Genomic DNA, 72089 nt, shown 5'->3' on the forward strand with positions numbered 1-72089 from the left:
TCCCAGGAGTGAAGTGCTCAGGTGGCTCAGCTCCGTGCAAGATATGGAAGATGAAGCCAAGTCAATAGAGAGAAAATACAACCAAAAGATCAAGTGTTTGTGTAGCTTTTCACTCAACGTTTGTTCTACCTACCGTCTTAGAAGTCTTAGAAACAGAGCTGAAGCAACACTTGCCAGGATCAGAGAGCTCAAACAAAGTGGAGCGTTCACTAAGCTCGCAGATAACCTGAACATTATGTGCTCCATCAAGATGCGAACCCCCAAGACAATTGGCATGGACAAGGTCTTCGAGGAGCTTCAACGCCGTGCCACATATTATACACTACAAGAAAACAGGACTTCAGAAACGGATTTTTAAAACGAAAATAAAATCTGTTTCAGATTTATATAAATCAGAGACAGATTTAATACAGAATTATTAATCCGTTTCATTTTAGTAAATTATATATATATTTTAAAAAAATTAAGACAGAATTTAAAACAATTTTGAAACGAAATTACATATAAATTTTTATAAATAAAAATAATATGAATTATAAACAGAATTTGAGACTGTATCATTTCTGTGATAAATTTCATTTATAAATTAATTAAAAATTAAAACGGAAATAAAATCTGTTTCAGATGTATATAAATCAGAGACAGATTTAATACGGAATTATTAATCCGTTTCATTTTAGTAAATTATATATTTTTTTTGAAAAATAGACAGAATTTAAAATAAATTTGAAAGGAAATTATATATAAATTTTTATAAATAAAAATAAATATGAATTATAAATAAAATTTAAGACTGTATAATTTTTGTGACTAATTTCATTTATAAATTAATTAAAAGTTAAAATGAAAAATACAATTGCAGAGAATAAATGTCGAGTTCCGATTTCGGAATGGTCATGGCAGGTTAAGACATGCGGAATCTGCCATTTGTTTGGGTGTGCTACCGATCCTAACCCTAGGTCTGCTGCCTCGCCTCCGTCCCTTCTCCACCGATGCGCCCGGTGGCTGCAGCGTGGCCGTGATGCAGGTGACGAGGTCCAATTTCAACGCGGCGCTGGAGGGCCTTAGGGCCTGCGTAGAGGAGTCGGACTTCGTGGTCGTTGACCTTGAGATGACCGGCGTGACAAGTGCCCCATGGAGGAACTCGTTCGAGTTCGACCGATCCGATGTCCGTTACCTTAAGCTGAAGGACTCCGTTGAGAAGTTCGCTGTCGTGCAGTTCGGTGTCTGTCCCTTCCGCTGGGATTCATCCAAGGGCTCCTTCTTCGCCCATCCATTAGTGTTCTTCATCATTTGGTTTTCGTTTTGTTATGATAGGGTTCAATGTGGTTTTAGAGAAAATGGAAGCGATGAATTGACTTCTCTATCGGTTTTTTATTTTTGTGGGGAAAAAAATGATCTTTACCTCATTCTCCTGTTCAAATCGAATGCCTTGCTTAGGATATTCTTTCACGTTTTCTCCCTCTGGAAGCTAGGCCTGCTTGCGATAAAGGTTAAAAACTGTTCATATGTCAAGCATATGAGATTCATGACTGATTTTTGCGTGGTTTTACCTTATCACTTCTTTTGACGGATATCCAATTTATGTTTTGATGAGATGGTGGTAGTTTACTGATCAGGACTATTCATTTGATATTTTTGGGTTAATTTATCATTCATACTTGCTTGTTCTGTGGGACAAGTCTCGACAGACATTGGTAGGTAATTGTAGACGAAATTTGTGTTAGATCACTTAGTTATTAATATAAGATTCTGTATGATTTCATGTTTGTAGAAATTTGTTGGATTTCGTGTGACATCTGCAGCTCTTTACATTGCAGGCATAACTTCTATATCTTTCCACGGAATGAGTTGCCACTTCATGGGCCACCTGATGATTTCCTATGGCAAGTAACATCCATCGACTTCCTTGCTAAATGCCAATTTGACTTCAATGCATGCATATATGAAGGTGTTTTTCTCAATCAAGTTCTTCGCATCCTACTATACATACAGTGTTGCCTTTCCATCATACCACTAAAAGATAAGTCTCAATTAGTCGTTCTATCTACTTAGTCATTTATTAAATCTGGAGAGGCAAGGGACTCCTTCCATTGCTTGTTGGGTGACTGTGGGTTCACATGCCCTTTTTATCTGTTAGCAGTTTCTTGTGCTGTGTCATAGAACTCATCAGTTGTAGTTACCAGTGTATATTTGATGTTTGACTTATTTAAATCTTAAGCATTTGTTAATCCCATGAGGATTCTGCTTCTCTGAATAACTGGTGACAATTTTTACAATGCCTTGTGTCAATAAAATTTGTCTTTCATTTTTAACTTGCAATGTGTAAAGATGCATTAATTGTTAGATACCAGTTTCCTTTTCTAACAAAAGCTAATAATTAGAGGTTGTGAAAAAGCACTTCAATGACTTCATGTATGTTCGTGTTGTTGATGAGGACAACTCATGGCAAATTAAAGGAGGGTAGTCTATGTCGACACAAATGAAGATAAGACTGTATTGATGGTATGGAATGAAGCTATGTCTTGCAGAGGCTTTTATAACTTTTAACCTTACCATATTCTGGAACAGTTATATCTCGGAAACAATGTTTGACAGGACTTTGACTGAAGCTCAACCATGTGAATACTAAATTTTGTTATTTACTTTTTATATGCAGAAAGATGTCCTTGAAGATCTGAGAAAAAATGCAGAAAAAAGAATCAAGTCTTCTGTTGGATTTTGGCATGTTGTTGATCTTCTTGCATCAACAGAAAAATTGATTGTCGGTCATAATTGTCTTCTAGGTTTGCTGTTTATGCTCATAGAAGTCTCTCTCTCTCTCTCTTTTTTTTCCACTTTTACCAATACCATCTGATCAATTTACTTTTATATAAACAGATTTAGCTCATATATGTTAGGATCGTTCGTACTCGGCTAGAGAGGGGGGGTGTGAATAGCCGCCCTAAATTCTCGCGTTCTTCCTACAGTTAGGGTTAGTCGCAGCGGAAATACAAGGAAGAAACTAAGGAGAAGAAAAACAAACCGATGTAACGAGGTTCGGAGATGAACTCCTACTCCTCGGCGTGTCCGTAAGGTGGACGAAGCCTACCAATCCGTCGGTGGATGAGTCCCCGGAGAACCGGCTAAATATGAGCTCCTTATGGGTGGAGAAACCTCGCCACAACTACTTCTTGCAACAGTAAGATAAGGAGTACAAATACAAGAGAAGCAAGAAGTAAATACACAGCAAATGTAAGCAACCCTTGCCTTCTTGTCGACTGTTGAAGAAGCAACAACTTCTCAGACGCCAACCACAGGCTCAGTCGGAGTCCCAGCCGAAGGAAGAAGCTCACGCGAAGCTTGCGAAGAAGAGCTCAACAAAGCTCAAGCACCAGCAGCACAGAGAAAGAAGCAGTAGCACAGAAGATGCCTCGTCTCCTTTATACCGCGAAGAAATGAAGAAACTAGCGTTGCAGCGGCTAGAACCTGATCGATCGTGGACCGATCGGGCCTACGTGATTGGTCCCCTGATCGGTGCGAAACATTACGTGCGTGCTACGTCGATGCAGCGGACCGATCGAATACCTGGATCGGTCCGGACCGATCCCAACTCTTAACTGGCTCCTCCTTCCGCGACATCGTCTCCTGATCGGCCGCGATCGAAGCTCTGATCGGTCCACGCGACCGATCAGGCGTCTTCTCGCGACTCGATCACCGATCGGTGCGGGCCGATCGAGATACCAATCGATAAGCGATCGATTCTTGATCGGTCACCGACCGATCAGATAACTAAGTGACTTGGTTTTGCCCAAACCAAGTCCCAAGCCTTCCAAACCAACATTGGTCAACCTCGACCTGTTGGTACTTCATTCGCATCCGGTCACTCCCTTGACCTGCTAGAATTCCCACCAAGTGTCGTCAATCCTTTGACCTACTTGGACTTTCCTCAACACCGGATGTCCGATCATCCCGATCCATCCGGATTTTCCTCGCCTCGCTTCACCACGCGGACTTTCACGGCTTCACTCACAGATTTCCGCCCTAACATCCCGGTTAGGACTTTCTCACTGGCTTCACTCACGGGACTTTCCAACTACCTAACATCCCAGTTAGGACTTTCCCGGTTGACTCACCAGACTTTCCACACCGCCTAACATCCAGTTAGGACTTTCCCACCGCCTGGCTTCACTCACGGGACTTTCCACCGCCTAACATCCAGTTAGGACTTTCCTCGTGCCAACTCCCCGCTTGGACTTCTCGTCCAAGTCTCCATACTTGGACTTTTCCCTGCCAAGTCTCCACACTTGGACTTTCGCGCCAAGCTCCTTGCTTGGACTTTTCGATGCCAAGTTCCCTACTTGGACTTTTCCGTGTCATACTTGGACTTTCCCGAATCAGTCAACCAGTCAACCTTGACCTACGGTTGCACTGATAATCTCCCAAACATCTATTCTTGTCCCATATCAAGAATACAACTCTTCCACGAGTGTCAAACATCAAAATACAACTCAAATAGTCAACCTTGAGCTAAGGTTGCACTAACAATCTTCCTAAGTCAAACATCAAAATACAACTCGAGTCAGTCAACTCGAGTCGGTCAACCAGTCAACCTTGACCTAGGTTGCACCAACAATCTCCCCTTTTGATGTTTGACAAACCATAATCAAGTTAGGTTAATCCGATAACCTAACTTAGGTTTCTCAATGTTCTTCAATGTTCTTCCTCAACATTATCTAGAACATTCTCCCATTCTCCAACACTCTCCCCTTTTGACACACATCAAAAGAGTCAAGAGTTTCCTCTAATGAAAGTCCCATACCTTCATTGAAACTCTTAATTTCCCTCGATACTAAACTCAACAATCAACTTAGTGACAATCCACTAATCCTCAAAAGTCTTAAGGAGTAAAACCCCCTAAGAGTCAACTCCCTTGACAATTAGGTAAAACTCCCCAAAGGTCAACTCCTCACCATTGCAACAATGTCTTGGAGAGTTTGAACCTTTAGAAACCCGAAACTCAACTCCCAAAACTGAAATTTCAGACACTGCTGAAAATTAAAGCGCACGCGATCGGTCCTCGGCGATCAAAGCCCCTGGATCGGTCCCGGCCGATCCACTTCGATCGATCGCCGGATCGTCACCGATCGGTCACCGGACCGATCAGCCTTCACCGATCGCACCAAGCTCTCGGATCTTCTGGATCGATGCGGACCGATCCGTACTTGGATCGGCTGGGCCGATCGGGACTTCCTGGATCGCCGATCCGGACTCGATAGAGATTTCTGATATATCCGTCCCGAAATTCAGAATCTCCTAGAAAATTCCAGAAAATTCGAAAAATTTTGAAATTTTGAGGATACATTCCTCATACCATATACTATCATGGAAAAATAGTTTTAGATGAAAATAACTTCCATTTTCAAATCTTGATACAAAGTTCAAAAACTTTTAAAATAGTTCAAAGTTTAACTCATCTTTGTATCATCTTGTTCAATGATGAATGCAATCACTAAGATGGCTTCATCAAGGTTTTTCAAATCAATTTTAAAATGATTTTAAACCTTTTAATTTAGGACCATAATCTTAGGACTATATGTACATGACTTGTACACAAGTTTTCCCTATGATCCTCCAATCTCTTGAATTAGGCTCATCTAGGTACAAGAATTATGCACCTTGATCCTAATTCATGATCCTAATATCTCACACACATCTAAAGTGTATCAAACACATCCATGGCAATTTTGATGTGAGATATGAGTTTAGGTATCTTAGACTAAGGTCTCATGCATTTTCTAAACACAAATTTGATCTCAATATCAAAATGTGTTTTTCATCCTTAAATCAATTCAATTGATTATTAATGCAAGAGATGATGACATGGCATAAAATGGTATCATAAATGTCATGATGTCATGGCATAAAGTTTGAAACTTAAATAAACATGACATAAAAACTAGCCTAAGCATTATCATGACATTTCAAATGATAATGAAACTAAACATGATGTCATGACATGTGAGGGCAAACAATCATGGCAAGATTTAGCATAAATAAATATACCTAGATTACCTATCTAAGTATCCTTAACCACTTTGCTAACTTCAAATTTAATCCTAGATTGTCCCAAAATGCCAAAATCCTAATTTTGACACTTCTTGAACTCTAGATTAATTCATGCCACTTAAAGATCAAATTTATCCTCAAAACTTGGCATGTTTCATTTTTCCTCGAGAGTTCTCTAGATTTTTCCAAATTGTGCCAATTGAGATTACAAATGAAATTTCCAATCTTTAGGCACATTTAACTCTTCAAAGGAGTAAATGATAATTCCATTTCATTTTCAAAAGTTCTCAAAACTTTGAAAATGCTCCTTGAGTGTCAATTTCCTCAAAGTTGGGTTAACTACCCTTCTAATCGGAGTTGACACTCTCTAACCCATCTATGGGGTAGAGAAGATGCTCCTAGGAACCCAATACCTATTAGAGCTCATTGGGTTCACTAAATATTTACTAGGGATAACTTCCTAGCAACCCCTAATGATCCTCTTGGGCTTTAAAGCCTTGGTCATTTGAGTCTCATCAAGGTCAACTATAGGGGTGACTCCTTGTGACCTTGGTAATGGTCTTCCTAGCCCTAGGTTTTGTTCCATAATCGAATGAAACATTATGATAAGTGGGCTTGACCATTGAGACTTAGGTTTGTGACCTTTCTTGTCCTTGGACTTGGGTTTTGACCCTAGACCCTAGAGTCAAATCCTTAAGAGCCTTTTCTAGAGAGTCAAGTCTTGACCTCAAGACTTGATTTTCTTTCTCTAATACCTCAAGTTTTGATTTATCATTTTCTTTGAGGTATTCCTAGACATGTGTCTAGATGATTTGAGATTCTATCTAGATTTTCCTTAGCCTTAGATGAGTTAATTCTAGGGTTAGCATTTCTAGAATTGTTCTTATCTAGGCTAACATGTTTGGCCCTAAGCACGTATCGATTTCTAGTGTTAACATGCTTATCATTATTGATGATGCAATAAGACTACTAGCACGCATCCTACTATAATTGCAAGAATGAGCTTTAAATGTTACCTTAGGGTTTGCCTTAGCTCCCCCTTTACATGTGTTTGGCCTCTTGTCCTTGTGAGGTTGCCTCCCTTGGACATTGACTCCTATAGTGTCCCCGTTGCTTGCATTGGAAGCACACCACGTGCTTCTTGCTCTTGCGTGTCGGGACTTCGGCTTCCTTGACCTTTGGTGCCGGTGGAGTCTTTCTAACCCTCTTTGGACACTTACTCTTGTAGTGCCCATACTTCCTACACTCAAAACACATTATGTGTAATTTGCTTGAAATCACAGTGTTTGAGTTACCTAGGGTTGTGGATGTAGATGAGCTTTCTTCTTCATCCCTTCCGGAGGTAGATGCCTCTTCTTGCTCCGATCTTGAACAAGAGCTCTCCTCCTCTTCTTCCTTGGATGTTGAGTAGCCCTCAACTCCCAATTCGCTTCCTCCATGATGTGAGCTACTTGGCTCACTAGGCTCCTCTTCATGGAATTTTGCCAAATTGTTCCACAATTCCTTGGCGTTGTTGTACCTATCTATCTTGCACAAAACATTATTAGGTAAAGCAAATTCAATAATTTTTGTTACCTCGTCATTGATTTCGGATTGTCGGATTTGCTCTTTCGTCCACTCCTTCTTCTTGATAGGTTTTCCTTCCTCATCCATCGGAGGGGAAAACCCTTCTTGTACACAAAACCAATTTAACATATTAGTCCTAAGAAAATACATCATCCTTACCTTCCAATATGTGAAGTTGTCGTGAGACTCGTAGAAGGGTTGAATCGTGACATCTTCTCCATAGAGATCCATCTCTAGCCCGTGCTCCCCCGGGTGTTGATCCGTCGAAGAGCGGCCTCGCTCTGATACCACTTGTTAGGATCGTTTGTACTCGGCTAGAGAGGGGGGTGTGAATAGCCGCCCCAAATTCTCGCGTTCTTCCTACAGTTAGGGTTAGTCGCAGTGGAAATACAAGGAAGAAAATAAGGAGAAGAAAAACAAACCGATGTAACGAGGTTCGGAGATGAACTCCTACTCCTCGGCGTGTCTGTAAGGTGGACGAAGCCTACCAATCCGTCGGTGGATGAGTCCCCGGAGAACCGGCTAAATATGAGCTCCTTATGGGTGGAGAAACCTCGCCACAATTACTTCTTGCAACAGCAAGATAAGGAGTACAAATACAAGAGAAGCAAGAAGTAAATACACAGCAAATGTAAGCAACCCTTGCCTTCTTTTCGACTGTTGAAGAAGCAACAGCTTCTCAGACGCCAACCACAACAGCGGCTCAGTGAGTCCCAGCCGAAGGAAGAAGCTCACGCGAAGCTTGCGAAGAAGAGCTCAAAAAAGCTCAAGCACCAGAACAGCAGGAAGAAAGAAGAGAGAGCTAGCACCGAAGATGCCCTCGTCTCCTTTATACTGCGAAGAAACAGTGAAGAAACTAGCCGTTGCGTTGCAGCAGCTAGAACCTGATCGGCGTGGACCGATCGGGCCCTACGATCGGTCCCGAACCGATCGATCGATCTGTAAACATACATGCGTACTACGTCGATGCGTGGACCGATCGATACCTGGATCGGTCCACCGATCATATTCACTCTTGGCTCCTTCCGCGACATCGTCTCCGATCGGTCGCCACGGCCGATCAGGCTCTGATCGGTCCGCAGGCCGATCAGGCGTCTTCTCGCGGCGATCACGCCGATCGGTGCGGGCCGATCGAATCGATCGATAGCACATCGATTCTTGATCGGTCACGGACCGTCGAGATAACTAATGACTTGGTTTTGCCCAAACCAAGTCCCAAGCCTTCCAAACCAACATTGGTCAACCTCGACTGTTGGTACTTCATTCTAGCATCGGTCACTCCCTTGACTGCTAGAATTCCCCAAGTGTCCGGTCAATCCCTTTGACCTACTTGGACTTTCCTCAACACGGATGTCCGATCATCCACGATCCATCTGGATTTTCCTGCACGGCTTCACTCACGGACTTTCACGGCTTCACTCACGAGATTTCCGCCCTAACATCTCGGTTAGGACTTTCTCACTGCCTGGCTCACTCACCGGGACTTTTCAACCGCCTAACATCCCAGTTAGGACTTCCCACCGCCTAGCTTCACTCACTGGACTTTCCCACCTGCTTAACATCCAGTTAGGACTTTCCCACCGCCCTTCACTCACGGGACTTTCCCGCCTAACATCCCAGTTAGGACTTTCCCTCGTGCCAAGCTCCCTGCTTGGACTTCTCCGTGCCAAGTCTCCATACTTGGATTTTTCCAGTGCCAAGTCTCCATACTTGGATTTTTCCAGTGCCAAGTCTCCATACTTGGACTTTTCCAGTACCAAGTCTCCACACTTGGACTTTTCGCGTGCCAAGCTCCCTGCTTGGACTTTTCCAGTGCCAAGTTCCCTGCTTGGACTTTTCCGTTGCCAAGTCTCCATACTTGGACTCTTTCCCGAATCAGGTCAACCAGGTCAACCTTGACCTACGGTTGCACCAATAATCTCCCAAACATCTATTCTTGTCCCATATCAAGAATACAACTCTTCCACGAGTGTCAAACATCAAAATACAACTCAACTAGGTCAACCTTGACCTAAGGTTGCACCAACAATCTTCCTAAGTCAAACATCAAAATACAACTCGAGTCAGGTCAACTCGAGTCAGGTCAACCAGGTCAACCTTGACCTAAGGTTGCAGCAACAATATATACAACAAATTTTTTGGTCCTCTTCCTCCATCTTTGATGGAATTTGTGCAAGCTGTCCATAAAAAATTCCCCCACATTGTTGACACTAAGCACCTTTTGAACTCAAAGCAAACAATTAAGCATTTGATGAAAAAGAATAGCAAGTCATTGTCTTCTGCCTTCTCTCTTTTATGGCCCAACGTATCATCTAATTTCCAGACCACTTCCAAGTCTTACTTGAGATTTGAGGTCCAAACAGATGAAATTAGGTAAGCTTTCATAATTCAATCATTTTATTCATTTGTTTCTGCATCAGGAAATAACAAACTAAACATGATCATTCGTTATTTTTTGACTTTGTTGGGTTGGAAATTTTCTCATACTATTTTAAACTCTCAAGTGTAAATCTGTTGCTATTATATGTTTAATCTATCTGCAGCAGTTGTAGTAACTATTAAAAAGGATTTGCTTTGATCCCTTTTCTTTTATTATTTATTCACAAGAATTTCTTTTGTCATTTTCCTTTTTTTTCGTAACATTTGTACTCTTTGCATTCTCATTTCAATGTTTAGTGTTTATTGTATTTTAGGTTGTTACATATTGTTTCCTTATAGCCACAATGTTCTAACTAATTTGTAGATGAGAATGAGGTTATCTAGAGGTAATCAAGTTATCCAAGAATGATCCGTAATTATTTAATTAGGTAATTCTACTTTTCCATATTCTATTGTGACTTATGTTTCACTCGTTAGTATCATGCAGGATACCAAGAGCAAACGCTGCATTAGCCACAACAACAAAGAGCAAATGTTGGATTCAAAACCATCTTTTAATCTTTTGCTTGGTACTATTTGCTTACTATCTTCTATAGTTTTGTTTATTAATATTATAGGATTATTTCTTAGCAATATTTATAGTTCGTGTGGTATTTTGTTGATAGATATTAAGCTTTTTTAGTTTGTGATTTAAATTAATCAATGTGTAGTAAGAAGACCATCAAGTCTTTTCTATTATCTTGTATTTGATTTTGTTATATGTACTTAGAGATTCTAAGTTTAAGATTCAAATTTGAAGAAAATTCTACTTAAGTATTTGTTCACACTGATATAATTTTTATGATTTTGTGATGCCTATTGTTTCAGAGCCAAAAGAGTCTTCATGACTTGTTAATTCTTTAGCATTGACAACTATGGACTAATTAGTGGTGATCATTGATATTGATTATGACTTTTGCATAATTTTAATTTATTTGCATTAAAAATTTTGATATTGCAAGACTTACTCGTTTCATGTTTTGATTTGTTAGATTTTCTCAACAAAATTGGTTGGTTCATTAATTTGTACAAGAGAAGCAATTTATCTCATGAAATTCGAAGACAAGGAGGGCAAAAAGAAGAAATTGAAGGCATGCATGCTATTAGCTCGAGGATGGAGGAACAAATTATTGAAAGGAAAAAAAACTTGTTATTACATAAAGTAGGCAGAGGAAAGAAAATCGTATTGAGGAAGGTAGGCAAAGAGAAGAAAATCTCAAGGAGATGATTCGGAAATGATTCAAGAAATGGAATATACAAATCATTTATATCTAGGAGAATTTGGTCTTTATAGTTTGATTATTGGTCAAATTTATTTGGATAATGTAAATATTTATTTATTTTAATGTTAATTGTATAATACATTTGGAATTAGAAGTTATTTCTTTTTAATAAATTTAATTTATTTGAAATAAAGAATTATTTAAATATATTGATGAGAAATATAAAAATATAATATAATAATATTTAGTGATAAATTTAAAAATAAAATTATATACGGATTTATAAATAGAATTGTAAACAGATTTATAAACAAGATTAATAACAGATTTAAAACAAAATCAGAGATAGAATTTATATTTGAAATTAATTTTATTTTGTTAATTTGAAAACAGATTTATAAACAGTTTTTTCATCCGTTTTTAAAATTAGAGACGGAATATTTCCGTTTCAAAATTAGCTACGGGGCTTTCACTAACGGATTTTTGAGACGGAATATTCCGTCTCAAACTTTCTTTAGAGATGGAAAAATGATTTTTAGAGACAGATTTTTTCGTCTCTAAAGTCCTGTTTTCTTGTAGTGATAGTTTGAGTGTGATTGGCATCCTCGGAATGGGTGGTGTGGGCAAGACGACACCCTTGAGAAGACTCAACAATGATTTTCCGAGTGAAACAGAGATAGACGTGGTATCTTCCCTGAGCTATCAATATTATCCCTGTGCAGTCGGTCAAGACAGACACTGATGAGATGACTTGTCTGTTGACAGCAAAATATGAAAGTATATAGGAAAAATGCTTTGTTAATTCTGTATATTTTCATCAATAATCAATTAAAAGAATATATGCAATCTTCATCGCCATAAAATCTACTACTAATCTTTATAATTGATTATATAAAATAAGGAAACTAAGACATAATTGGATATCAGCTAATTATATAGAATATATTATGTAAATCACATTTAATCAAGTTGATTGTGTCAGTCAATTAGAATCTTTTCTTTTAATATGAAATCTTTTCTTTAATACTCCCCCTTAAGTTGGAGCATGAATGTCAAGAATAACTTACTTGTGAATAAGTGTACGAAATGGAGATTGGTCCAATGCCTTGGTGAATATGTCTACGATCTGATTTTCACTTGGCACATAAGTAGTCTTTATTTCTCTTTTTTCAATTCACTCTCGAACTATGTGACAGTCTATCTCAATGTGTTGTCCTTTCATGAAAAATTGGATTGGCAGCAATGTGCATCACTGCTTGATAGTCACAATATAAAAGTACTAGTTGTTGATGATCGATGCCCAAATCTCGTAATAAGTACCTTAGCCAAGTTACTTCACAAGTAGTAGAAGTCATGAATCTATATTCTGCCTCAGCTAAAGACCTAGACACGGTGGTATGTTTCTTGCTTTTTCATGAGATAAGAGCTTTTCCAAGAAAGATACAATAACCAATGATTGATCGTCGTGTAGTAATGTCTCCACCCCAGATCGCGTCGTAGAACCCAACTAAACTTAAATCACCTTTAGAAGGAAAAAATAATCCTTGTCCCGGTGTACCTTTTGTAGGGGATCTTGTGGCCGGCTAGAAGGGAGGTTGGATAGACGGTGCCCCCAATTGGTCTCTTCCTAGGTATGTTAGCTTGCGCAGTGGAATAATACACAACAAACACAAATATGAAAGCTAAAGACTAAAGGAAAGAAGCAAACAAATCGACATGTCGATTTACATGGTTCGGAGATAAGGCTCCTACTCCATGGCTATTCGTAAGGTGGACGATCCCTATCTGTCGATGGATTACTCCCTGGAAGACCTCCGTCTAGTTCACGTAGCTCCTTGTGGATGGAGAAAGCTCACCACAACTCTCACAAGAACTCTTAAGAAGTTAGGGCACTGGTATACTATTAATAGGGGTTAACCATCTGTATTTCGTCAGTCTTAACCAAGCTCCAAAGCCTTGGTTATATAGAACAGGGTTTGGAAAATCCCGCCTACCAGTCGATTGCCAAAACCATCCGGCGACTGTCCTCTGTGGAGATTCGACCGTTATATCCCAACGGCTCAATACCAGCCGACTGCTCCATACTGGTCGAGCGAACAGAAGCATTCTGTTCGCTTCTAGTCGACTGCCCAGTCGACTATACCAGTCGACTGATGTAGCTACTAGTCGACTAATACCTTAGTACAATCTCTCAACACTCGGACCCTCACCCTTATGACTTACTCTACTCTTCGTTGCAGCTTTGACCTCTTGCCTTCAACCCTACTTCCTTTGGCTCTCGTCCCTCGGATGCATCCAAGCCCGCGGCTCGCCCCAATGTCATCCTTTGCATATGCCTCGAAGTCGCTTCCCTCGGCCCTTGTCCTTGCTGCCTTATCCACGATCCCTCGGATGCTCTATCCTTCACCGAACCCGAAGCCATCAACCTAAGTTATATGTGTATCCTGCAAACCTGCACACTCATATACACATATCAAATACAAGGGTGAACTTAACTTAAATCCTTTGCCCAAATACCAAAACACATGGTCGCACGGACCATTGAGATTGCTCCAATAATCTCCCCTTTTTTAATGTTTGGTAATACGTTTAAGTTAGGAAAAACAAATAGCAAATAAATATGCAAAAAATAATGGACTTACGATGCCAAGGATACACACTTGGACTTATACCGCCAAATGGACTTACGTTGCCAAGGCTACACACTTAGATTTACACCGCCAAATGGACTTACGTTGCCAAGGCTACACACTTGAACTTATACCACCGAATGGACTTACGTTGCCAAGGCTACACACTTGGACTTACACCGCCGAATGGACTTACGTTGCCAAGGCTATACACTTGGACTTACACTGCCGAATAGAAAATGCAAACATGTATTGTAACCTATCCCAAGGCTCCCCTACATCTAAAGCTCTGAACTAAAAATTTTATCACAGGGCTATTTAAGAACCTATCACAAGGCTTCCCCTACGCAAAGACACTTAAGGTTTTCCGAAACTAAAATTTACTTCTCCCCCTTTGCCTAACTTCCAAAAGCTTTCCAACAATATCCCAATTGTCGAAAACTTAATTATCAAACTGACCCTAAACTCATGTATTTATCCCCCATGGATCTCATATATCTAAACGAGTTGACACGGTCAAGATCAGCGCTAACAACACTTTCAGGCTGGTATCAGTCGACTGCCCTATTGAAATCAACACACAGAATCATTCTGTGTTCGAAATCCACTGTTACCAGTCGACTAACACCCTAATTTCAGCCCATTTCAACATTTTTGACCCAATTTTAGAAATGCATAGAAAATTCTACAAACATTCAAAAATCTCCAAATTTTGTGGAAATGTCTGTTTTGCCCATGTCTACTTAAAAAAATATATGTAAAAATGTATCTATCACTAATCCCAGGATTGACACAAAATTCAAAACTAGCTAAATGGTTCAATTGCACCTTGACCTAAAGTCCTAGTTTCGACTTCCTCTTAATGTATTTGCCGACAATGCATCCCTAGCATTGGTTTATATGGTATCTATGCATCAAAAATCAATTATCATGCAGTATGCCCCCAATTTCATATTTCCTTGTATGAAACACAATCCATGTGTGCCAATTCCCTAGGTTTGAAACTCAAGTCCGTCTCCAAATCATTTGGCACATTCCATGACTCCCCTAGACTCCCAAGTAAACCCCACTTAAGATTTATTGGCCATGGGTGTCAAATTGACTCTTTGAGCTCCCCGTAGAGCTCTTAGCCTTAGCCACCTCCCTAAGTGACTCATCCACAATTGCTAGGCCATATCAGTGGACCTCCCGTGACACTTGGACTACAAACCTAACCTTTTTGACCTTGGACACCTTGTCCTGGGTTAATTTAACCTTACCTTTAAATGACTTTCTTTTGTCATTTATTGATTTCTCCTTTCTATAGTCATATGCAACCCTAGCATAAAACTTTCCCTTAGCATTGGAGACACTAGATCGGTATCCTAGACCCGATATATCATTGTTGGATCTTTGACTACCCAACACCATACCTAAACCCTTAGATCCAACATTGAATCTTTCTAGGGTTTTCTCCAACTTATCAAGCTTTGTCTTCAAAGCTTGATTTTTCCTTTCTAGGTTCCGAAACCTAGAGTTAACATGTCCACCATGGACATTCCTAGATCTACCATTTCTAGGTATGTGTCTCCCCTTCTTGGGATTAATGTCTTGGTTCTTCTTAGGTCTATCATGCCTAGGTTTATCATGAATGGTTCTCCTAGGGTTATGATCTACAATTACCCTATTCCTATCATGATATCTAAATCCAAAATTTTGCATGGGAAAATAATGAAAATTATTCCTAGCATGCATGGAAGTATAAAAATTTAAATTTGAATTACACTTTAAATTAGGGTATACCTCCCTTACCCTTGAAGCTTCCCCTCGACTCAAGCTCCTCTTCTTCTTCTTCTCCCACTTCTTTAAATGCTCTAATTTCTTGAGCTCTCTCTTTTTTGGGCATCTTGTGTAGTAGTGTCTCATCTCACCACACGTGAAACATCTAATGTGCTTCTTCTCCTTCTTTTTCCTACAACCCATGTTAGTATTTAAAATAATTTGAGTAGGTTTAGGTTTTACCTTCTTGAGCAAAGGACATATACTCTTTTAATGTCCCTTCTCATTGCAACCGAAGCAAATTATGTTGTTCTTTGACTTCACTTTGGTGGAGATGCTCACTAGATTGATCTCCAAGACGTCCTCTTCTTCTTTACTTGTCTTGGATTCTTCTTCAACCTTTGAGGATGTTGATGATGGTTCCTCATCCTCCTTCTCCTCGGATGTGACCGAATTCACTTCCTCTTCCTCTTTTGATGTTGAATTTGTCTCCACATCCGATTGGTCTTTCTTCTCCTCTTGTACCACTTCATCACTTTCTTCGAATCTTTTCTCCTCTTGTGTAGGCACGAGTTCTTTCCCTTGAACTTTCTTCACTTTGCACCATAATTCATGGGCATTCTTGTATTCACCTATATCATTTAACACGTTAGAAGATAAAATATCTACCAAAATTGATATTACCTTATCGTTGCCTTTGACCGTGTGGTTTGCTCTTCCGTCCAATGTCGTGTTCAGAGTTTCTTCCCTTTCTTGTCCTTCAATACTTCAAATGACTCTTCCACCACCATCATAGTGCCCCACTACTACAAAATGAGCCTAAGGTATCACTTTGGGAACAACACTTTAGTAAATTGTTGTCATATATCAAGTTTTGGAAAAAACATGCAACACTTTCAAATAAGTGTTGCATTATAACTAAAATGCAACATAATTTTTAGAAGTGTTGCAGTTGATATTAGAAAAGACAACACTTTTGTAAAAATGTTGCAATAGTGCAGGAATACGTAACACTTTTTAAATGTGTTGCAGTAGTAGTTGTTAGGATCTCTTCGTACGGCTAGAGAGGGGGTGTGAATAGCCGACCCCAATCTTTCGCGTTTCTTCCTACGATTAGGTTAGTTGCAGCGGAAATACAAGGAAGAAACTAAGAAGAAGAAAGCAAACCTCAAACGCAAGGATGTAACGAGGTTCGGAGATGAACTCCTACTCCTCGGCGTGTCCGTGAGGTGGACGAGCCCTATCAATCCGTCGGTGGATGAGCCCCCGGAAAACCGGCTAATACAATATACTCCTTGTGGGTGGAGAAACCTCGCCACAAACGTTTGCAACAGCAAACAAAGAGTACAAGAACAAAGAGTAAGCAAGAAATACAATAAGAATACACAAGCACTCTACCAATCTTGCTTTCTCGTCGACTGGAGTCCGGATGAAGCAGCAGCAGCTGTTCCAGTCGGGGAAGCTCACGCGAAAAGACAGCTCAAAAAGTCACCAAAACTCAAGCGAGGAAGAAAAGATTTATGTGACAGGCTAGAAGATTCTAAAAGATGAAGTAGGCTGGAAATGCTTTGTTGTTAGTGACATAAACTGCCAAAAGAGTACAAAAAGACATGGATGGGTCTCGCTATAGTTCGATCGGTCGTGGACCGATCGAGGTGCCTGATCGGTCTCATGGGGTCCAACTCCTAATTCGGTGCTCGCGGGGACCGATCAGGCCCTGTGCTGATCGGTCCCCAGACCGATCAGAAGGCTTCACAGAGAGTTGCCCAACTCTCTGTGTGGAATCTGATCGGTCCCTGGACCGATCCCACCTCAGCGTCCCTGATCGGTCCCGGGGACCGATCAGGCTCCATGCTGATCGGTCCCCAGACCGATCAGTAAGCCCACAGAACCATGATCGCCTTCTGTTGGTTATCTGATCGGTCACCAGACCGATCAGATACCCAACCGTATCACTGGATCGGTCTGCAGACCGATCCAGAGCTTGGTTTTTCCCAAACCAAGTCCCAAGTCTCCCAAGCCAACATCCGGTCAACCTTGACCTGTTGGTATATCATGCTTAGCATCCGGTCACTCCCTTGACCTGCTAAGACTCTCCACCAAGTGTCCGGTCAATCCCTTTGACCTACTTGGACTTTTCCACACCAGACGTCCGATCATCCCTGATCCATCTGGATTTTCCTCTTCGTGCCAAGTATCCGATCACTCTCTTGACCTACTTGGACTTTCCAACACCAGAAGTCCGATCATCCCTGATCCATCTGGATTTTCCCTTGCCTGGTTTCACTCACCAGGACTTTCCAACTGCCTAACATCCCAGTTAGGACTTTCCCACTGCCTGGCTTCACTCACCAGGACTTTCCACTCCCCCTAACATCCCAATAAGGACTTTCCCACGGCCTGGCTCCACTCACGACTTTCCACACCGCCTAACATCCCAGTTAGGACTTTCCCCTGGCTCCACTCACCGGGACTTTCCACACGCCTAACATCCAGTTAGGACTTTCCCGTGCCAAGCTCCTGCTTGGACTTTTCGCCAAGTCTCCATACTTGGACTTTTCCGTGCCAAGTCTCCATGCTTGGACTTTTCCAGTGCCAAGTCTCCATACTTGGACTTTTCAGGTCAACCAGGTCAACCTTGACCTACGGTTACACCAATAATCTCCCAAACATCTATTCTTGTCCCATATCAAGAATAGAACTCTCTCACAAGAGTCAAACATCAACATGCAACTCAACTAGGTCAATCTTGACCTAAAGTTGCATCAACAATCTTCCCAAGTCAAACATCAAAATACAACTCGAGTCAAGTCAACTCGAGTCGGGTCAACCAGGTCAACCTTGACCTAAGGTTGCACCAACAATCTCCCCCTTTTTGATGTTTGACAAAACCATAATCAAGTTTGGTTAACCCGATAACCTAACTTAGGTTTTCCAACCATCTTCCAATGTCCAATGTTCTTTCCTTGAACATTCTCTGGACATTCTCCCCTTAGGTTAACCCGATAACCTAACTTGGGTTCTCCAATAATTCTCCCCCTTTTTGACACACATCAAAAAGTATTCCAATGTTCTTCCTCGAACATTCCTTGACATTCTTCCCCTAGCTTAGGTTAACCCGATAACCTAGCTTGGGTTCTTCAATAATTCTCCAATGAACACTCTCCCCTTTTTGACACACATCAAAAAGAAAAGGAGGATATCAAGGTCAAGAGTTTCTTCCTAATGAAAGTCCCATACCTTTCATTGAAACTCTTAATTTCCCCCTTGATACTAAACTCAACAACCAACTTAGTGATAATTCCATATCACTCAAGTCTTTAAGAGTAAAAACTCCCCCTAAAAGTCAACTCCCCTTGACAATTAGGTAAAAACTCCCCCTAAAGGTCAACTCCCCCTTGACCATTGCACCAACAATGTCTTGGAGAGTTTCAAACCTTTAGAAATCCACAAAACCCAACTTCCAGTTGAAATTTCAGACCAACAGCTGAAAATCAGACACTGGCACACACTGATCGGTCCCCAGACCGATCAGGAACCCCATGGATCGGTCCCCGGACCGATCCAGCCACTGAAATCAGAATTTCTGATTTCCCCTTCCGGAAATTCAGAAACTCCTAATAAATTCCAGAAAATTCCAAAAATCGTGAAATTTTGAGGATACATTCCTCATAACATACACTATCATGGAAAAATAGTTTTCTATGAAAATAGTTTTCATTTTTCAATCTTGATACAAAATTCAAAAGCTTTGAAATAGTTCAAAGTTAAGTCAACTTTGTATCACAATGTTCAATGATGAATGCTATCACTATGAAAGCTTCATCAAGGTTTTTCAAATCAATTTTAAAATTCTTTTAAAACCATTTGAATTTAGGACCATAATCTTAGGGCTAAATGTACATGACTTGTACACAAGCTTTCCCTATGATCCTTCATTTCTTGAATTAGGCTCATCTAGGTACAAGACCTATGTACCTTGATCCTAACTCATGATCCTAATATCTCACACACATCTAAAGTGTATCAAACACATCCAAGTCAATTTTGATGTGAGATATGGGTTTAGGTTATCTTAGACTAAGTTCTCATGCATTTTCTAAACATCAATTTGATCTCAATATCAAATTATATGCTTGTCCTTAAATCAATTTTATTGATTATAATGCAAGAGATGATGACATGGCATATAATGATATCATAAGTAAAAACATGTGCCAATGTCATGATGTCATGGCATAAAGTTTGAAACTAAACTAACACATGACATATAATAACCTAAGCATTATCATGGCATTTCAAATGATCATAAATTAAATATGATGTCATGACATGGCATATGGCAAACAACCATGGTAAGTTAACACAAATAAAATACCTAGATTATCTATCTAAGTATCCTTAATCACTTAGCTAACTTAAATTCTAATCCTAGATTGCCCAAAGTGCTCCAAGAAAATGTCAAAATCCAAATTGACATTTCTTGATCTCTTGTTTGATTTATACCATTTAAAATTCTACAAGAGTAGCACTTCTAAGTTAAGGCCCGGATTGCCTTGATTACCTAAGAGAATATCAAAATCCCAATTTGATATTTCTCTAGGTTTTCAAATTGTGTCAATTTAAAGTAAGATTAATATATTCTCACTTTGGCACAACTTACTCTTCCAAGGAGTGAATGACAAAGATTATTCCATTTCATTTTCAAAGGTTCCCAAAAACCTTAAAAATGCTCCTTGAGTGTCAATTTCCTCAAAGTTAGGTTAACTACCCTTCTTATTGGAGTTGACACTCTCTAACCCATCTATGGGGTAGAGAAAATGCTCCTAGGAACCCAATACCTATTAGAGCTCATTGGGTTCACTAAATATTCACTAGGGATGACTTCCCTAGCAACCCTCCTAATGACCCTCTTAGGCTTTAAGGCCTTGGTCATTTGGGTCTCATCAAGGTCAACTATAGGGGTGACTTCCCTTGTGACCTTGGTGGTGGTCTTCCTAGTCCTAGATTTTGTTCCATAATCGAATGGAACATTATGGTAAGTGGGCTTGACCAATTGGGACTTAGGTTTGTGACCCAAACCTTTCTTGTCCTTGGGCTTTGAAATTTGACCCTTAAACCCTAGAGATGACTTCTCCAAGTTCTTAAGAGCCTTTTCCAAAGTATCAAGTCTTGACCTCAAGACTTGATTCTCCTTCTCTAATACCTCAATTTGTGATTTTTCTTTTGTCTTTGAGGCATTCCTAGGCATGTGTCTAGTTGATTTGGGATTCCTACCTAGGTTCTCCTTAACCTTAGATGAGATAATTCTAGGGTTGGCATTCCTAGTAGTATCCCTATCTAGGTTGACATGTTTAGCACCTAAGCACATGTGTTGATTTCTAGTGTTAACATGCTCATCATTATTTGCAATAGCAATAAAACTACTAGCATGTTTCTTATTTGAATTGCAATAGTATGCCTTAAAAGGTACCTTAGGGTTTGCCTTAGCTCCCCCTATCGATGTGCATCCCTTGTCCTTGTGAGGTTGCCTCCCCCTTGGACAATGGCTCCTATAGTGTCCCCTTCGCTTGCATTGGAAGCACACTACGTGCTCCTTGCCTTTGCGTATCGGGACTCCTGCTTTCTTGACCTTTGGTGCCGGTGGAGTCTTTCTTACCCTCTTTGGACACTTACTCTTGTAGTGCCCAAATCCCCTACACTCAAAACACATTATATGCAATTTACTTGAAATTAACATGTTTGAGTTACCTAGGTTTGAAGATGGATGAATGCTTTTTCCTTCATCCCTTCCGGAGGTAGATGCTTCTTCTTCTTGCTCTAATCTTGAAGAAGTGCTCTCATCCTCTTCTTCCTTAGATGTTGAGTAACCCTCAACTTCTAATTCCTCTCCTCCATGGTGTGAGCTACTTAGCTCACTTGACTCCTCTTCATGGCTTGAAGTGGAGCTCTCCTCATGGAACTTGGCCAAGTTGTTCCACAATTCCTTGGCGTTGTTGTACCTATCTATCTTGCACAAAACATTATTAGGTAACGCAAATTCAATAATTTTTGTTACCTCGTCATTGATTTCGGATTGTCGGATTTGCTCTTTCGTCCACTCCTTCTTCTTGATAGGTTTTCCTTCCTCATCCATCGGAGGGGAAAACCCTTCTTGTACACAAAACCAATTTAACATATTAGTCCTAAGAAAATACATCATCCTTACCCTCCAATACGTGAAGTTGTCGTGAGACTCGTAGAAGGGTTGAATCGTGATATCTTCTCCATAGAGATCCATCTCTAGCCCGTGCTCCCCCGGGTGTTGATCCGTCGAAGAGCGGCCTCGCTCTGATACCACTTGTTAGGATCTCTTCGTACGGCTAGAGAGGGGGTGTGAATAGCCGACCCCAATCTTTCGCGTTTCTTCCTACGATTAGGTTAGTTGCAGCGGAAATACAAGGAAGAAACTAAGAAGAAGAAAGCAAACCTCAAACGCAAGGATGTAACGAGGTTCGGAGATGAACTCCTACTCCTCGGCGTGTCCGTGAGGTGGACGAGCCCTATCAATCCGTCGGTGGATGAGCCCCCGGAAAACCGGCTAATACAATATACTCCTTGTGGGTGGAGAAACCTCGCCACAAACGTTTGCAACAGCAAACAAAGAGTACAAGAACAAAGAGTAAGCAAGAAATACAATAAGAATACACAAGCACTCTACCAATCTTGCTTTCTCGTCGACTGGAGTCCGGATGAAGCGGCGGCTGCAAAAACTCTAACCAGTCGAAGAGTCGAGGAAGCTCACGCGAAGCTTTGGACGAGCTCAACAAAACTCAAGCACAGCAACAGGAAGGAGGAAGAAGAGTTATCGCACGGAAGATGCCCTCGACCCTTTTATACTTGCGAAGAAGGCGGCGAGAAAACTGGCGTTGCGTCGCAGCTAGAACCTGATCGATGCGAGGCCGTCGGGGAGAAAATCGTCAGCGATCGATGCGTGGACCGATCGAGTGTCTGATCGGTCCACAGACCGATCGGCGCTTTCTCCCGAACTCCGCTATCGTGCTTTGATCGGTCGTGGGGACCGATCAGGCCTGTCTGGTCGGTCCCGGACCTATCGAAGGCTTCACGAGAGTTGCCCAACTCTGTGGAATCTGATCGGTCTGGACCGATCCCACCTCAGCGTCCCGATCGGTCCGGGGACCGATCGAGGCTCCATCTTGATCGGTCCCCGGACCGATCGGTAAGCCAGAACCATGATCGCCTTGTTGGTTATCGATCGGTCACCGGGCCGTCGGATACTAACCGTATCCAGATCGATGCGGCCGATCGAGCTAATTTTGCCCAAACCAAGTCCCAAGTCTCCCAAGCCAACATCCGGTCAACCTTGACTGTTGGTATATCATGCTTAGCATCCGGTCACTCCCTTGACTGCTAAGACTCTCCACCAGTGTCCGGTCAATCCCTTACCTACTTGGACTTTTCCACACCAAGTCGTCCACGATCCATCTGGATTTTCCTCTTCGTGCCAAGTATCCGATCACTCTCTTGACCTACTTGGACTTTCCAACACCAGAAGTCCGATCATCCCCGATCCATCTGGATTTTCCCTTGCCTGGTTTCACTCACCAGAACTTTCCTCACTGCCTAACATCCCAGGTAGGACTTTCCCACTTCCTGGCTTCACTCACCGGGACTTTCCACCTGCCTAACATCCCAGTTAGGACTTTCCCACTGCCTGGCTCCACTCACCAGGACTTTCCACACAGTTAGGACTTTCCCACTGCCTGGCTCCACTCACCAGGACTTTCCACACTGCCTAACATCCCAGTTAGGACTTTCCCACGTGCCAAGCTCCCTGCTTGGACTTTTCCAGTGCCAAGTCTCCATACTTGGACTTTTCCCGTGCCAAGCTCCCTGCTTGGACTTTTCCGTTGCCAAGTCTCCATACTTGGACTTTTTCCCGAATCAGGTCAACCAGGTCAACCTTGACCTACGGTTGCACCAATAATCTCCCAAACATCTATTCTTGTCCCATATCAAGAATAGAACTCTCTCACGAGTGTCAAACATCAACATGCAACTCAACTCGGTCAATCTTGACCTAAAGTTGCATCAACAATCTTCCCAAGTCAAACATCAAAATACAACTCGAGTCAAGTCAACTCGAGTCGGGTCAACCAGGTCAACCTTGACCTAAGGTTGCACCAACAGTAGTAATATCTATTGCAACCGGGATGAATGACATGTTTATTTTTCGCAAACTGCCAGCAACTATTTTTCACCAAACAGAGCTCCTGTGCGTGAACAAAACTCGTGAACTCCCTCCCTAAACTTGCGATCACCCTCACGCGAACTTAAACCCGCAACCTCCCTCACGCGAACCCTAGAATCATGTGTTCCTCCCCTCCCTCCACCGAACTTCTCTGCTCTAACCCTAAACTCGCAACCTCCTCCTCAGGCTCCCTCGATAAAATTTCTCTGCTGCACGCCAACCTAAACTCTGTCTCCGTTGAACATCTCTAGCGAAGCCCTCTTCGCGAACGTCTCTAGCAAATTGAACATCTTCGTCAGGTGTATATTCGTGTGAAAAGTGAGGGGTTCGTGGAAAATTATGATTTGTGGATTTTTCATGGAGAGGATTCATTATCATTGAAAACTGCAAGAGATTTAGATGATGATGTTTCAAAAATCCATGAAAATATTAATGAATTATTACCGGATACGATAATTAAATAATAAATATTATTAAAGAAATAAATTTATAATTAAAAAAAAAATTAGAGATTTTTAGAGATTTAAATAAAGTTACTAAAACATGTCTTGAAAGAAATCTTATTTGAATAATAATTAAATTGGAATTAATTGACTCCATTAAATTATTTAAATCTACGTATGTATATAATTTAGATAATGAAAACTAAGTTCCATACCCTAATTCCTCTCCTGATTTCCCTTTCTCCCTCAACGCCACTATTCGTCCTTCTCTCTCGCGCGCGCGAACTCACCACACCGCCCCTATCGTCGACGTTGCTGCCCTTGCAGCGCCACTGATTGCCGTCTCCGGTCGTCACCCAACCCAAGTAGTCGTAGGCTGTGTCCTAGCTTCCTTTTGTCGCACCGCCACCGTCCCTTCCTCCTCGAGCCAATACCGCCGACCGTGGTGTGAGCGTCGTTGCCGACCCCTCTTCGCCCACGAGCGAGAGCTGCCAGCCTCCCTTGTGTGATGCCCTCTCTCCCTCTTGCGTGGCACTCATCACGCCTTCGAAGTCGCCAATGCCCGATCTCCCGACAAAGCCGTCGTCACCGCTTCGCCTACCTCCATCCTTTTTACCATCACGGAAGGGGGCTATGGACGACTGTTTTGGATTGTCATCGGAGAGCCGAGACACTGTAGGAAGGAAAGCTGCCACCATCTCATGACGCGCCACTTGACATTGCCATCGCCTCCCCACAACCGACCTCCTTAGAAGTCTACGGGCGTCAACTTCACATCATCAAATCTGTCGTAGCCAAATCACCCGCAATGCAGTTGCCCGGTCGACCACAGTGAGCCACCACCATAGAGGAAGGAAGTCGGCTGTCTAATTTGGGTAACAAATCCCTTAACCTAATTTTTGTTGACCTATGTTATCTCTGATTAGAAGTTGGAATTTGGTTGTAGTATATTGATTTGGGTAAATCTGGATTGATCAGTGGGTTAAGGACAAACTTATTATCCAATTGATCATGTTGATGAATTTGGTATATTTTCATCATGAAAGATTGCTATGATTTAGTTGCTTGAAGGTAGCTTTAACTAATGTTCTCTTGGAGTTGTCATCACCTGCTACTTTTCAATCCATCTATGAACTAAATTTTATCCTTCAACAATAAGAGTAGCTCTAAAATTTTGAACTATCCCTTTCTTTTATCCACATGTTATGTATAGAACTTATTTTTATTTTTTTTCACTGGTTGAACTCTTATATTGTTTATTTGAAAAAAAATGCATATGAATGAGCTATACCTATTTACAACGATTCAATCATGCATGTGTTTGGATATAATACAGGTTTTTTTTTTAAATGTTTTGAATGAATTCTAACAATTCAATATGTAATGCAAGACCTCATAATCATAGAAAAGCATTTCATTTTGACTATGGAAATTACCCATTTGCTGCAATTTGATGCTTGAGGTTTAGTTCTTCCTGATGTGGCTTTGTTGATAGCTATTTATTATTGCTATTGACTTTGCAAGTTTGATGCTCAATTATATATTTTTTGCTCTGAATTATGATAAGTTTAGCATCCAATTGCAAATTGATAGCATGGGAGATTACTTGGACTAGTAACATGTGAGTCTTTCGTTGTGTTTGTATATGTTTTACCTCTCGCTTTTCGCTAACACCCATTTCACTTCTATTTCCTTTATTTTCTAGAATTTCTAAGACCAATGTGCTTTCACATGCATTTTTCTAATATAATAGTACTTAGTTTATCATTTTTTATATGGTTGGTTCCTAGTTGTGCTATGAGGTTTGGTACATCTTTGCAGTTGAGCACAAAGGTTATTTTCCAATTGAAGGTTGGTGGTTGGATAAGATGTGTTTAGATATATTGTCAGTTGAGCACAAAGGTTATTACTTTTGCTATATGATCAAATCTCTATTCTTAATTTTATTGTCCACATTATGATGCTTTTCTTGTAGGCGGCAAGCATTTTGGATAGCTAAGCAGCCGTTATAGTTGGGAATGGGAATGAGTGTTACATTTTGGATACTTATGTGTTTTTTTTTAAGGCAAGCAAAGAGTTTGTATTGTTGGCTTTTTGTAAATGTATAGTTGTCTTTTTTGAGGGATTCATGAAGGTATTAATTGGTGGCTTTTGTATAGTGCTTTAGTTGACTATATATTTGTAGAGGTCAGTTGCTGGATTTTTGTAAAATTCTTAAGCAGAATATAATGTGGTACAACTTTTGAAATATAATGATCATATTTTGAATAATCTATTTTATACAAATGTGTTTGATTGAATAATAAAATTGTATTATCAATAATATATTGATGAAAAAATAAGTGTTACTATTAATGGGTAAACGTGTTACATTTCAAAAATAAAACACAAATATAAGTGTTGCATATGAATCAATAAGTGATGCGTTTAAGAGGTGAAAGTTTTAATAAAAAGTGTTGCATTTAATGAAAAAAGTGTTGCATTATTGGGTTAAAAAAATTATAAAAATTGTTGCTATTAATAGTCAAAAGTGTTGCAATTGTTTAAGAGTAACAAAAGAATAAGTGTTACTGTTGGAAGAAAAAAGTGTCGCATATAGAGAAGTGTTGCCTTTGCTATATATCACGACAGTTCAAAAAAGTGTAGTATAAAATGACAAGACAGTTCAAAAAAGTATTGTATAAAATGACAAAAGTGTTGCATTATATCTAATATGACATGACTTGATAAGATAGAATGAAAAGCGTTATCTTAGGTATAATGCAACATTTATATGGCCAAAAACAACACTTTAGGGGTGATGTCTTAGCCTCAATTTGTAGTAGTGTCCCAATCCGTCTCGAGGAAATTCTTTATTTTCACCATCCAAAAGGTGATGCCCCATAAGCTTTCTCCTTCGAATTTTGGCGGTTCTATCAAGCCGGTCATCCTTGCCTCCTTGGTGGTTAGTCCAATGAAGAGTGTCCTTGCTCTGATACCACTTGTAGGGGTCTTGTGGCCAGTTAGAGGGAGGTTGGATAGACGACACCCCCAATTAATCTCTTCCTAGGTATGTTAGCTTGCGCAGCGGAATAATACACAACAAACACAAATACGAAAGCTAAAGACTAAAGGAAAGAACAAACAAACAAACTGACACGTCGATTTACGTGGTTCAGAGATAAGGCTCCTACTCCATGACTATCCATAAGGTAGATGATCCCTATCCGTCGGTGGATTACTCCCCGGAAGACCTTCGGCTAACTCACGTAGCTCCTTGTAGGTGGAGAAACCTCACCACAACTATCACAAGAACTTTTGAGAAGTTAGGGCACTGGTAAACTACTAATAGGGGTTAACCACCTCTATTTCGTCAGCCTTAACCAAGCTCCAAAACCTTAGTTATATAGGCCACAGTTTGGAAAACCCCTCCTACCAGTCGACTGCCCTCTGTGGAGATTTGACTATTACATCTCAACGACTCGATACCAGTCAACTGGTAAAAGTACCAGTCGATTGCTCCACACTGGTCGAGTGAACAGAAGCATTCTGTTCGCTTCCAGTCGACTACACCAGTAGACTGATGTAACTACCAGTCGTCTGATACCTGAGTACAATCTCTCAGCACTCGAACCCTCACCCTTACGACTCACTTGACTCTTCGTTGCAGCTTTGACCTCTTGCCTTCAAGCCTACTTCCTTTGGCTCTCGTCCCTCTGATGCACCCAAGCTCGTGGCTCATCCTAATGTCATCCTTCACATATGCCTTGAAGTTGCTTCCCTCTGCCCTTATCCTTGCTGCCTTGTCCACGATCCCTCGGATTCTCCAACCTTCACCAGACCCGAAGTTATCAACTTGAGTCATATGTGTATCTTGCAAACCTGCACACTCATATACACATATCAAATACAAGAATGAATTTAACTTAAACCCTTTGTCCAAACACCAAAACACATGGTCACACGAACCATCGGGATTGCTCTAACACCTTTTAGATATTGAAGCAATCGATGAACTGCATCAATGTGAGACTGTTAAGGTTCTTGCATAAATTGACTAAGAGTATTAATTGAAAATAAAATTTCTAGTCTTGTGATGGTTAAGTAGATTAACTTTCCTATCAATTGTCAATAATATGTCGGATCTTTGAGTAAGTCGCCATTATTTGAGGTGAGATTCAAGGATTGTTCCATGGGAAACTTAGCAGGTTTCGCACCAAGTAATCTCGTTTCTTGAAAGAGACTGAGTGTGTATTTGCGTTGGTTGATGAAAATGCCCATTTTAGAAAGAGCTACTTCAATTCCAAGGAAATATTTTAACATTCCAAGGTCCTTCAATTTGAAGCAAGATGCAAGAAAAGTCTTCACATTATTGATGGCCTTTTGATCATTCCCTGCTATAATCATATCATCAACATATAGTAAGATGATTGTAAAAGAGTCTCCACACACTTGTGTGGAGAGTGAGTAATCGGCCCGTGATTGTTGGAAACTAAACTTGGTAATGGTAGAAAGAAACTTTTGAAACCATGATCTTGAGGCCTATTTTAATCCTTAAAGGGATTTGTGAAATCGATATACAAGTGACTCCCCCTGTGGACGAAAACCAAGGGATAGTTGCATATAGACTTTTTCGGTAAGGTCATCATGTAAAAATGCATTTTGAACATCCATTTGGTGAAGAGCCCAGCCATAAACAGAGGCAATAGCTAGTATGCGTCGAAGAGTGGTGAGTTTTGCAACTGGAGCGAATGTTTCATTGTAATCAATACCTTCTCGTTGGGTGTATGCTTTGACGACCAGACGAACTTTATATCTTTCAACAGTACCATTAGAGTTGTATTTGATCTTGTATACCCATTTGCATCCAATGGGGTGATGACCTGCGGGAAGGGGGGCATGCCTTCTCATATGTTTCTAGCTCGACCAAGTGAGCACTACAACAAAAACCCTCATAGACATCGGTTTTCCACCGCTGTCTATTACATTTTCGACCGATGTCTATGAAGGCGATGTAAAAGGTCTGCCATTTTAGACATCGGGTTAAAACCGGTGTAGTATCTCCTAATGACATTGGGTGTAAAACCGATATAATATTATATGTTAATAACACCAGTTTTGACAGCGGTATACGACCGATGTAATAGTAGTTAATGACATCGGTTTTGTAGCGGTGGAAAATCGATGTAATATCAGTATTGTTTAACGACACAAATTCGATTTCCGAAACAGTGAAAAATCGACAATATCCAAGAAAATACACAAATATTCACAAATTAGACATAACACCAGTTTTGACAGCGGTATACGACCGATGTAATATTAGTTAATGACATCGGTTTTGTAGCGGTGGAAAATCGATGTAATATCAGTATTGTTTAACGACACAAATTCGATTTCCGAAACACTGAAAAATCGACAATATCCAAGAAAATACACAAATATTCACAAATTACACAAATATTCTTCTTCCAACAGTATCCATAAAATACACAAATATTCACAAATTACACAAATATTCTTCTTACAACAGTATCCATAAAATATACAAATATTCTTTTTACAACATCAAAAGCTAATAGATTCCAAATATCATAAGCTTTTGCTATCATTATGAAACCTGGAAGCATGAATAACTTTTGCAGTGAGAACTACCTCATCCTTCTCACCAGCCAACACTTTAGCCAATGCATTTACTTCATCAACTTTTGGAGACACAAAAGCAAGCCCTTGATCTCAGTATCCAGTTTAATTTGTCTCGTTGACAAGGTTGACAGCCGTGTACACGAAGTTGAGACAACAAGCTTATCTGCATACAAACATTAAATAATATCAGCTACATTTTGAAGAAAAACAAGAATTAGAAAGAAAGAAAAGGCATTACACCAATACGACCTTTTCCAACAATGGCCTCGAGACTCACAAGTGTGCTGAGAGAGGATGCAAAATCATTTGCCCAAATGTTCCTTCCATCAACAACTCCGACAATAAGATATTTGCCAGCGGGGAAGCTACTAGATTACAAAGTGGAACAAACAATCATAAAGATGTACTTTTTATTATTTATATAGATATCAATTACAAGTGATAGACTCCACTGGATCACACACTTAAAAGATATATTTCACGGATAAAAACTTATAGACTGAAGAGTTTGTGATCTCAAATCCTTCTTTGGTAAAGTGGCTTGCCCAAAAAAAATGATATATTTCACCATGCAAGTATATCTCATTTGTTGACCTGGAAAATATAGAAAGTTTTTACATGCTAGGACCAAACGAGTAGATACCTCTATAGATCGATCTTAATGTTAAATTAGCACTAGCACAGTGATTGCTAATAATTGACCCGGTCCCCGGGAAATGTAGAAAGCTAGTAAGAAAATTGAATTTCCCCACAATCACCAAGATATCTCATTTCCAACACATGTTTACTCAAAATAGAATGCAAAGAAATTACTAGTACACAAGCAAAATAATGACACAGTAAACACATTTGATGGATGAAAGTGTGAATCTGACACCTCAGATTTTTCTATCACTCCATTTTAATGATAAGATGCATGGTAAGAAATAGCTACTTGATTCACTCAAAATCTACGAGAGTCACTTCATGGCTAGCAATTCCACTGGACCAAAACTAAGCAACAGTCAACTCCATTACAAAACCACCTTTAACAAGAAAAGTAAATGATTTAATTGAAGGAAATACTCCCCATTTCCTAGGGGGATCGAGTCAAACTCCACCGAAGTTATTGACCAGATCGAGTCAAACTCGATCTGAACGTTGGGGGATAGAGTTTTATCCCCCCAGGGCGCCCGGAACCCTCCGGGGCGCCCGGAACCCTCCGGGGCGCCCGGAACCCTCCGGGGCGCTCGGACCGAAGTTGTTGACCAGATCGAGTCAAACTCGATCTGAATATTGGGGGATAAAGTTTTATCCCCCCAGGGCGCCCGGAACCCCTTCGGGGCGCCCCGACCAGTGCTATAAATATAGCACTGGTTTGCACAGACCATTTAACTCACTTGTAATCAATTCTTTCTGTGCTTTCAGTTGTGTTCTTTTCATTTGTGCTGTCAACGTTGTAAAGAGGCTTCTCCGCCCAGAGGAGATCATAGTGCGCTTACTTTCCTTGGATTAGCAATCCTCTGATTGCAAACCAAGTAAATATCTAGTGTATGATTTCTTTACTTAGTCTCTGCTTTTTATTACAAGTGTTTATGATATAGTTGAAATCCAAGAAAGGTTCGAGTTTTATTTTGTAGGGCAATTCACCCCTCCCCTCTTGCCGGCCTCCAAAGGGACCAACAAGTGGTATCAGAGCAAGGCGCTTCAGGAGGACTAACTGCCGATCGAAGCAACAAGATGGCCGGACCAAGCATCGTCCCACCAAAATTCGAGGGGAACCTCGCAGACGGGAAGCGTCGTATGGAGGTATTCCTAAGAACTGATTTCGAAATTCGGTTTATAATGAAGTATGATTTTTTAGCTCCGACGAATCAAGATGGAAAAGAAAAAGAAGAGAGCAATTGGACAAAGAAGGAGCAGAGTGAATCTGTAGCAAATAGCAGTGCGGAATATCACCTGCTGAGTGTGTTACCACCTCAAGAGGTCAACCGCATCGGAAGCTATTCATCTGCTAAAGAACTCTGGGAGAAGTTCCTGGAACTCCATGAAGGCACGTCTGAAGCGAAGCTCGCTAGAAGAGACATCCTCCGGAACAAGTTGATGAACATTCGTCTGGAAAAAGGTGAGAAGGTAGCCAATCTACACGCAAAGGTAAAAGAACTGATTACTGATCTCGAGAACCTTGGAGAAACGGTAACAAATCGGGACAGCATACGCTATGCACTCAACGCGTTTCCCAGAACTCCGGAGTGGACGTCAATCATCGACGCCTACTACATCTCAAAGGACCTGGAGGTAAGTACATTAGAGGAATGTTTTTCTACCCTTGAATTACACGAAACTAGATGTGCAGAGATATCAAAGGACACAACCCAGACTATGGCACTGAACGCAACCAACAAGGATGAACCCGAGTCAGACTCCGAAGATGATCAAGAAGCGTACATGGTAAGAAACTTTAAAAAGTTTTTTAGATCTAATAAATTTAAAATGCAGAATAAAAAGAATCAAAAGGTAGAAGAAAGGTACGGTGCTACCAGTGTCAGAATGAGGGACACCTAAGGGAAGACTGCCCAGAACTCAAGAAGGTCAAAGTGAAGACACCCAAGAAACACAACCTAAAAGCAACTTGGGACGACACTTCTTCATCCGAATCAGAAGCTCAATAATATGCCGGGATAGCACTGATGGCAAGCTACGAAGGACAAAGTACATCAGAACCCAGCATCGATGAAGGGGGAGCGACCTCAGATGGAAGTAGCGAAGCAGGGGAGATTCAAGCTTCAAGTCTGATATGGTAAGTGAGGTATGCCTCTTACCCCCTGATGAACTTTACTTTGGTATCAAAGCTATGACTAAATCCATGTATAAATTAGAAAATAAAAATGTCAAATTAGAAAATGAAATTTTAGAAACAAAAAGAATTTTGGCAAAATCATGTCTTATAGAGAATTTTGAAAAATTGAAAATTGAAAATGAAAAACTAAAAGAAGAAATAAAAATATTGAAAAAAATCCAATGGTTCAAATATTTCTACTTTTAGAAATTATAGATGTTTAAATTGGTATTATAGATTTCATCAAAGTCAAATTAGAAATATATAAAAAATCTATGTACCTAGGAAATACTTGGTTAATCCTGTAGGTAGGAACCTCTACTGGGTTCCAAAAACCTGTTTAATTTAAAATTAAAATTAGACTTAGCATTTTCAGCAAGGAAATTAAACAACTAATTTCATTATGAGGCTTTGTCTAAGGAAGTGGTTGTTGCTCCAATAACCAAGAAGGCCTAGTGCCTCGCCACGACCTGGAAGCCAAGTATCGAAATGAAAAGTTTAATTGACTATCTGAAAAAGCATTAATTTAAATTACTTAATGCTTTAAAAGAGTTATTCAATTTGTGTTAGAAAATATTTAATTTTTTTTTACTTGACTTAGAATTTTTTTTTGAAATTGTTTATGAAAGTTAACTTGGAATTTTTTTTTGCATTAAGATTTAAAAAATAAATAAATAAATAAATAAATAATATATATATATATATAGTTTGACTAAGAATTTTTCATGATAATATTGCCTTATAATTTCTCTCAAAATTGACTTAGAATTGTTTCTTATGAATATTAACTTAGATTTTTTATTAGAAATTTTTTTTGGGAATGTTGAAATGAGTTTCAGACTTAAGATTTTTTTTAACACTTATGACTGTTTTTATCTGAAAAATATTTTACTTAAATTTTTCTCGAAAGAAAAATTCTGAAGAGTGTCTTTACTTAGACATTTTTAAATATTTTACACTTAAAGTTTTTTTGAATTTACCTTAGACTTGTTTATAACCCCAATTTTTATGTGATCAAAGGGAGAGAAGTATGTTAAGTCTAGGGGGAGGTAATATATTTTTTTTTCAATTGAAAAATATTTGGACTTATTTGAATATAAATTGTTTTTATTGCATATGTTTACCCTAACTTAACTTGAGTTGCTCACATCAAAAAGGGGGAGATTATTGGAACCCCAAGGTGTTTTGATGTGATCAAACAAGCTAAGTTAGGTCCTGCGTTTGTTTAACCCTTGTGTCTAAGTGTGCAGGAGCTTAGGAACACAGGAAGTCGAGCGGAAGACGCGGCTAGCGAGAAGGACGGCACGGGAGAGAGCCGACGGGCTCGGTGCGTCTGAGGGACAAGGTGACCGCGGAAGAGTACACCGGTGGACGAGAAGAACGTGCGCGGCGTTCGAGAGATGAGAAACCGGGAAGGAAGGCTGCTCGAGGAGAAGGCCGGAACATGAGTTCGGGTGAGCCCTATTCCGGATGGCCGAGATCACCCAAGCTAGTGGAGCCGGAACAGAAGACCTGGACCGAGATGAGCTGAACCGAAGCGGAGCGACCGAACGGAAAAAGTCAACCAGAGTTGACTTTTGGGGTCTGGGGCGCCCGGACCGAAGTTGTTGACCAGATCGAGTCAAACTCGATCTGAACGTTGGGGGATAAAGTTTTATCCCCCCAGGGCGCCCCGACCAGTGCTATAAATGTAGCATTGGTTTGCACAGATCATTTAACTCACTTGTAATCAATTCTTTCTGCGCTTTCAGTTGTGTTCTTTTCATTTGTGCTGTCAACGTTGTAAAGAGGCTTCTCCGCCCAGAGGAGATCATAGTGCGCTTACTTTCCTTGGATTAGCAATCCTCTGATTGCAAACCAAGTAAATCTCTGGTGTATGATTTCTTTACTTAGTCTCTACTTTTTATTACAAGTGTTTATGATATAGTTGAAATCCGAGAAAGGTTCAAGTTTTATTTTGTAGGGCAATTCACCCCTCCCCTCTTGCCGGCCTCCAAAGGGACCAACAAAGAGAATGAAAACTGGTGAACAAGTTGTAAAGAAGAAATCTGTTGGGGGAAAATATGGTAACAACGAACTAATACTAGAAAATAGGTTAGAAGTGTTTGTCATATCACAAATTCCCAGGTGTAGTAGCCATGGAGGCTCAGAAGTATGAAGTGCGGTCATTTTGTGAAGTGTATGCAATCTTCTTGGGAGAAAAATATGCTTTATTACTAAGTAGAAATGAAACAATTAAAAAGAATAGCTAGAAACAAGTAAAATTAGATTATAACTAAATTTAGATAGAAATATACTGGAAATATAAAGGTAAACAAATCTATTGGAAGTGGTCCAACTTTACATGACAGTAAAAGACCATTAACTATTTGCTCAAAATACCCAATGAAGGGCCAAGCATGTACATCTTTTTCAGAAATAATATGCAAAGCAGCAACTATCTCGTGTGCTCAACTAGAAAGAGGTGGGGCTATACAATGAGCAAGCTTTAGCATAGTCTCAAATGTTGCATCTCTAACAATTGATGAGTGTAGTAATGGATCAACATATTTCACCTACAGCAGATTGTTTGAGGATGAGAAATAAAATGGCCAAACTGAATCTTTGTTGCAACAAATGTTTAGCTAGTAACTAAAAAATACAGTTACTAATGACCATTAATTCAATCAATAGATTTTGAAAAAAAAATAAAAACTTCCACAGTACATTTAAGCAATCTTGAAGTAGGAAGGCAAAAAAAAAGTAAGACATATTCAATGACTTACCCGTGGAGGTAGCTGACCATGAGTAAATATTGGATTAGCAATAGCCATCTGACCAAGAGTCCTAAGCATAACTGGGATATTTTAACCCTGTGACAGAGAGTTGTTTCCTACTTTCCTCTTTCAACAACAATTAACTTAGTATGACAAACAAAATTTGCACTTCATCATTATACCAATAAATAAACTATGAGTCATTCATGAATCATCACCTAAACCCTAAACTGTATTAGGAACTATTTAGATGGATTCAGAAATTAACAAAATCATAATTAACTTGGTCATGAATCGATTTAATAAGAAGGTCAAAAGAAAATACTCACTTAATGATCAAAGCCTTTAAGTTGTATATGTAGAGTGTCTAAGAAGCCCATCACACAAATCCTGTAGAAACAACAACAAAAAGAGGTAAATTTATAAACCAGAAAACATGGCATATCAGTGAAAAGAATTAGCATAGACATAAAAGAAACTTGATAGTTCAAGGAATATATAAAACCAACTTAGCAACAGGAAATAACAACTCCTCAATCTAGCAAACAAAAATGATAAAATCAATTCAGGATAGTGTTTGAGGAAAGTCATTAAACACATTGCATGCATCAATTAATTAATACTTGCAATCAAGAGATCAAGAAGATGAAACTGTCGAAGATGAGGAAGGACTTTAGTAGTGACGATGGATAAAATGAGGCACACATCACATAGTGGTTGTGCCTTGTCAATATAGAAATGCTGATGGTGTTGAGGGAATTTGATGTCCAATTGCATGTTACACAGCTCAAGACACATGGCATATTGTTGGCAAGCAAGGATTCTCTGCGTATAAGTTTGAAATTCCAGTTTTTAATAAGCTATGAGAATATTATATCATTTTCGTTAATGGCAGGCACCATCATTGTTTACTGTGTTAAAATTAATGTCTGCCTTTGAAGAAACTCCTTCACCTGCTTCAAGCAACCAATTCTTTGTTCAGTCTGCTTAACCACAACATTTGCAAGGAGACTCTGCTCGAGTTTGGATGAGACAGTTCCTAAATGGTCGACTATTGCCACAACTGCTTCACATATGTAGCTCTTTGTCCCCTCCAAAATCCTAATTTTACACTAATGCACATCAACCTCCCGAAATTGTTTGTTGATACAGGGAAAAGAAAAGAAAAGAAAAGAAAGGAAAGGAAGAAGAAATTAATAGCTCACATCTTCTTCTGCTAGGCTAAGGAAAATGCACGCTCATAATGTTCTGCCACATGGTGAAGCTGAGACCACAGGTCTTTCAGCTCCTGCAACGAGAAATTAGTAGCAAAAACAATTAATTTAGCAGGAAAAAAATAGAGATGTTGTAAGACCAGCAAAGCGTTGTGGAAGCTCTCCTCCTCTCTCCCATTCTCTTCATACTGTGTGGATGGAGATTTAGGCAATGGCATTACGGAGCTGGCTGTTGCTCTGGAGTGCTCCACGTCTTTGCCTTCCTCCATAGATGTGCACAGAGGTGGAAGAAGAGTGGCTGCGTGGGGAACTGAGGATTGAGTGCTTTGAGAGTCGAGGGAGGTACAAGATGGAGGACAAGAAGAAGACAAAAATTGTAGAATCCCGTGAGTACTCCGCTCTTCCTGGCAGCGGATTGACCGGAGTCAACCGCACGTTGACTACTCTTCTTGTTGTAGGCGATCGCCCCTTGGATCGAGGTCTCCTCATCATAGCTTGCGCTGCTGTTCTGCCTCAGCATGGACTTACCGCCGCTGAACTCGCTGGAGAAGGAAGATGACTTGGAAGAAGCGGTGGAGGACTTGCTCCAGCTCTCGTCTTCCGCCATGTTTGGATTTTGATGGCGTCTCGAGGTTTTTGGGCCTTCCAATTTGTCATTTGTGGGTCGAGATCTGTGGAACAGGGATTTGAAATAAGATCTGGAAGCTTTGACTTTGAGGCTGAGAGTGGCCTCCTTTAGCTTCTTGGCCCATGATTTCTTAGGGTTGAGCTCGGCGAAGCTGTCCTGGAAGTAGTCCTCTTCCTCAGGATTGAGCTCACCGCCACTGTGAAGGCTGGCAAGGACCCAGGGACGTTTGCTGTGGAAGCTCACACTCTTCACCCGGTTGCTCTTCGTCTCGAATTTGGTCAGCATATCTGCCAGATCAAAAACATAGCATACAAACGCAAATCAAAATGGAGGAAGAGGGGGTGCACACCGGAAAACAGATCTAGGGCTCGAATCCGAAGCCGGATCTATAGAAGCTTCTTCTGACCAGGAATTTAAGAACTGGATCTCGAGACTAGATCGCTGCTGACGGGGATCTGGAGGGGAGACGACAAAATTGAAGGGGTAGCCCGATGACCGGAGACGGACACAGAGACGGAGAGAGGAAGCAAGGACGTCGTGTGTTGATCCTAATCGGGAGAGGAAGGGGCGTCGATCTAGGAAGGGGAAGAGGGAGATGAGGTTGAGAGAGATGGTCGAAGGTTTAGGTTTAGGTTTATGCTGAGAGAGATGGTCGGAGGAAGGGAGGCGATATAGGTTTAGGTTTGGAGGGAACTTCACAGTGTTGCAAATTTTGGCTGGTGGGAATATTAAAATATTTTATTTTGGTTCATTAACACCGGGTTTTAAAAACCGCTGTTAAAATCGGTGTCTATTGACGAAAAAAAGGCGCTCATAGACATCGTCTAAAAAACCGATGTCTATGAGCGAAAATCTGCGCTCACAGACACCGGTTTTTTGAAAAACCGGTGTAAAATACTCAAAGACATCGGTTTTTTGCTTAAAACCGTTGTTGTTCCACCGATATCTATGAGAGTTTTTGTTGTAGTGGAGAAACATTATAGATGAAAGCACGATGAGAAGGAGAAAGATTATAATATGATATATACCTTGATAGTGGGTGTTGAGTGCTTGATTTAACCAGAAGAAACGAAATAGTGGCTGGCAGAGTATGGTTGACTTGATAATCTCAAAGGTGGGATAGTCGGCTAGGTCTAGTAGATCTTCGGAGTATTGATACTGGTTGTGGAAAAGGTTCATTTAGCGGATGTGATTGTTCCAATATGTTTGGGTGTGTGTAGGCATGATGTAGGGTTTGAGGTCAATGAGGCTATCAGTAGGATTATTGACATCTTGTATAGGTTGAGTCATTAAAAGTATCTCTATGTCGTTATCGACAAGCTTTGGCAAAATTGATACATCGATTTGGTCATCATCATATGACGTGGTTGAGTATGGAAAAATATTTTCATAAAATATGACATCTCGAGAAGTAATATTTTTCTGTCAATCAAATCATAAAGAAGATACCCTTTTTGCCTTGGAGGATATCCAAGAAAAATACAACGTCGTACACGAGCATCGAATTTGTAGGTGGATTATAGATTTATGGCAAAACAAAGACAACCATAAACTCGTAAGTGAGAATTGTTGGGATGTATACTATAAGCCTAGCTTTTGTATGAACATCTATTTTTGAGATATTTTGAAATGATAATCACTTTGGTCAAATGTTTGCATTTTATATTTATATATATGTCAATGCAGTTGTCCATTTAATTTATATTGTAGATAACATGGTGTGTGGTGCGACACAGAAGATCATGTTATCGGTTCCTTATAAGTTATAAATAGTAGCTCATAACCAAGATGGATTGGAACAAACCATTAGAATGGTTGTAGTGCAATTTGATATTAGTTTGTCTCGACTATAAAATTACACTAGTACACTATGTGTGTATTGAGCTGGACCATTTGAGATTGTTCGATTTATACTAATTGCATAAAAGTGTTGGTTGCTACTCGGAAAGCCTAATAGTTCCACTGTACAAAAATTTTGTACAAAGGTCTGAACCTTTTCCTAGCTACCATGTGTTCTTTTAAATTAAACTTGGATCGCCTGCGGAACTTAACACGTTTGATCCAAAGTTTAATTTATTTATTCTTTTAGGTTTAGACTTGGATCTCCTGTGGAACTTAACACTTTCCATCCAAATCACCTAGGTTATTAATTCTATTAAATATTAATTTCCAAAATTGACTTCCAGGACTGCATGGCGAGGCACATGGCCTTCTTGGATATGGGAACAACCATCACCGCCTAGACAAAGCCTTTTAAAGAAAGCTAATATTTAATTTCCTTAAATAAATTTAGGTCAACCGAAAAGAACAATCAAATCACAAGGAAAAGAAAAACAAAAGAACACAATCATCGAAAACAAATTCGAAATACTAGAATCGCATGCCTCTTGTATTTGGTATTTTTACATGGAGATAAAACTAACATGATGCGGAAAACTATATTAGTTATACCTTCCTTTGTGAACTTTTAATGACCTCTTGATCTTATACCGTATTCCTCTTCTAATCCCGGATGTTGTGTGGGCAACGATCTTCCGAGATGAGAACCACCAAGCACCTTCTTCTTCCTTGCAAGTTTCGGCCATCAAAACTTCTCCTTGGATGAAGAGGTTCGGCCACCACCACCATGCTTCAAGGGATGCTAGAAACAAAGCTTTCTTTCTCTCCTTCTTCTTCTTCTTCTCTAAACTTGATCCGGCCACCATATGAATCTCCACAAGAAGGATGAGGTTCGGCCATCAAAGAGAAGAGAGGAGGAGAGGATGGCCGGCCACACCAAGGAAGAAAAAGAGGGAGAAAAATAGAATAGAGTTCTAATCATGAAGGCACCTCTACCCCCTCTTTTATAATCCTTGGTCTTGGCAAATAAGAAAATTTTAATAAAAAAAACTTCCTTAATTCCTTTGCCATGAAAATAAATTTAATTGATATAAAATCAATTTCTCTTTTATTAATCAACATGGCCGGCCATAATAATCTAAGCAATGGAAATTTAATTCAATCAAGAATTAAAACCTTCCTAATTTGTTTCCGGAAATAAAATTTCTCTAATAATTTTTATCCCTTCATGATTGGTTTATAAAAAGGAAATTTAATAAATTAAAATCTTTCTTTTAAACATGTGGATAAAAAGAAAGTTATCTCTAAAAATTAAAATCTCTTTTAATCTACAAATAAGGAAAGATATCAAATCTTTTCTTAATCTCTTGTAGAAACTTATAAAAGAGAATATTTAATTTTTAAACTCTCTTTTAAATCATGAACATGGTTAAAAAGGAAAGTTTTCTTAAAATTTAAAATCCACCTTTTGATCAACAAATAAGGAAAGATTTCAAATTTTAAACTCTCTTTTAAACATGTAGATGATTTACAAATAAGGAAAGTTTTTACCAAAAATTAAAACCATCCTTTTTAATCTACAAATAAGGAAAGAGATTAATCTCTTCTCTTAATCTTTTGTAGAAAGCTATAAAAAGAAATTTTTAATTTTTAAACTCTCTTTTAAAACATGATATCCACATAAGAAATAATTTTAATAAAAATCCTTTTTAATATTCTAGTGGCCGGCCACCTAAGCTTGGGACCCAAGCTTTGGCCGGCCACCAACTTGGCTCATCTACTTGGTCTTGGCCGGCCCTAGCTTGGGTTCCAAGCTAGCTTGGCCGGCCCCATTGGATGGGTAAGAAGGTGGGTATGTGGTGGGTATAAATCTCAATATACAAGAGGCTACGATAGGGACCGAGAGGAGGAATTGGTTTTGGTCTCCCGATGAAATTAAGCATCCCGTGTTCACCCCAAACACACAACTTAATTTCATCAATAATAATTCATTCCACTAGAAAACTATTATTGAACTACCGCACCAATCCCAAATTATATTTTGGACTCATTCTTATTATGAGTGTGTTAGTCTCCCTGTGTTTAAGATAACAAATGCCCACTAATTAAGTAAGTTACTAACAACTCACTTAATTAATATCTAGCTCCAAGAGTAGTACCACTCAACTTCATCGTCATGTCGGACTAAGTCCACCTGCACGGTTTAACATGACAATCCTTATAAGCTCCTCTTGGGACATTCTCAACCTAGATTACTAGGACACAGTTTCCTTCTATAATCAACAACACACACTATAAGTGATATCATTTCTCAACTTATCGAGCTTATTGATTTATCGAACTAAATCTCACTCATTGATAAATTAAAGAAATAAATATCAAATATATGTGCTTGTTATTATATTAGGATTAAGAGCACACACTTCCATAATAACTGATGTCTTTGTTCCTTTATAAAGTCAGTATAAAAGAAACGACCTCTAATGGTCCTACTCAATACACTCTAAGTGTACTAGTGTAATTATATAGTTAAGATAAACTAATACCTAATTACACTACGACCTTTCAATGGTTTGTTCCTTTCCATTTTGGTCGTGAGCTACTGTTTATAATTTATAAGGTACTGATAACATGATCCTTTGTGTGTGACACCACACACCATGTTATCTACAATATAAATTAATTGAACAATTACATTTATAATAAATGTAGACATTTGACCAATGTGATTCTTATTTCTAGATAAATGTTTATACCAAAAGTTAGACTTTTAGTATACATCCTAACAAAAAGAACAGAACCTCTATTATTATGGATGTGCATACTCTTAATCCCGATATAATAACAAACACATATACTTAGTATTTATTTCTTTAACTTATCAATGGGTGAGATTTATTCGTTAAATCAATAGACCCGATAAGTTGGGAGATAGTACCATTTATATGGTGTGTTGTTGATTATAAAAGAAAATTGTATCCTATTTATTTAGATTGATGATGTCCCCTTGAGGAGCTCATAAAGATTATCATGTAAATCCTGCAGGTGGACTTAGTCCGACATGATAATAAAGTTGAGTGGTACTACTCTTGGAGTTTGATGTTAATTAAGTGTGTTATCAGTAGCTCATTTAATTAACGGACATACGATATCTTAAACACAAGGAGATTAACGCACTCATGATAAGTAGGAGCCCATATTATAATATGGGATTGGTGCGGTAGTTCAATAATGACCCTTTAGTGGTATGAGTTATTATTGATAAACTTGAGTTAGGTGTTCAGGTCAAACACAGGAAGCTCAAGTCAAGGGCGGATCCAGAGATAAATTTTAACGAGGGCTAACAAAATATTTTTTTTAACATAATAAATATATTTAATAACAAAAAGTTCAATTTGACATCATAAAAAGATAAGATACTAAATTAATAAATTACAATTAGACTATTACTTATTGAAGTATTGGTTAACACTTGGTGACATATTAGGTCGTCGTTGATAAGAAAGAGGAGGCAACTGCATCCTGCGACTTTTAATCTTTTGAAAACGCTGCAATATTTGCTCATTTTCAATTGTTGAAAAGATATCTTTCTCGATGTATACGACTAGACTGTCATTCATCCACTCGTCTCCCATTCTGTTACGTAAATCAGTCTTTATCATCTTCATTGCAGAAAATACTCTTTCAACAGAAGCGGTCGCAACTGGTAAAACTAATACCATCTCAATCAGACGATAAACCAATGGATAAGCTTGATTTTTTAAAGTTTCAATAATTTTCTGAGTAAAACTTCCCAAATCTTCAATTCCAGAAAAATTTGGATCCTGTCGTATATTATGAATGAAATTCTGAAGTTGTTGTTCAATAACTATACAATTTGTCACGCCCCGGAGGAGTCTCTGTCCGAAGAAATTTCGGCAGCATATCCCCTGTACGGCGAACAATCTGAAACTTTTCTACATCCTCACATACCTCAGCCACAGGCGGCTGGAATAATAAAAACAATAAAAATACAACCACACATTCCACGCAGTTTATATAACAAGTAAACAGAAAGATAATACCCTGACTCGAAATCAACCCTACTCCACTACACTCGTAAAGCTCAAATCCGATGAACTCACCTCTTCTGCCGTCCAGGCAGGCATGTAGTAGAATAAATCCAAATCCAAATCCATCGACATAATAAAATCCATACAATATCCATAAGTAAAATAATCCAAAACATAACAAGTTCAAAACAGTCTAGAACAGAAAAGAAACCAAAAGAAAACCAATCATATCCTCGAGGTCTGCAGGGACCAGCAACTGGAACTCTCTCCTGACAGCATCAACCTGAAAATATCAACAATGGAGGCGGGGTGAGTCCAACACTCAGCAGGTACAATTGATATACAAAGTAGGGAAATAACACCTAGCACTAATCATGCGTACAGTCTCCTGATAAGAAAGATAAAAATGCATCTGAAGTAAACAGGAGAGAAACTGTACTAACCAGGACCTGAGTATAAGGTCAAACAGTCCGAGGGATAGGGAAATCCTGTATGCATGTCAAACATAGGTATCCAAACAATATGCAGCATATAAATGCAGCAAACACAAACACAAGCAATAAATGCATCATGTCAATGATGCGTCCTGGTCACCCCTGACGCCAGTCGATCATCTCACACAATAGTGAGGCCGAGTGGGTAGGGTTGTGACAACCGTGCACTCTGTCGTCACTACTCCTGATGAGTGACCGAGTGGACGGGATGCTGTCGGAGTACACCTATCCTCCTACTTCAAATCATAAATGGGGGAGCGCAATGCTCTCAACTCCCGGTACACGATGACGGGGAGGAATCCCTGCCGGCTAACACGTTGCATCACACTGCCCATGAGCGGACCAACGGAGCCAAACAAAGTCCCTGCTACAACACACACTGCCTGAATCAACCACTAACCCATGAGTGGTGGTGTGTGCAGATCCATGTAACTGGCGATGTGCTCAACAATAATGGAGCGGACTATCGTAGAGCATGCAATCATGCATATGGTGCATGGCAATAACCATAAAAACATCCTGACCTAATCCATATATATAGAAAAGTGCACCCTAGGTCAACGAATCATATCGAATCAAAGGTACACAGAAGGTATAAAAACCTAGGTCCTGAACATGGTGAAGCATGGTATATCACTACCCCCTATAAGCATGTATAAACAAATAAAGTATACATGGGATGTAAATCATCAAGCAATCAATCAATCATGTATCAGATATTGGGTAGTGACTAACCGAAACAAATAAAGGACATAATTAATGCAACTTGTTAAATTCACTACTATGTATATCAAATGACATAAGTCAAAAGTACCCGCCTCCGATAAAATGGTCCAATCCGGTAATCAAGATACCCGTCGAGATACGGTCTCGAATCAGAGTCCTGCGTTTATCAAACAGATAATGTATTTAGCTATATAGCTAAATAAAAATCTCCAACCTATTTAATAACCTTATCCTTCCTTAGAAATGGATTGATCCCATGTAACAAAACAAGCAATGGATTAAATTCAATACCAATCCAATTCTATACATAAACCTCATTCATCATACTAATGATAACATAATTCTAGATTAATCTGTGCAACTCACCTTCAATCACAGCCACTGCGGCTCAATAGCAAAGATCGTTGTTGCTGGACCTAGGGTGGCTGCTGGACTAAAGGTCCTCCACAGTCAAGACCTCCTGCTGGAACTTCACTGCCGGAATAGAAATAGCCCACAACAAATCCTACTTCACCTCACAAATATCAACCGAACCCAACAGGATGTCACTGATCAAGCATCAACCCTCTAATCTCTGTCGGCCCTCCTCCTTGAATCTGAACAACGCACGCATGAAACTTTAGGGCACGGTAAGGAGATGACAGTGAAGATTCGGTGAAAGAAAAATTTAGTGATGACTGAATAATACCTAATCCGACAACAAGAGGAAACCTAAGGCACGATGTGGCTCAGGAAGGAGGTGAAAGTGAGACCGGCGTCGCTGGCAGAAGGTCGGCGCTAAGGCAGGGTGCGACGCTGAAGCTCCTGTGGCCGATTTTCGGCGTCGGCTGTGGTGGTCGGCTCTGGCAGCATAGAGGGAAGAGGGAAGATCGGCGATCGGCAGAAGAAGGCGGCAGTGGTGCTGTGCAAAGGCTAGGGCAGAAGATAGGAGGAGTTCGAGTCGGGGGAAGGAAGAAGAAGTCAGCGCGATGTGGAGAGGAAAGGAACTGCCACGGCAGTTAGGGCCGGCGTCGGGCGCGAGAGAAGAAGAGAGGAGCGGATGAGGGCAGCGGGTTTTGGCGAGGAAGAGAAATAAGGAAAAGAAATAAGAAAAAGTTAAAAAGGAATTATAAAAGAAACAATTCCTCGCTTAAATGGGTAGCCTAAATAGGTTTTTCTCCGGGCCCCGTTTTCATCCCCGTTAACTCGTCCATACGAGCTCCGAAAAATTCCCGAAAAATGTCCAAAAATTCCGGAAATTTCCCTTATTCATATTCGCCTATTTCCGGTATTTTACACAATCATTTGTTGAGAAGTCCTCAGGATATAAATCACAAAGTCAAACGAGTTTCTGAACATTGAATTCAGAAAAAGAATTCCTTGGATGAAGACATGCTATACAACTAAGCAATTCTGTGCTAACTTCTGAAAAACGAGTATTCATCTCTTGTATAACTAAATCAACAACCTGACATTGTAATTTGCAAGAATAATAATTAATAAGTAAAAAAAATCTTATTGATGAATATAATAATAATAAATTTTCTTTTTTTTTTGGGAAATAATACCTGATAGAAAATCTCCACACGATAATAATGCAAATTGGTGATGACTTGCTTTCTACGTCTACTACGACCACCAATCAAACAATTGTCTTTCATCTCCGACACCGAGATATCATTCAACTCACAAAATGTGTTGACTTTATCTATAATTATATGTCATCCTTCTTCCCTAAATATTTGAAGTTGACCTTTCACACTTTCAATCAAACTTATGGCTTGGACAATATTTTGATCCTTTTGTGGTAACACAAGTGACAACTCATGTGTCATTCCCAATATCATCTTCATCAAGTGCAACATGAAAACAAACTCATAATTCTCCATTTTCTGAATCAAACTTTTGGCAACTCCTCTACTATCAAAAGAACTAGAATCATCACAAATATTCTCCAACACTTGTATCACTGAAGGCCACAAACTTTTGGCGGACTGGGGAACGAAGCGCCGAGGAGTCGCGATTTGTGATTGCGAGGAGGGAGAAAGGCAGAAATCGCATTTGACGAACATTGGGTCGTCTATTATCTACGTGGCCTTCAGTGATACAAGTGTTGGAGAATATTTGTGATGATTCTAGTTCTTTTGATAGTAGAGGAGTTGCCAAAAGTTTGATTCAGAAAATGGAGAATTATGAGTTTGTTTTCATGTTGCACTTGATGAAGATGATATTGGGAATGACACATGAGTTGTCACTTGTGTTACAACAAAAGGATCAAAATATTGTCCAAGCCATAAGTTTGATTGAAAGTGTGAAAGGTCAATTTCAAATATTTAGGGAAGAAGGATGGCATATAATTATAGATAAAGTCAACACATTTTGTGAGTTGAATGATATCCCAGTGCCGGAGATGAAAGGCAATTGTTTGATTGGTGGTCGTAGTAGACGTAGAAAGCAAGTCATCACCAATTTGCATTATTATCGTGTGGAGATTTTCTATCAGGTATTATTTCTAAAAAAAGAAAATTTATTATTATTATATTCACCAATAAGATTTTTTTTACTTATTAATTATTATTTTTGCAAATTACAATGTCAGGTTGTTGATTTAGTTATAGAAGAGATGAATACTCGTTTTTCAGAAGTTAGCACAGAATTGCTTAGTTGTATAGCATGTCTTCATCCAAGGAATTCTTTTTCTGAATTCAATGTTCAGAAACTCGTTCGACTTTGTGATTTATATCCTGAGGGCTTCTCAACAAATGATTGTATAGTTATTGAACAACAACTTCAGAATTTCATTCATAATATACGACAGGATCCAAATTTTTCTAGAATTGAAGATTTGGGAAGTTTTGCTCAGAAAATTGTTGAAACTCTAAAAAATCAAGCTTATCCATTGGTTTATCGTCTAATTGAGATGACATTAGTTTTACCAGTTGCGACCGCTTCTGTTGAAAGAGTATTTTCTGCAATGAAGATGATAAAGACTGATTTACGTAATAGAATGGGAGACGAGTGGATGAATGATAGTCTAGTCGTATACATCGAGAAAGATATCTTTTCAACAATTGAAAATGAGAAATATTGCAGCGTTTTCAAAAGATGAAAAGCTGCAGGATGCAGTTGCCTCCTCTTTCTTATCCAACGACCACCTAATATGCCACCAAGTGTTAACCGATACTTCAATAAGTAATAGTCTAATTGTAATTTATTAATTTAGTATTTTATCTTTTTATGATGTCAAATTGAACTTTTTGTTATTAAATATATTTATTATGTTAAAAAAAATATTTTGTTAGCCCTCGTTAAAATTTATCTCTGGATCCGCCCTTGAACGGCGGACAAGGGAATGAAGCGCGGAGGAGTCGCGATTTGCGATTGCGAGGAGGGAGAAAGGCAGAAATCGCAATTGACGAACACGAAGGGCAAAAAAACCTATTGGGTATTTAGGCTTGGGCTGCCAAGTGAAGTCTTTAAATTTTATTTAAAAAAATTAAAAAAAAAAGAAAGATGAAAATGTCGCTGCTTCTATTTTCGTCCTGTGGCTGTCGGAACTCGGACGCCGATCACGCCGAACACGCCGAAGACCAAACTTCTCATGTCAGACTCCTCTTTACCTCTTTCTCCGGCAAATCTTGGCGAGGGCTTCAGCCCCCTTCAGCCCTCACCTAGATCCGCCCCTGGCTCAAGTTCATTAGGAGGTCAAAACCAATTCCTCCTCTCAGTCCCTGTTGTAGCCTCTATAAAGCCTCGCATCTATCCATACATAACCGGGTTTAGTTTAACTTGATTTGATTTAACTTAACTTGGTTTGGTTTAACTTAACTTGGTTTCGTCTAACTTAACTTGGTTTGGTTTAACAAAGTTTGTTTAGATTTTTTCTAAACAAAATTTTGTTAATTTTTCTTTCCTTGTAACCGACGGCAAGTTTATAAAAAAGAGTAGGATGTGGCCGTTAAAACCTAACTGTCTTATTCTCCACAATCCCTTCTCTTCTTGTGGTTGCCGCCCCCTCTCCTCCTCCTAGGGCCGACGACACAAACCTATTCTCCTCCCCCTTATCCCCTCCTCCTCCTTGGTGGTCGGCGCCCTCCCTTCTCCCTTGGTGGCCGGCGGCCCCTTCTCCCTTGGTGGCTGACGCCCCTTCCCATCCACTTGTGGGTGGCGGCTGGAAGAAAGGGAAGAAGAGCAAGAAAAGCAAGAAGAGGAAGAAGAAGAGAAGGAAGAAGATTAGAAGGTGCCTCATTCTAGCGACTCTTTTGTGGCCGATGGTTTTGGAAGAGAAGAAAAGAGGTTGTTGTTTTGGTAGATCATCACCCACACGATGTCCAAGAAGAGGAGAGGAATACGGCAGAAGATCAAGAGGTCTTTAGCTACGAAGAAAGGTAGAACTAGTTCTTTAATTCCGCTGCATAATTGGTTTTGCTTTCTTCATGTCAATTTGGATATCGATTTTGAATACTAACACAAGAGGCTAGCGATCTTGTGCTTCGATCAAGGTGCTCTTTGATCAATCAAGAACTTGCTTGATTGATCAAACACATGTCTGATCGAGCATGTGGGTTGCTAGGAAAAATTCTGTGTCTGTACAAATTTTTGTACAGGGGATTTACACAGAACGGAATTCCCAACACCAACAAGAATAAAAGGACACTTTATTATGTAATCATTCATATGGTGTTCTATTTGGTAAGATTGGTGTCATTGATGATCAACAAGATAGCATGCTGTTTTGATGCCCCCACAAAAAAAAAAGAAACAAAGAAAGATTCGCTTGAAAGCAAATGGCACGGGCTACATTTAAGAGATGACGGTGTTTGCGTTAAACTACACCATTTTGTTGGGGTGTGCAAGTACCAGATCGATGAAAATTGTTGTCATTGTCATCAAAGAAAGGAATTCCAATCCATTATCAGATCTTAACATTTTGACTTGGCAATGATGTTGTGTTTTGACCCAAGAGAGAAATTTCTTGATGACTGATTGGACTTCCGATTTGTGACGCATAAGATGAACCCAGGTATAACGAAAATAATCATCAACAATTGTCAAAAAGTATCTTGCTCCATAATAAGAATGAATTCTATAGGGACCCCAAATATCACAATGTACCATATCAAAAGGTTTATGACTGGAAATATTACTAATGGGAAAAAGGTAAACGAGATTGTTTTGCTAGATGACAAATATCACAAACATTACTTGAATCTAAAGAAACATCTGGAATAGTTTTAGATAATAACCGGAGTGGATGAACGGAGAAATGCCCAAGATGTTTATACCAGAGGTTAGGTGTGAGGTTGATGGCGCTACAAAGGTGAGGGATCAGATTCACTGTAAGATAGTACAAGCCATTACTCTGTTTGTGCAATCCCATCATCTTCTTCGTAGTTAAATCCTGCATTACACAAGAATCAGGTTAAAATGTTATGTTGCAACCTAGAGCCTGTGTAAATTTGCTAATCAAAAGCAAGTTTAACTTGAATTTTGGAACTTAGAGCACATTGTCAATAGTCACATTGTTGCTTAATTTCATTGACCCGATGGATTGTATTTCTACATGTCCTCCATTTGGTAGTTGCATAGTAGCATGTTTAGAGACAAGTTTAATTGCATTAGGTGGAGTATTAGATACGTTATCAGTGGCACCACTATCCAAAATCCATGTGCTATTTGTGTAAGTAGAATTAATACTTGAAGTATTGATAAGAGGTTTAGTATTACCGATGTCTTTGCGAAAGAGGGTCATAATCTGATCGTATTCTTTTGTAGTTAACTGCTTGGTTTCATTCCTCTCCATATTGGAAACAATAGAGGAATTTATGGATTTTTTGCCTTTTGGGTTGGTGTCTTTTCCATGATATTTGTGACCTGGAGGAAAATCATGAATATAGAAGCAACGATCGATGGTATGCCCATCCATTTCACAATTGATACATTAGATCCTTTTGTTACCCGTTGACCGGTGAGAATCTGGCTCGGTGATCCTTTGAGTAGTCATCTGATTTTGTGTCTTGGGTTGTGCAAAATTCACAACATGTCCAGAATTATCTCTGTTGGCCACCACGTCACTTTGTCTCTCGTGTTGTAAAATAAGTGCATGGGCCTTCCGGGTGCTAGGAAGAGGATTTATTAAAAGTATAGATCCTTGAATCATGGAAAAAGAATCATTCAAACCCATAAGGAATTGCATGCCTCTTTCTTTTTCTTCTCTTTCAGTGAGGTCCTTAGGGTCACTACAAGTGCAAGTGAGATTGTGGTACAAAGATAATTCATCCCAAAGAACTTTCATCTTGGTATAGTAAATTAACACAAATTGAAGTCCTTGTTGAAGTTCTATAATTTCTTGACAAATTTCAAAAATCCGAGTATCATTCTTTTGTGAGAATATGTCTGGTAAATCATTCCATACATCAGTTGTGAATTCTGTGCAGATAATACTTCTTGTAATGTTGGAATCAATAGAGTTAAGAATCCATGAAAGCACCAAGTGATTGCAGCGCTCCTAGGTTTGAAATGTGTAATGGTCTTCTGTCGGTCTCTTGATTTCCCCGTTGATGAAACCAATTTTGTTCTTCGCGCTTAGAGCTATGCGCATTGCTCGGCTCCATTGCCCATAATTATTTCATTCAAGTAGTTTGGAGACAAGAATGAAACCGGGGTGATCAGAATGATGCAAAGTGAGAGGATCCGATTGGTTGGCTCCCTTCTCCTTCTTCGAGCTTTCTTCTTCCATATCGCAGCCGAAGTGTATTGTCTTCAGAACCTTTATTGCTCTGATACCATGAAAAAATGAAAGTATGTGGGAGGAAGACTTTGTTAATTCTGTATATCTTCATCAATAGTCAATTACAAGAATATATACAATCTTCCCACCGTAAAATCTACTCCTAATCTTTACAAATGATTATATAAAATAAGGACACTAAGACCTAATTAGATATCAGCTAATTACATAGAATATATTCTGTATATCACATTTAATTAAATTGATTGTGCCAATCAATTAGAATATTTTCTTTTAATATGTCAATCAATTAGAATCTTTTCTTTAATAAGAAGACTTTGAAAGAGTAGGCCTGTCATGTCACAGAAAAGCAAAGATAGAAGAAGATGATAGTAGATGGGCTAGGGCAAGGTCCCCAGCGCAGTTACTCTGACGCTCAAGTTTGTGAGGGGGTTGAGTAGCGGTAATCAAAGGACAGTGATGAGAAATAGTAAAGAGCAACGGGAGAGCTTACCTACATGGGAAGAAGGGATCTCTTATATATAGTGTTATTTCTCTTAGCACGAATAACGATGTATGTTAGTAAAATATGACCCACCATACTAACATCCTGCTGTCTTTCTCAAATTGTACAAACCAATTCTATGCATAGATGGTGGAAGCATCCATTGTATAGGTTGCACGGAGAATATTCTTGTGATTCCCTGATAGTGGTTACACATAACGTTAAAAGAGTCATTGGGCTGATGGGCTATTGGCTATTATCTCTTAACGATCAACCTTTCAAGTCCTTAAGGCCTTGATGGGTTCCAGTGATGTTTCAGCAATAACCTTATCTTTTTTTGTTATTCAATCGGACCTCCCCCTTTAAAAGGTCTGATCGGCTATGAGGGATTAAGTATCAGTGAAGTCGGGCTGATTGTTGATGATTCAATCCATCTGGTGGTTCCCCTCTGCTCGTCTAGTAAGTCCAGTCGGACATGAGGAGAAAAGTCAAGTTTATCGAATCTACAGGTCAAATGTTCGCTCGAAACCTTATAGGGTAAACATTTGCTTGGAACCTTACAAAGTACGCTCGGAGCTTTTCAAGGAACCTACTCGGGATTGTTTGAGTGATTTTTACAAGTATTTGACCGGGACTCCAAGAATTGCGCCCTTACTCCCTTTCTCTTTTTGAGGGCTTAGGCTAGTTTTCCTGATCCTCCTCTGTAGGTTAGCCCAAGGCCAGACCGCTTAAGTTACCCCTTTGGGACTTTGACCTGCACATCCCTTGAAACTTTTATCGCCACGTCCCTCGGTCCGTTTGACTTCCACACTCATGTTAAAGGTCCCACTCTATTCGTCGTATCAAATAGATTATAAGTTGGAGGAAATCCATAAATCCTTATTCAGTCGATTGAGTTTAACATGGCAGGATCATAGAGACAAAGTAGCATAATTATATAGAGTCCTGAAGTTCATATTGTTACTCAATAATTTATAAGTTGTTACTCAATAATTTCCTATGAAATTCAATCTCCTCTTGGGTAGATTCACAGTAGGTGCTTCAGGGCACTGCTCAGTCAGTACAAATTTATAGCTTTCAGCAGTAAGAACAATGTCCAGGTTTCTTTTCCAATCTATGTAATTAGGTCCAGTAAGTCTATTCTGTTGAAGTATGATGGACAGTGGGTTGAAAGTCATCCTAAGAATCATAAATAACTTTTGGTCAAAACTCTAAATTTAGAATAATATTGATTCCTCAAACAATACTATTTTAAATCAACCAACACCTCAAAACACCGTGAATTTTGTATGTCACGTTAGTGTGGACGTATACAAATTCAACATTTGTAAAAGGAGGGTTTTAACCCATTAATTTTATTATCTTGTCAACTTAACTTTTTGACAAATAAAATTAACAGTTGGTATCATTTGGTCACACAAATAATAGCAGTGACTCCGATGGGAGGATACTATTAGATGTGTCTAAGTGTATACCATTACTTGACACTAAGTCCATTAATAAGATTATGCCCCTTCCGTTGGGGAAGATCACACGCTCTTAATTAACTTCCGATAGTCATCCAAAAATGGAAGTCTGATCTAGTGATCCGCAAACAAGCTCATCCGTTATGGAGGAAGGCACTCAGAGCCAACGCGCAAGCTTGTTTGCATCACTTACAAACCAGTAATGGAGACCATGGGATTTACTTAAAATTCCCTCTCCCACTTAGTTATTTATAAATGAGGAATTTTAACTATGCTAGCCTACTAAAACTTGTAAACTAACATGCACACACAGCATAATATAAAAGCAATAAATGAAAATTTAATTTTCAACTATTATGGCTTTTATCTCTAATTTTTCTTCCGTGTGTTGTCATCCCAAGCTGCTGCCATATTTGGCCACCGCCACCGGGTCTAGTTGTCGCATCAATCTTGCTCCTAGTTCCGCTGCGCCTCTGGTCCTTAGAAGGTTCCACGCTTTGCAAGAATCGATCCACGAAGGTTGTGCTCGCATACAAGTTAACTTGATTCAGTACAATCCGGACCCTAGATGTGTACCCTCGGATATCCACACCTGAGAGTGAGCCTCTCTCCATGTGTATGTTCACAACATCAATGCGTGTTCTACAATGTAAACCAATAATAGAGCTAAAAGACTCCCAATGTAGGATTAAAAACTCATACACAATAGCGTCTCTTCTTCTTCACCTTTTTATTTCATTCACATTTCCTACATTTGGTTCACCTCCGTAAAAGCCTCTTATCTTCGATGGTCTGTCTTTTGTTGGAGGAAGAATCTTAACAAGCTATGGGTTGTTGTGCCTTTCTCTAGAGGAAGGGTTTTTGAGAGCTAGTGTGTCTTCCGCTTAAGAAAGGGTTTTCGTAAGCTGTGAAGCAGAGTGTCTTCCATTAGGTGAAGGATTTAAGCAAAAGCAAATGAAGAACAACAATGTTTGACCTAGTCAAACCACTGCCTTGGCCCCTCAATACTCATAGTGAATTTTTTTTTTTTTTTTTTGCCAAAGTGGCTCTTCTTCAATGAGCCTCATTTGCCTTTTATTGAAATGAAATCCAACTCCATGTGTGCAACCACCTATTTCAACTATATGTCTACAGTATGTGATGGCTGCTACCCCATGTCTGAAATATCTTTTGACATATTGTACTTTCATCATGCTGAGGACAGGCGGACAACCTTTCTACAGATGTGGTATGGTGGTTGTCCTCTCAAGCATGGGACAACTTCTGATACAACATGACCCCAACAGGTTGGAGGCAAGTGGAAGTCAACTAAGTGACACAGTGAAGGACTTTAATGGATGTTGGTGTAGCCGCCGACCTTCGATTCAACCAATTGTTGCTTACCTCTGATTCAGCTGGCTACTTCTGCCTTCATAGCTTCCTTGTTATCCTCGGATTCACTACATGGCTTGTTGCGAAGAGGCTGTCAAGGAGAGCCAATGGAGATGAAGAGCAAAGTAGCTTAAGGAGTTGGAGTGTAAGGGAGATGTCCCCTCAAAGGATTGCTCTTGTAACTTGGCCAACAACGTCACTTGATGGGCTGCTAACCAGAGGAGTGTGGTGGGAATGAAGTGCAGGAGAGATGTCTCCACGGGGGGACTGCTATCACGACCTAGCTAACGATGTCCTTGGGTGTATCGGACTTCTGACTTCAAGAAAGCTAGTGATGGTGTCGATAGAGGGGCCGGAGGGATTGGAGTGCAGAGGACTCCTCTCGTGGCCTAGCTGACGACATCTCTTAGTGGACTGGACTTTTAACTCCATGAAAGCTAGTGAAGGTAAATCGACAGAGGGGCCGAAGGGACTGGACTGCAGGGAGAGGTTCCGTGGTGGATTGCTCTCATGACTTATTGAGGACGTTTTCTGTTGGACTGCTAGTTCGAGAGATGTTAATAGAAATCATGAAGTAAAGTAATCGGAGGGGACGAAGTCCAGGGGAGATATTCCCACGGGGATGTTCTCACGACTTAGATGACAGACTGAGGACATTGCTTTGTGGGGATGTTCCTACGCTGTTGGCTAGTCTTGAAAGGAGAGGATTTGGAGGGGGTTTACCCTAGGAGGTATTCAACTGTTGAGGACTTGGAGGGGGTTTACCCGCTGAGGTACCTGACTATTCAAGACTTGGAGGAAGTTTACTTGAGGAGGTACCTGACTACTAGATCGCTCAAGGGATGTCCGAGAAAGTACCCGACTGCTAGATCGGTAGGGGATGTTCCCAAACTTTCAAGCCACACACTTTTGAGGGGGCGTTTGGTTTAGAGGAATAAGAGTGGGGAATGAGAATAGCAATCAATGATTGCTATTATTGATGTTTGGATTATAGGAATGGAAATACAAATAAAGGAATGAATCCTTAAAATTAGGTAATGACTCATTCCCATGTCTCCCTCCTTCAATGAGTCATTACCCTATTTTCAACAATCAAAATATTCTCTTATTTCCAAAATATCCTTGATCCAAAACTAAAATTTTCCCTCTTAATATCAAATATCAAAATATATTTGTTTAATTTTTCTTTCATATCACTTTCTCTCTCATTGTTCTCTCTCATCAAATTTTCTCTCTCCTCATTTTATTACACACTTTCTCTCTCCTTGATCTCTCTCATCATACTTTTTTTTCTCATCATACTTTCTCTCTCATCACACTTTCTCTCTTCCATCACACTCTCTTTCCTCTTTTTTTCCTCGCCACACTTTCTCTCTTATCATACTTTCTCTCTCCTCAATCTCTCCTACACACTTTCTTTTCTCTTTTTTTCTCATCACACTTTCTCTCTCATCACATTTTCTCTCTCCTCAATCTCTCCCATCACACTCTCTCTCCTTTTTCTCAACATACTTTCTCTCTCATCATGCTTTCTCTATTATCATACTTTCTCTCTCCTCAATCTCTCACATCACATTCGCTTTCCTCTTTTTTCCTCATCACACTTTCTCTCTCATCATACTTTCTCTTTCCTCAATCTCTCCCATCACACTCTCTCTCCTCATTTTTTTCTCATTATACTTTTTCTCTCTTCATCCTCTCCCATCATATTTTATCTCTCATCTTCTCTTATTATACTCTCTTCCATCACTCTCTTTCCTTATTTTCTCTTATCACACTTTCTCTCTCTTTGTTATTTTCTTTCACACTTTCTCTCTCATGATATTTTTTTCTCACATCTAACTTTCACTCTCATCATATTTTTCTCTCACACCTAACTTTTTCTCTCATTATATTTTTCTCTCGCATTCAACTTTCTCTCACATCTAATTTTTTCTTTTATTTTGCTTTAATGGTAAAAAAGAAAATTTTGATTTATTCCGATAGAAAATATTCAACTAACCAAATATTACTTTTAAAAGTGATATCCATGTTCATACTCATTCTCATTCCATAATACTATGATTCTCATTCCAATTCCTATTCCTTGGAAAGAACCAAACACCCCTTGAGTTCCAAGACTTCTCAGTTCATGCACTTCCGAGTTCACTTACTTCCGAGTTCGTGTACTTGTGAATCCTGTGCATTTTAGAGTCCATGTACTTCTGAGTCCTTAATCTTTCTGGGGATGTACCTAAAAGAGTTGTTCCCAAACTACCACCTTTCCAAAGCCTTGAAAATTTGAGGTCATGTCTTGAGCCGTCTGGCAAGTATTTACTAAGACAGGGATTGCGAGACACATCAAAGAAGAACAAATTTCTACTCTATATATACCTTAGTGATCCTGATAGTTTCACTTTTCTTAATTATTTGAACTTGCAGAAATATTGATGCATGTTTGTATTTTGTTTATATGCATTTAGTACCCACTATATCAAATTTTATAGTTGCCATTATGTTTTCTAGGCTCATTTATGGGTTCACGGTTCACTCTACAAATGCCCTTTTTTTTTAATTTACCCATTAGTAATGTTGATTCGATCAAAATACTGATAATAAGATGTCAAGTATTTTGTGATCGTAACTAAAAGTAAGGATGATACCTGATATTATCTAAAATTAGGAGAGATAGTGCGCTGGGTAGATGGTTCTATCACTAACCGCGAGAAGACTTCGGAGTTGGAGAAAGATAACGCCAAGCTATCCTCTCTACACACACTATAGGAAGAGCAAACATGAACGTTAGAGCGAGAACCAGGGAGGGGGTCCCTGACATCGACACTCCAACACTCAAGTCAAAACAGCAATCCCAGCGAAAAGGTGCTGAAAAAGATGAACAATGTGGATGTGTGTGTGCGCGTATGCGTGCCTTACTAACAAAGATGATCCCCTTTTTTATACCACCTCTCATAACCTCTGCAATAGTGAGGCGTCAGAGAACATCTGATGTCAGAATGTGTCGGGTAGTGGAGGATGTATGACAATCCTTAGAGGAAGATTCGTTGCATGCATATGTCAGAATAGTAGAATATTCCCTGACAAGCAGCTGTTATTATTTGACAGTTCATTGTGATTCTCTGACAATGTCGTATCCTTGAGGGTGTCCAATCGACTTATAGCCAATTGGGTTTATGATGGGAACCTTATCCATGAGACATGGGGAGCTGAGCCTCATAGGTCCGACTGATTTTGAGGTTGATCGGGTGATGCTGAGAGCGATGAGAAGTAGGGAACTGAGTCTCATAGATCTGACCAACTCTGGGCCGATCAAGTTAATACTAAGAGTGAGCCGATGAGAGGTAGGGAGTTAAGTCCTATAGGTCTGTCTGACCAGCTCTTGGACCAACCAAGTTGAGAGTGGTTCGTTTGACTACGTATATCTTGAATTTGACTGTCATTTCTTCTTAATTTTTACATGCCACATTATCTAAACTATTGATCCTACCTTACTTTTGGCCACTCACTGTGTCATATCAATACCCATTTGAATGGTTTCCGATTAGCAATGTTGATTCAATCAAATTACTTACGTCAAGATAGTATCAAGGACTTTGTGTTCACAACTAAAAATATGATTATATATATATATAGAGAGAGAGAGAGAGAGAGAGAGAGAGAGAAATGTTCTCCTGCGGTGCATTTCTTGCGATTTTGATGCGGTTGCCTCCCTGATCGATCTGGTGACCGATCAGGGAACCTCCTGATCGGTCTGTAGACCGATCAGATCATTTTCTGATCGGTCTACAGACCGATCAGAAGTTTCCCTGATCGGTCAGGAGGTTCCCTGACCGATCAGGAGTTTCCCTGACCGATCAGGAGTTTCCCTGATCGGTCTGTAGACCGATCAGGAGGTTTCCTGATCGGTCCAGAGACCGATCAAGAATATACGTGGACTAAACCGCACCGATGCCGCAGCATAAGCACCGCAGACTAACATTTCCGTATATATATATATATATATATATATATATATATATATATATATATATATATATATATATATATATATATAGTAATAACTTTTAACACATCATCATTTAACAATTAACATATATGGCCTTAACATCCTTGATACCTACTGGCATTATTGACAATCTTATTCTTTATGGAAATAAAATATACCCCTAAACATTGTTCTTTTTTAATCATTTTGTCTTGTATTATATTTTTTCAAATAGCACATAGCATTTTCTATATATCTCTTCGTTAACTACTCTATATTATGTTTGTTTACATTTTAGTATCCTGATTGAGAAATCAATTGTACTTTGGGAAAATATGTTTGCTATTCAGCCTATGCTGTACCATCCTATAGCACGGAGATATGCCATCACAAATTTCTTTATGTTCTGGTCATAGTGAGTTGGAATCTGAAGCTTGCAAGAACTGGAAGAATTAAATGCATGACTTCTTTTAGTGGATTATTTCATGCAAAATATAATCATACTATCAAACCTTGAATTTTACAGAGAGACAGGACTTGTGCCTTCACCTCATCGATCATAGCTTTGATCCTTAAGCTTGGAGCAACCATGATTTGGATTAGATTCTGCATCTGCTGTATATAATGCACCGTGCCATTCTCCTCCTTCATAATCCCACAATTATTTTTCTCCTCCATCATACTTAATTTTCTCCAAGCCTATTGCTGCGACAACGACAATGGAGTCTGTTTCCACGAGTTGTCTAATGGATATTTTCAACTTGTTGAAGGCTTGTTGCTCTCGGCCATGCAATTATATCATGACCTATGAGGGGACTTTTAGCTCCTTGGCCAATGAGGTTGGGCAACTGAAGGACAAGAGTGTCGATGTCAAGAGAGAGGTCGAGGCAGCCGAAAGGGATGGCCTGACTCCCAGGAGGGAAGTGCTCGGGTGGCTCAACTCAGTGCAAAACATGGAAGATGAAGCCAAGTCGATAGAAGGAATATACGACCAAAAGATAAAGTGTTTGTGCAGCTTGCCATTCAACATTTGTTCTACCTACCGTCTCAGAAACAGAGCTGAAGCAGCACTTGAAACGATCAGAGAGCTCAAACAAAGTGCAGAGTTCACTAAGCTCGCAGATAACCTGAATCTTACCCGCTCCATCAAGATACCAACCACCAAAACTATCGGCATGGACAAGGTCTTCGAGGAGCTTCAACGCCATGCCAAAGATGATAGTTTGAGTGTGATTGGCATCCATGGAATGGGTGGTGTGGGCAAGACGGCACTCTTGAGAAGATTCAACAATGATTTCCCGAGTGAAAAAGAGGCAGACGTGGTAATCTTCCTTGAGCTATCAATAGACTATAAGCTGGAGGAAGTCCAGAAATCTTTATTCGATCGACTGAGTTTGACATGGCAGGATGAGGTCACACACAGAGACAGAGCAACCAAATTATTTAGAGTCCTGAGTATGTTGAAATTCATATTGTTACTCGATAATTTATGGGAGCCCCTAAATTATCAGGTTGTTGGAATTCCATTTCCCGCACCTCCATCAAAGTGCAAGATCATATTCACAACCCGAACAGAAGACACTTGGCCACATGGGCACAGAAAAGATGATTAAAATGGAATGCTTAGAAGAGGAGGCTGTAGAGAAAATCAAAATCGACTAAACCTCCGTCACTCCAAGAATATCGAAGTGACTTACCGTGAAGAAGCTCTTGATATGAAGAAATTTTAAGAGATAAAAAACTGGACGATGGAATAATAAAAACTCTCTTACATTAAAATTCAGAAAAAAAGGAGCCTATAAATAGGCTTTACAAACTATCGCTAGATCCTATAAAATAGGATCACGTAAGACCAGATCCTATAAATTAGGATCACAAAGATAAATTCTAATCACCTAAAGACTCGGACAAGATTAACCTTTCAAATTATAAAATAAAATATTTAAATCTTAACTAAAAAATTACGAACCAAAAAAAATAAAACATCACTTTATAATTCAACACTCCCCCTTAAAGTGATGTTCTCAGAACTAATCCGAGCTTTGATCGCAGATCTTCGAATGCACCCTTTGGAAGTGTTTTTGTAAAAATGTCAGCAATGTTGTCTTCACTTTTAACTGCGACCATATCAATAATTCCGTCGAGCACTTTCTCACGAATGAAATGATGCTCAAGTTCAATATGTTTTGTCCTCGCGTGGAAGACAGGATTAGACGTAAGTTTGATTGCACTCAGATTATCTCCATGAATAGGAATGGGTTGATCAATGGGTACGTGCAGATCTTCAAAGAGTCTACGAAGCCACATACACTCTTGAGCAGCCTGAGCAGATGCTTTGTACTCTGCTTCAGTCGTGGATAGAGATACTGAACTTTGCTTTTTGCTACACCATGATATACTTGTTCCTCCTCGCAGAAATACAAAACCAGAAGTTGATCTCCGATCATCTAAGTCTCCACCAAAATCAGCATCTGCAAATCCTTGTAAAGAAAACTCTACACCCTTCTCATAGAGTAGACCCAAGTTAAGAGTAGAATTAACATATTTTAAGATCTTCTTAGCCTCTTCGAAGTGTGACTTCCTTGGCTCTTGCATGTATCGACTGACCATACCAACAGAGAAGGCAATATCCGGCCTTGTTATTGTCAAATAAATAAGACTTCCCACAAGTGTACGAAAGGGATGAGGGTCCGACAAACATGTTCCTTCATCACGACGAAGTCTTGTATTTACATCAAGTGGTGTAGATCGCTTCTTTCCATCAATCAAACCAAATTTCTCAATGAGTCGTTTAGCATAACTGAACTGAGACACATAAATTCCTTTATCCAGATTTTCAATTTGCAACCCAAGAAAATTACTAAGCTCCCCAAGTTTCTTCATATCAAATCGCAACGAAAGTTCTTCCTGAAGACGAGTGACCTCTGCATAATTGCTGTCTGTTAGAATTATGTCGTCCACATACAACAGAACGATCACCATGAGTCCTTGATGTTTCTTGATAAAGAGACTTGAATCTGCTTCAGAAGTTGCGTAGCCACAGAATCTTAAATATTCTGCAATTTTTCCGTACCACGCACGTGGAGCTTGCTTTAATCCGTAGAGGGCCTTCTTTAATTTACACACAAAATCCGGATGGTACTCGGACACAAATCCAAGCGGTTGATCCATATAAATATGTCTATCAAGCTCTCCATATAAGAAGGCATTTTTGACGTCCAACTGCCACAATTTCCAATCCAGGCTAGCCGCTAGTGCTAGAACAGTACGTACCGAAGTCATTTTTGCCACGGGACTAAATGTTTCTTCATAATCTTCCCCGTACTTTTGAGAGAAACCTCGAGCTACTAGCCTTGCTTTGAATCGGTCTATGCTCCCATCAGCCTTCCTCTTTATTCGAAAGACCCATTTGCACGAAACTGGTTGCACTTCAGGAGGTTTAGGAACCAAGTCCCATGTCTGATTTTTCTGCAAGGCATCCATTTCTTCTTTCATAGCAGCTTCCCATTCTTTTACTCCTTTAGCATCATCATAAGAGGAAGGTTCATCATCATCAATAGGATTAGCAAATAAGCAAGAAAAAATTGTAACAAAATTATCATCTCTATAACGAGATGGTCGCACAATTTTTCGTCTCGGGCGTTGGTTGGTTATTTCCTCTTGAGAGCCATCATCTTGGTTTGGACACAAGCTCTCCTTTTCTCCTTGATTTTCTTTAGATATGTCTTCTGAGAAATGGGATAATGCCAAAGTTATCATATTATTTTCTTCCTTGTTGATATCTGCAGAATCATGGGAAGAAATCTCATCAAAGATAACATCGCGAGAAACAACACATTTATTAGTCGTAGGATCCATACACCGCCAGCCCTTTCTTTGTTCGTCATAACCGACGAAAATGCATTTGATTGCTTTAGCATCCAACTTACTTCTTTGAGAATCAGACACATGAACGTAGCAGATTGAACCAAAGACTCAAAGATACTTCACGTTTGGTTTAGCATCAAAAAGCAATTCATAAGGTGCCTTATTATTGCTTGATCTGAGTGGCACCCGATTAATAACATAAGCTGCACATTTTATGCCTTCTTCCCATAATGCCTTGGATAAATTCTTCGCATGCAACCAACACTTGCAGGTCTCCACAAGGTGTCTAATTTTTCGCTCAGCCACGCCATTTTGTTGTGGTGTCTCCGGACAAGATAATTCTCTTTTAATGCCATTATTTCGACAAAATGAGAAAAATTCATTTGAACAGAATTCCCCTCCGTTATCTGTCCGTAAAATCTTGATTTTTCTACACAATTCTCCTTCCACAGTTTCCTTGAATTTTAGAAATTTTGAAAATACCTCTGATTTGTGTTTCACAAAATAAACCCATGTGAACCGCGTATAATCATCCACAAACAGCAACATATAGTGACATCCGGAATAAGAAGCAGTTGGAGTGGGACCTATCAAATCACTATGTATTCGTTCCAAAGGAGTTGTGCATCGTGAATTTGAACTTTTGAAAGGAAGTCTATGTGCCTTTCCAAACTGACAACCTTCACAAATTTTTTCATCCTCAACTTTTGATAGATCGGGCAAACCATCAACTAATTTTCTTTGAATCATAACCTTCAACTTAGTCATGTTTAAATGACCAAGTCTTGCATGCCACAAAGAGGAATTATCATTGCTACTCATCTTTTCAATGTATGAATTTGATGCAGATAGAACAAATAAATCATTCACACGCGTACCAGTATGAATAACGTCGGCTTTAATTTCTTTGACGTTCCGAAGAAACTTCACATCTCGCGGTCCAAAGAGCACGAAGTTTCCAACATCCACCGCATTTGCAACAGAGAAAAGGTTCTTTTGTATCCCAGGCACGTGATATACACTGTTTAGTGTTATTGATTCTCCACGATTATTATCAATAACAACGGTGCCTTCTTTTTGAATTTTATGAATTATATTATCAGCGGTGATAATACCCTTGCCGCTATCATGTAACTGAGAGCATGAAAAAGTTGATTCGTCTCCTGTAAGATGATGACCACAACCGGAATCTACAATCCATTCATTATTGGTTGGATGCTTTGTGTGAGAAGTTTCTTTTGCTACTAAGCATGTTCCTCGTAGAGTATCAACAATATCAGTAAGAAAGCAATTCTTCCAATCATCTTCTTTTTCAAGCTTTTTGTCCACATCGGCCAAATTTGCATAATTTTCTGACCTTAATTTAACTCGACAATTTTTTCTAATATGACCGAGTTTGCCGCACCTATAACATTTGAACGTCTTCTTAGGTGCATTTGAATGATCTGGAGTACTTTCTTCTATCTTACCCTTTCCTTTATAAAAATTGTCTTTTTTAACAAACAAGGCACTCTTTGGCTCCTCCTTAATACTCGTTGTAGCCATTTGCTTGGCCAATGATTCCTGCGACGAGAGAAGATTTTCAAGTTCTTCTAGTGATGGTTGTTGAGCCCATCCTTGAATTGAGATGGTTGTTGAGCCCATCCTTGAATTGAAGTGATAAACGGAGTATACTCAGGTTGAAGACCACGAATAATATATCGCTTCTTTCTTGCTTCCGAGATTCGTTCTTCAGGATTTATAAGAGAGATTTCTGAACACAAATTTTTTACTTTGAGAAAATATTCAGAAATAGAGATACCTTCTTGCTTCGTAACTGCCAACTCATTTCGAGCATTTGCAACCGAGCCTCATTCTTTTTATTGAACAATCGATCGAGAGTTTGCCAAATTTCACGAGCAGACTCACATCCGATTATATGCTCAAATATTCCATGAGAAATGGATCTCTTCAAAACAAATTCTGCCTTAGCATTTTGTTGCTTCCATTTCTTAAACGCTTCTGCATTTTCGATGATATTTGCCGGAGCGACAACTCCATTAGTGGAAACGACATCCCACAAATCTTCACCGACTAGATACGACTCCATACACGTCTTCCAGATCCGGTAGTTGGACTGATTCAACAATTCCAAACCAAGTCCCGATACACGACCAGTGCCTTCCATATCGAGAGAGCAATAACCTTCTTCACGAAAATAACCAAAGCTCTGATACCATGTAGAGAAAATCAAAATCGACTAAACCTCCGTCACTCCAAGAATATCGAAGTGACTTACCGTGAAGAAGCTCTTGATATGAAGAAATTTTAAGAGATAAAAAACTGGACGATGGAATAATAAAAACTCTCTTACATTAAAATTCAGAAAAAAAGGAGCCTATAAATAGGCTTTACAAACTATCGCTAGATCCTATAAAATAGAATCACGTAAGACCAGATCCTATAAATTAGGATCACAAAGATAAATTCTAATCACCTAAAGACTCGGACAAGATTAACCTTTCAAATTATAAAATAAAATATTTAAATCTTAACTAAAAAATTACGAACAAAAAAAAAATAAAACATCACTTTATAATTCAACAGAGGCAGCCTGGAATCTCTTCAGAAATAGTGCAAGGATGGATGTCATTGACGCCGACAAGAATATACGGATCGAGGCTAGAAATTTAGTTAAGGAATGTGGTGGCTTGCCTGCAGCTCTCATTGTGCTGGCACAAGCAATGGCGCCTAAAAAGACATGGGAAGAGTGGATTCACGCCTTGACCATCATGAAGGACACACCACACCAACTTCCTAGTATGACAATTGACAAATAATGTTTTTTCTATCCTGAAACTAAGCTATGATCGTCTATCCAGTGATAACTTGAGAGTTTGCGCCTCTTATGGTGCATTAGTCAAAAAAGGATCTTGGATTGACAGATTTGATATTTGGGATTTATGGATAGGTGAAGGGATTACTGATAATGCCGATAATATATGGGATTGTACCCAGAAGACAATTTCTGCTTGGCATACTACATGCAGCATCTTTAACAGTAAGAGTTGATGATGTCTACTTCACGATGCACCCCATGACCCGAGCCATGATATTGTGGGTGCAACGTGAGTGTGGGAAGAAGGAGAACAAATGGTTGGTGCGGGATAGGGAGCGGGTCGAAGAAGCACCAGTAGCCAAGAAATGGCGAGATGCAGAGAGAATTGCACTTGTATGGAACCAAATAATTGACCTTCCAGAAACACCTCAATGTCCTGACTTGATTTTTCTGAATCTTCAAGTTAACAAATTTCTCAGGAAGATTCCAAATGGCTTCTTCTTGCACATGCCTCTCCTCAAAATCCTTGATTTGCAAGAGACTTCTATAGAGGAGCTACCGGTAAGCATTGGTAATCTGGTGCAACTACACTATCTCAATCTATGCGGAACTAGGATTACTTCTCTACCAAAGGAGATGACAGCATTAGTAAATCTCAAATACTTGTCGTTGGCATCCATGAAATATTTGAGACTCATTCCTGACCAACTAATCTCCAGTCTTCGAGAGTTGCAGTGGCTTATCATGATGGACAGCTACACTGGATGGAAGGAAGTACAGAGTTGCGAAGGAGGTGTGAGTTTCAAAGAGTTGGAAAGCTCGAAGAGATTAAAAGCCATTGGGATCACAGTCAGCACGCTTGCTGCTCTTCAAAACCTCTGTGACTCTCCAAGACTGACAGCATTCACACACTGGCTCCATATAAAAGGGTGTCCAAATTTGACGAGCATCCCATCCTTGGATTTTCATGCGGAAACTATGCCCAGAGTAATAAGTATCCAGCTTCACGCAATGAGTGAGCTAGAAGAGGTAGTAATTGGCAATCGTCAACCTATTCTTCTACCTCTACAAGAGCTTCGACTTTCGAGTCTCCCAAAAGCAAAGCTGGTCTGGAGGGCTAGGTTCCCTAATACTCTTCTTGCACTTAAAATTGAGGATTGCAGGGCAATAGACAGATTGATCAAATTGGAGGGAGAGGCAAATGGTAGTGGGGAGACAGTTATAACAATTTTCCCTGATCTCTAGACAATGGTGCTACGGCGGCTTCCAGAATTGAAGAGTTTGAGTGATGGAGAATGAATATTAAATTACCCATCGTTGAAGACTATCGAGGTGAAAGATTGCCCCAATCTTAAGAAGCTGACGTTGGTTGCTAATGGGCTGAAAGAGATCAAGTGTCAGAAATCATGGTGGGAGCAGCTCAATTGGGGTGACGAACGAACCAAGTCCTTTGAACACCTCTACAATCCCATGAATATAGATTGATGGCTAATTCATCACGGGTATGTGAAGAATGTAAGCATTTTATACAAATATTGTGAAAGTCTACTCCGTACTAATTTTAGTTTTATGAGAGATATATGAGTGTCCGGCATTTGAGAGATTGATTATGTAATATTGAGTGTCTAAAATATGATATTTTGTAACGAGAGCTTTAGTCAAGTTCCATGAGTATTTTGTACCGCTCTTCAAATAGTGCAAGTATTTTGTACAAATGTTGTGCAAATCTTTGTACTAATTTTAGTTCTATGAGAGGTATGAGTGTCAGATATTTTTGAGAGTTTGAGTATGCAATATTCAATGTCTAAAATATAATATTTTAGATAAATTACAAGGACGTTTTGCTTAAAATAATAATTACTATTATTTTAATATATTAATTAAATAAATAACTATAAATAAAAAATAAAAGAAAAAAAAAATTATTTGAAACCTCTCTCTTTTTTACAAGTAGAACTTATGTCACATGGCCATTTTGTCCTAGTAAAAAGGTCCTATACATGGCAAGGATAATGAACTTAACAAAACATTTTATCTCCATTTTATAATGAAAGAAATGAGTACAACGACAATGTTTTAATATTATTTCATCATTTTACGACGTGGGTGATTATACATACAGGTTAGTCTACTGCATCGTGTGAACTAAGTCGTACCTTATCATGCTTTTTGCAATAAACTATTTTCATGATTCGAAAACGTGTCTTTTTTATCACAAAGCAATAACTTTACCGTTACACTAAGACTACCCTTCTTTTTCTTTATATATATATATATATATATATATATATATATATATATATATATATATATATATATTATTTTATTAAAAATCTCCCCCCTTTACTAACTAACTTTGGTGAAGCCTAAAATAAATTTACGTTAATGTTCTTTTTTCTATTCACAATAAAAATAATTCCAAGGTTTATTAGTAATTTCGCAAGTGAAACAATTAGTGATCTAGAGTTCGAGACTCAGCTATGGCGTTTTATTATCAATTTTTCTCATCATTAATTTTCTCTAATTGTTTTATATATAAAAAAATATAGTTCTCTTTAGTTCCACATCTTAGAATTGACAACACTATGATCAAAAAAGTTTCTATAAATATTTTAAGCCGATGATATTAAAAAATATACTTTTCTTAGTTTTTTTTTACTAAGATAAGTATAATATTAAATTAAATTAACTTTTTACATAGGGAAGCCGTAGTTTGTTGCTGGGATTCTCTAGCATCACCCTTGCATTATTGTCACAATTATTGCACGAGTCTGACGAATCTTACCCAAATAATTAATTTTTGGTTCTTAGAATTATATTACGCACACATTGTGTGTATATATATACACACGCGCGCACACATTACCTAATTGGTTCTCATCTATCAATTTTTAAATTTTCTATTTTTGTACTCGTTATATTTAATGAAATCAAATACATATATAAATAATTAGTATTCATCCCATGTATTATTTGCTATCTATCATTTATAAAAATAAACTATAGAGAATAAAATTATAGTTTATAATGTCGTCTTGTATGTGTCCGTAAAATTATAGTTTATATCCTCAAGCCAGGTAGCACAAGGGTTTTTGCACTATTAAATAAGAGGTGTAAAATGGGCAAGCTCCCATGGTTCTGGCTCAACTCCAGTTACGTACTCAGAAATTAATTTATCAGAGCTTGTTGGATATTGGAGCTTTAATGGACCAATATCAGTTTTAGGGAAAAATCGGAATGCCATCAATAGATAGAAGTCATAATTGATTTCAAAATTGAAATCTACGTTTCGCGTAAATAGATTTAGACTATTAATTTGCTCAAAACCGATTAAAGGTGAATGAGAAATTAATTGTTTAAAGTCGGCCCAAATAAACATTAATTACTCATTAATGATATATAAGGAAATGCATGGGAGAATAGTCCTACATCGGAAATTTTCGATGTGCATTCTTTGCTTATTAATGATGTTGTGTTAATGGAGTTAACTCAGAAAAAGACCAGGTGCTCTCTTCTCAGGGGCGAGCAGTTGCTCGCACCTGTGAGCCCGCCACCCGCCACGTGCGCAATGGGCGCTTTGTAGGTGCACTTTGCACTTCGGGTGACGTATCAGACTCGTATATGACATGGCAATACCTATGTGGCATCCACGTGGGCAAGAAGAGATGACTGGACTGTTGATTGGGGCAAACAGATGGCTACTGTTGATCAAAGAGGTGTGATGGATTCCGGTGATGCGATCTGGAGTGTTGGATCACGAAGAGTCACGATCTGACCACTTGGGATGAGACTTGATCTGAAGCGTTAGATCGAATGGATCAGTAGATTTAGATCTGATGGCTGATGACAATAAGCGAGATATGAGGGTCACAACTCTTCAGATCTGATGGATGAGATTAAAGTGGGATATGTGAAGGGTTATAACTTTTCAGAATGAACGATCCAGATTGATCCAGCCCAAAGAACATATCCACTCACCCAAAAGGCATTCAACCTCTTCAATTGGTATAAATAGAACCCTCCAGATGCTGGAAATTTCATTCGAATCATCGAATTCATCTATTCTACTCTCTCTTGAGCATTCATCTCATCTTGTGCATAAAGAGTCCAAAAAGCCTACGAGAAGGTTCGCTGGTCTGGGAATTCGGAGTGCTACGATTCCGAGACGTTCGTCGTTGTATCTTGGGAACGAATTGCTGCTATCCGTTAGCACCGTAGCGGAGCAATATCGTTTATGGAGATAGTGTCGAACACTAGCCTCGACGATCCATATCAGTTTGCGCTCTCCGGGAGATACCGGCTCCAACAGTCGTAAACGATATTGTGCAATCTGATATGGCTACTTCCAACGACGTTCCGACGATCGTTCCAACCGCCATTCCGCCAACATCAATTCCGCACGGAGAAAAGCCGGAGAAATTCACCGAAGCCGACTTCAAAAGATGGCAGCAGAAGATGCTGTTTTATTTAACGACGCTAAACCTTGTACGGTTTTTGCAGGAAAACCCGCCAACCGCTTCGGAAGGTAGTAAGACTGCCTGCGATGCATGGTCACACGGAGATTTCCTGTGCCGCAACTATATTCTCAACGCCTTGGACAACACGCTGTATAACATGTATTGTTCATTGGAGATGGCGAAATCTTTGTGGGAATCACTTGAGAAGAAATACAAGACCAAAAATGTCGGATTGAAGAAATTCATCGTCGGCCAGTTTCTGGATTTCAAGATGATGGACTCTAAAAGTGTCTCAGCTCAAGTCCAAGATATGCAATTAATACTGCATGATCTGGACGCCGAATGCATGAAGCTGAATGAGTCATTCGCAGTAGCTACAGTAATTGAGAAGCTCCCTCCGTCATGGAAGGACTTCAAGAATTACCTCAAGCATAAGCAAAAGGAGATGGGACTGGAAGACTTGATCCTGAGGCTACGAATAGAGGAGGATAATCGAAAATTATCCGACTCTAGAGGAACCAAGCGGACTATTGACGAAATGTCCAACCTGGTTGAGCCAAACGTCAAAAAGCCAAAGCAGTTCAAGAAGAAGGCTCAGGTAAAGAAGTTCAAGGGCTCTTGCTACAACTGTAGAAAGTCAGGACACATGTCCAAGGACTGCAGACGCCCGAAGAAGCCGACCAAGGGGCCAAAAGATGCTGCAAACCACGTCACAACCTCTCTTGAGAACTTGGATCTCACTGTGGTCGTGTTTGAATCCAATACAGTGGAGGATAACCCGAAGCAGTGGTGGATCGATACTGGAGCAACTCGTCATATCTGTTCAGATAAAGCGATGTTCTCCAAGTATACTCCGATAAATGGAAGGAAGCTCTATATGGGCAATTCCACGACATCTCCGATTGTCAGACTCGGAAAAGTTGTTCTGAAGATGACGTCTGGAAAGGAGCTAACTCTGATTGATGTGCTCCATGTTCCCGACATCAGAAAGAACCTAGTTTCTGGATTGACACTTGTTAAGGCCGGGTTTAGACTAGTGTTCCAGTCCAACAACTTTGTCCTTACGAAGAATGGTGTCTTCGTAGGAAAGGGATACTTAGAACAAAGTCTATTCAAAATGGTTGTAATGATTGTACTTCGAAAATTTGATGGTAATAAAATAATTGCTTCCAGCTATGTGGTTGAGTGTTTTAATTTGTGGCATGATCGACTCGGACATGTGCATAATAATACTCTAAAATGTCTCGTCAAACTAAATTTATTACGGAACGTCAATCTTGACGAAACACACAAATGTGAAGTGTGTGTGGAAGCTAAAATGACGAAACTACCTTTCCATTCGATGGAAAGGTCAACGACTCCTCTAGAATTAATAGATAGTGATCTATGTGATTTGAAATTTGTACAAACTAGAGGAGGTAAAAAGTATTTCATTACTTTTATCAATGACTGCACGAGGTTCTGTTATGTCTTTCTTTTAAGAAGTAAAGACGAAGCCTTAGAGGCGTTCAGAACCTATAAAACAAAAGTTGAAAATCAACTTGACAAACGAATTAAAATAATTCGTAGCGATAGAGGTGGAGAATATGGTGCACCGTTTGATGAATTTTGTTCAGATTCTGGCATTATCCATCAAACAACGGCACCTTACTCACCTCAATCGAATGGTGTTGCTGAACGTAAAAATCGGACACTAAAAGAGATGATGAATGCCTTGTTGATAAATTCAGGCTTACCTCAAAACTTGTGGGGGGAAGCAATATTATCGGCAAATCACATTCTCAACAAAATCCCTCATAAGAAAAGTGATAAAACTTCATACGAACTATGGAAAGGCCGCAAGCCATCATACAAATACCTGAAAGTGTGGGGGTGCTTGGCAAAGGTCGAAGTACCTAAACCAAAGCAAGTAAAGATCGGACCTAAAACGTTCGATGCGGTATTTGTCGGATATGCCCATAATAGAAGTACATATCGTTTCCTAGTTCACAAATCAGACATTCCTGATATTCATGTGGGAACAACCATAGAATCTCGGAATGCGATATTCTTTGAAAACGAATTCCCAAATAAGAAGGGAAACGTTGAAAATGATAACAACGGAAGTTCAAACAAAAATGACATTACCGAACTTAGCTGTTATAAAAGGACTATTGACGATCAAAGCGAAGGGCCACGTCGTAGCAAACAGGCTAGAGCTGAGAAATCGTTCGGGCCAAATTTCATGACTTTCATGTCGGAAATGGACCCAAGAACATTAAGTGAAGCTCTCTCTAGTCCCGATGCTCCAATGTGGAAAGAAGTTGTCAATAGTGAAATCGAATCCATCATGAATAATCATACTTGGGAATTAGTAGACCTTCCTTCTGGTAATAAACCATTAGGTTGTAAGTGGATACTAAAATGCAAGTATAAAGCTGATGGA

General features: G+C 39.4%; 3 protein-coding genes and 1 long non-coding RNA gene across 27 annotated transcripts; 3 read left to right on the forward strand and 1 right to left on the reverse strand.

Annotated features, from left to right (window-relative positions):
* Positions 1 to 872: 872 nt before the first annotated feature.
* LOC121987417 (poly(A)-specific ribonuclease PARN-like) lies at positions 873 to 11448 on the forward strand. Of its 24 annotated transcripts, none has more exons than XR_006113639.1 (6): positions 873 to 1951; positions 2387 to 2505; positions 2660 to 2786; positions 10308 to 10421; positions 10481 to 10562; positions 11025 to 11448. XR_006113639.1 is itself a non-coding variant. In XM_042541217.1 (4 exons), the coding sequence occupies exons 1-4, from the start codon at positions 1022 to 1024 to the stop codon at positions 11196 to 11198; spliced, it is 651 nt and encodes a 216-aa protein (XP_042397151.1). In that variant the 5' UTR covers positions 873 to 1021; the 3' UTR covers positions 11199 to 11448. The 24 variants fall into 24 exon arrangements, 9 of the variants coding, with proteins under 9 accessions (XP_042397151.1, XP_042397157.1, XP_042397170.1 ...); XR_006113632.1 differs by having other exon boundaries at positions 10308 to 10379; positions 10471 to 10562; XR_006113640.1 differs by having other exon boundaries at positions 10308 to 10379.
* A 24867-nt stretch (positions 11449 to 36315) lies between these two features.
* On the reverse strand, positions 36316 to 36754 carry LOC122015985. The gene is made up of 3 exons (XR_006121033.1): positions 36742 to 36754; positions 36490 to 36637; positions 36316 to 36361 (listed from the first exon to the last, which is right to left on the reverse strand). It is a non-coding gene; the product is annotated as an uncharacterized LOC122015985 (long non-coding RNA).
* A 9896-nt stretch (positions 36755 to 46650) lies between these two features.
* On the forward strand, positions 46651 to 47577 carry LOC122044073. Its single transcript, XM_042604619.1, has 2 exons — positions 46651 to 46971; positions 47068 to 47577. The coding sequence occupies exons 1-2, from the start codon at positions 46651 to 46653 to the stop codon at positions 47575 to 47577; spliced, it is 831 nt and encodes a 276-aa protein (XP_042460553.1).
* Positions 47578 to 59241: 11664 nt separating this feature from the next.
* Positions 59242 to 66692, forward strand: LOC122044084 (disease resistance protein RPS2-like). Its single transcript, XM_042604629.1, has 5 exons — positions 59242 to 60116; positions 60619 to 60737; positions 64976 to 65188; positions 65419 to 66425; positions 66513 to 66692. Exons 1-5 carry the CDS (start codon positions 59242 to 59244, stop codon positions 66690 to 66692), a joined length of 2394 nt encoding a protein of 797 aa, XP_042460563.1.
* Positions 66693 to 72089: the final 5397 nt, after the last annotated feature.

Source organism: Zingiber officinale, chromosome 1B, assembly GCF_018446385.1.
Source record: "Zingiber officinale cultivar Zhangliang chromosome 1B, Zo_v1.1, whole genome shotgun sequence".
NCBI lineage: Eukaryota > Viridiplantae > Streptophyta > Magnoliopsida > Zingiberales > Zingiberaceae > Zingiber > Zingiber officinale.

Coding starts and splice junctions, on each gene's coding strand:
- LOC121987417 (XM_042541217.1), top strand. CDS start 1,022: ATGCAGGTGACGAGGTCCAATTTCAACGCGGCGCTGGAGGGCCTTAGG. Junction 1,952..10,470: donor CAATGCATGCATATATGAAG/GTGTTTTTCTCA, acceptor TTCACTCGTTAG/TATCATGCAGGATACCAAGA. Junction 10,563..11,024: donor ATCTTTTAATCTTTTGCTTG/GTACTATTTGCT, acceptor TTGATTTGTTAG/ATTTTCTCAACAAAATTGGT.
- LOC122044073 (XM_042604619.1), top strand. CDS start 46,651: ATGGAGAATTATGAGTTTGTTTTCATGTTGCACTTGATGAAGATGATA. Junction 46,972..47,067: donor GTGTGGAGATTTTCTATCAG/GTATTATTTCTA, acceptor TTACAATGTCAG/GTTGTTGATTTAGTTATAGA.
- LOC122044084 (XM_042604629.1), top strand. CDS start 59,242: ATGGAGTCTGTTTCCACGAGTTGTCTAATGGATATTTTCAACTTGTTG. Junction 60,738..64,975: donor CGTGGAAGACAGGATTAGAC/GTAAGTTTGATT, acceptor ATAATTCAACAG/AGGCAGCCTGGAATCTCTTC. Junction 66,426..66,512: donor CAAATGGTAGTGGGGAGACA/GTTATAACAATT, acceptor GAATGAATATTA/AATTACCCATCGTTGAAGAC.